At 40.1% G+C, this 72,089-nt stretch overlaps 2 protein-coding genes across 2 annotated transcripts; one reads left to right on the top strand and one right to left on the bottom strand.

Moving 5' to 3' along the window:
* The first annotated feature begins 43,333 nt into the window (after positions 1 to 43,333).
* Positions 43,334 to 50,811, top strand: LOC110883808 (uncharacterized protein sll0005). Its single transcript, XM_022131455.2, has 13 exons — positions 43,334 to 44,242; positions 44,341 to 44,490; positions 45,354 to 45,524; positions 45,651 to 45,794; positions 45,918 to 46,023; positions 46,139 to 46,287; positions 46,370 to 46,495; positions 46,598 to 46,741; positions 47,421 to 47,508; positions 47,583 to 47,956; positions 48,043 to 48,363; positions 50,144 to 50,374; positions 50,457 to 50,811. Exons 1-13 carry the CDS (start codon positions 43,997 to 43,999, stop codon positions 50,589 to 50,591), a joined length of 2,385 nt encoding a protein of 794 aa, XP_021987147.1. The 5' UTR covers positions 43,334 to 43,996; the 3' UTR covers positions 50,592 to 50,811.
* Positions 50,812 to 52,469: 1,658 nt separating this feature from the next.
* LOC110883809 (ubiquinone biosynthesis monooxygenase COQ6, mitochondrial) lies at positions 52,470 to 57,353 on the bottom strand. Its single transcript, XM_022131457.2, has 10 exons — positions 57,078 to 57,353; positions 56,351 to 56,471; positions 56,106 to 56,205; positions 55,852 to 55,995; positions 55,100 to 55,158; positions 54,558 to 54,625; positions 54,420 to 54,471; positions 53,940 to 54,110; positions 53,255 to 53,854; positions 52,470 to 52,812 (listed from the first exon to the last, which is right to left on the bottom strand). The coding sequence occupies exons 1-10, from the start codon at positions 57,083 to 57,085 to the stop codon at positions 52,597 to 52,599; spliced, it is 1,539 nt and encodes a 512-aa protein (XP_021987149.1). The 5' UTR covers positions 57,086 to 57,353; the 3' UTR covers positions 52,470 to 52,596.
* Between the last annotated feature and the right edge of the window lie 14,736 nt (positions 57,354 to 72,089).

Here is a 72,089-nt window from a genome sequence, read left to right as displayed (position 1 = left end):
ATACCAACCATCGCACCACTGCGATGCCCCTGAACTGATAGGAATTCCCCACTGGGGAGAGGAATACGCACGATTTTCTCTTTACAGAGAATTTCAGCTTGATGCTTAGACAACCAATCCATACTAATTACTACATCAAAACTACCGAGGGTAACAGGAAGGAGGTCAATATCAAACACTTGACCCACAAGATCTAATTTACATCCCAAAAGAACGTGTGAGGCTTCAATTGTCTCACCATCGGCTAATTCTACTACATGCTTAGCTTCTAGAGGTGTTGGAGCTAACCCTAATCGTTGACTGAACTCTAGGGACACATAACTCCAATCGGCACCGGAATCAAATAATACAGAAGCAAAGAGGTTGTTCATAGAAAATGTACCAGTCACGACATTGCCATCGTTCCTAGCATCACCCGCACCAATCGTAAATACCCTTCCACGGGCACCATTTCCCTCATTGTTACCATTATTGTTGTTCCCAGCATTGTTGTTCTGACGATTGTTATTATCATTGACGTTCTGATTCAGCTGAGGGTAATCCCGTTTAATGTGACCCTCGTCCCCACACTAGAAACACCCCTTTTTATTGCTTTGGTTCTGATGGGGCTGCTGCCTTTGCTGTTGTTGATGTTGCTGATTCTGCTGCTGATGCTGCTGCTTCCGGTACGGAGCTCTACAGTCTTTTACCTCATGGCCCACCTTTTCGCACCTACGGCAAGCCCGGACACATGGTACATAATGATGATAACCACACTTGTTGCACTTTGGCTTCTTACCAACGTAGGTGTCTTGACTCTGATGGCTGCCCTGGCCTTGGTTAACTGAGGACGACTGACTAAAACTACGGTTATTGCGGTTGTCAGGCCTTTTCTGCGATTGGCTTGCGCTGGTTGCTTTGTCAGCATCGTTCCATTTGCGTTTGTTATCATTAGCAGGTGTGGTAGCTGTAACAGCATGGGTAGTAGCAGAAACACGAGGCGGTAGCGATCCACGCTCGACCTCTTGGTCGGTGATCTTGTGTGCTAAGCAGATGATCTGGGGCAGATTGTTAAGGTTTGCAGCAAAGACCAAACTCTTTACTGCTCCTGCCAGGCCTTTGATGTACAACTCAATTCTTCGAGGTGGAAGTCGAGACAGGTTAAGGCACATATTTGCTAATTCATGACATCGTTTCGTGTAAGCCTCGATCTCGGACACTTCCATCTTCAAATCGTAGTACTCGTTCTCGAGCTTTTGAATCTCGTCACGGGGACAGTACTCCTCCCGCATCAACTCCTTGAAGTCATCCCAAGTAGTGGCGTTAGCCATCTCGATGCCCAATGTAACACCCCGTGTTTTTGAAAGTCAAAGTCAAAGTCAAGATTGAAGTCAAAGGAAGAAGAGATCGCTAATTGCGATCTGTCACTCCTCGCTCAATTACTGTTTTGACTTCTTTGATTGTAGTTAATCTATTTTATGTTTACGTCAGTTATATTATGTTGAGTATTTAATTAAAATCGAAGTAATCGAATGATTATCGCTGCGAACCGCTTTACGACTGTGAATGATAGGAAGTAACAATGCGATAAAGTTAATTAAACACAAAATCGATCTAACCTAACCATCATCGCGCTCGCAAACTCGAATCGTACGCATTTTGGGTTACTGTTATACGTGTGTGTGTGGCTTATGTGTTACTTGTGCATGTTTATTTATGTTATGTGTGGTGATCAGTCGAATCGCAATCGAAGCTCAATCGTAATCAAATCGCAATCGCAAATCGAATACAAACGTAGGATGATTGTATGTTGATATAGTAGTTAGGATTAAAAGTAATTTGAATATGAAACTCCCTTGTATTCTCATCTATCGCAATCGAAATCGAAATATCAAAAATCATCGCACTGAACGCTTAATTCAGGCCGCTGATCGATCAGGCTACCAGCTGATCGAACAGCCAGCCGATCGGACTGCTGTCCGATCTGACAGGCTGTCCGATCATGCTGACCAACCGATCGGCCAGCCTTTACCTCTTTTGGCATCCTATAAATACTCCTGTCATTGTCAAACTTTCTACTTTTGGAAACCTCTGACCAACCAGCACGCTCAGCTCACCTTTTCTCATATTTCTCTCGATTCCGGTAAGATTTCGTCCTAAATCTCGTACTTTCTTGATCTACACGCACTCCTACACCTTTCTATCTTTCAAATCTTAACTTTTAACCGTGAAATCATCAAGATTCAAGTGTTCTAGGATGATGTCATCATGGGTTCTTGAAGAACTTCATGTGTTGGCCTCAATCCACCAAGAATAACTTGGATCTAACCGATTTCCACATAAACAAACAAAGATCCTTCACGGATCTAAACATATTCACGGTAAAAAGGGATTGAAAGATGATTTTCCAAACTTTCTTTCAACTCTTTTACACTCAATACCTCCAAAACCGATAGAAACGGAGCTTGTGCCGACTTACTAACCATTTCGGTGGTTGTGTGACTCAAGATCCGGATTCTATCCACGAGGTTCACCGATTTCGGGTTAAACATGAAACACCGTCCCGAACCGTTCACTAATCAGATTTGGGTGATTCCTGTCTGATTAGGGGAACTATGTAACGACGCGACTTCTGTTGTTTGACTCGTTGTCAAAATACCTCGATAAAAAGACAAACGATCAGAACAACCAAGTGTTAGACGAACAGGCCGACCAGGTCAGGGTGCTGACCGATCGGACTGTTGTCCGAACGGACAGCCAGCCGATCGGACAGTCAGCCGATTGACTGGTCAGCCGATCGGCTAACACATGGTCCCACACTTAATCAACTTGTTTAAAGTTGGGTATTGAACGAACGGCTAACCGGTCGGACAACCGTCCGATTGAATTACTCTTCGGAACATGAGATACTTGACTTCAACATTTAATCGATTTTTCGCATGTTCGATGCACTAGGAGTGCCACCCGATCGAACAGTCGTCCGACCAGGTGACACCCTGCTGAGAACTTGTTTTAATGAGGTACCTAGCCGATCGGGTTGCCGTCCGATCGACCGACCTGAAAGGCAAAGATACTTCAAGATTTTCAAATGCTACAATGAAAACTTCAAAAGTCAACCATCATACACAAACACATCCTACTCAAAGGAAGAAACAATCCACTCGAACAGCCATCCGATCGGACTCTCGTCCGACCGGACAACTGTCCGAACGGACTGTCAACCGAACGGTCAGCCGTCCAATCGACCAGCTGTCCGATCCTCCAACACTTGTTTCCATGTTACGCGTTGCTTATCGTTATGCTATCGAACTATTCAGGCTAACCTTACTCTCAAGCGCTCTCTTCAATGCATCAACCGCTATGAGTATACTCGACCCTTTTTTGCTTTAAGCACTTTTGGGTGTTACATACGTTACATATACGAAATCACATCAAACATACTACGCAATATTTTAAAATGCTAACCGTTACCGCATGTATCACGTGACTTAATGTATACTTGTTTGTTATGTTTACACATGGAATGTTGTCTACCTGCCTTAACGACGATAGTACTATAGTTTGGACTCAGCACCTGCTCATGCGGGGGTTGTTAAGGACAATTATTTGCATGGATTACAGTGGTGATCATGTATTACGAACTGCCTCGGGCAGTCAACCCGCAGTCATTGGTATCGATAGATCCGTGTCGATAATTAACATGCATCGTTTTCCACTGTGTACATGCTAGTTATGCGTAAACTATTTTGATCTCTATATGCTATTATCAAACTTGTATGCTCACCTTTACATTTCATGTATTTACTTTATTTTAACGTATGTGACAGGTGTTTAAGATGCTTATCTGCTAGGAAAGCGAGGCTAGAATAAAGCTCTAGAGCCCAACAAATAGTTGTCTGTAGTGGTCAAATTATGGGTCTCTAGAAGCAGATAAACAATTGCTGTATTTAAAATCTGAGTTGTCGGAACAGAAACATTTGCCTGGATTTGGTCTGTAATAATTTGTTTACTGTTTGAGATACGGTATGCGACGTATTATTTAAATTGAATAGTAGTGATAATTGTTATGGAAACTTCTGGACAATCTGTTTCGCTCAGTGCCGCGCCCCGATGATTCCGCCATCGGTTGGGGTGTGACAGATTGGTATCAGAGCCATAACTATAGGGAATTAGGCAAGACTCGACCTAGTCCGGGTCGATGTCTTAGAGACCTAGACTATAGTTAGGACCCAATAGGCCAACTCGTGCATGTCCATTAGGTACTATGTATGAGCATATTACTATCCTTCGTTATTTTCGCCTACGCCACACTATCACCGCACTTGAATTTTCACTAATGAAGAGGCAATTTAGTCAAGATTAGGTGTGAAAGCCGCAAACTCTCGACTAAATTGCTTGATCAATGCTGTTTTTATCAACTTATCAATGATCTCTTCATTATTTTTGACACACCAACTCTCTCCATTTCAAGTTTGAGGTGGAAAAATCTTTCAATCATTTGTGGAACAGTTTCACCTTTCATACAAGCAAGCGAATCAAATTCTTTTTCAATAACGAACGCTTGTTTAACGAGGAGAATTATACCAAACCAGGAGTGAAATCCATATTTTGATGAATAATCTCCTCTATTTTACTAAAATCAAGGGGAAGTTGTCAAGCCAGGGGTGAAACCCTAACCTTAACGGCTTGTCCATGGTTTTACCAAAACTCTCACCAAAGTCTCGACGGACTCCAACGACCTGAACTCACAGTAGGACAAGAGGGATGTGCGCCGGATGCCCAAGAATTGAGGCAAAGGCCCTATCCTGAGAGTCAAAATGTGTACGACAGATCCTTGAGAATAGTCGAATCGCTTTGGGTAGTCAATGTCTAATAGCCGCAGACAATCTATCTCTCGATTTTTTTATGTGTTTCGATTCTGAGCCTGCAACTGCTGACTCTGATGACTCGTTGATTTTATGTGTTTATATGTGTTTAAAATTTTGAGATTTATTCGATTTTTTATCACACTTCGATCGACACACACAACCCGCGTTGCTTCTCTATCTCAAAATGCTAACAAATCGTTACTGCCATAAGGAAACATCGTACGCTATGATGCTCGCTATACTATACGCTCAACTTATACTAATCGCAATCGAACAATCGCAGACTTTGAATAATAGGTTTCTGTATTCTGACTGCATCTGGTGACTAAATGCATATGTGCATCTATGCTTCTGTGTATCTGTGCTCTACGTGCTTATGTGCTTACATGCTTATGTGCTTATGTGTTTACGTGTTTCTGTGAACGTGCGAGTCCCTGATATGTGATTGGGTGACTGTGTTCCTGAGCTTTAGTAAGTAGTAGACGTGTGAGGTGAGATTCGAATACATTGTGTTGATTCCTGTGATGATGTCTGTTGCAGACAATGTCATCTAGATCCCGCCACCCACTTACTCGCCAAGAAAAGAGAGATAAACGTCTTGCTGCTATTATCGCCAAACAGGTAGCAAAAGCTGTCAGTGATGTCTACGAGAACGTCAGCAAATCATCTGAGGAGTCAAGAACCGAAGCACCTAAAGCTACTCCCAAAACGGCTTTCAGTTTCAAGCAGTTCAAAGCTTGTGGGCCAAAAGAATTCACTGGCGAGGGAGGCCCTACAGCGTTGTTCCAATGGTTTGATTCCATTGAGGTTACTCTACGACAGAGCGGTTGCCCCGGCGATCTTCGCACTCTCAACGCTACTGGCGTCTTCCAGTCCTGCGCACTAGACTGGTGGACGGCCGAAAGAAACAAGCAAGGAAACGATGCAGCTTACGGTCTATCGTGGGACGAACTCAAGGAGGTCATGCTGGAAGAATTCTGTCCTCCTCATGAACGCCAGAAGTTGGAAGATGAATTCTGGCACATTAAGCAGAAGGATGGTGAAAACGCTGCTTTAACTGCTCGATTTAAGCAGCTCAGTATCATCTGCTTTGATCAGGTGAAGACTCCTGACATGGCGATCAAGAAGTATATCCGAGCCCTGCCTGACTGTGTTGCAGATTTCGTGCAAGCGGCTAAGACAAAGACGATCGAGGAAACCTACCTGCTGGCCTCTGAAATCAACGACAAGCGAGTCAAGGCTGGTGTCTGGGATAAAACCTCAAAGCACCTGCATCAAGCTACCGCCGCACCAACCACTGACTCCACCGCCACCGCATCTCAGTCATCAAAGTCCTCACGCCGAAGGAAGAAGAGCAACAACAGCAGCTCCAGCAACAAGAACTGCGCAGTCACTACGACTGCTGCTCCTCTCCGGGCCGTACCGACCCAGCAGCAGCCCCATCACCGTCCAGCTCCAACTACTTATGCACCACCAGCAAAGCGTGCATAAACAGGTCCCCACCCGGTTTGCCCAACATGCTCTTATCACCATCTGGTGGGTCTTGCCTGTCGTTTCTGCGCTCACTGCAACATGTACTGCCACTTTACTGTCAACTGCCGTACTGGTCCTTGCAACTCCCCACCTCAAGCCACCGCTCATCAAGCTCTGCTCCCGGCTCCCCAAGGCCATCAAGCAACACAGGCACCCGCGGTCAACGCCCCAGTTTGCTTCGCATGTGGTGACCCTAACCACTTTGCGAACATGTGCCCCAACAGGGTCGTGAAGCAGGAGCCCCAGCAACACCACCAGCAGCAGCCTCAGCAGCAGCAACAAGCCGCACGTGCCAGAACCTTCAACATCAACGCGCGTCAGGCTCAGACCAACAACAACGTGGTCAATGGTACGTTCCTTGTGAATGGTATTTATGCATCGTGTTTGTTTGATACTGGAGCCGATAATTGCTTTGTGTCGTTCGAATTTGAAAAGCTCCTTAGTCGTAAGCGCTCTTATCTGCCTTCATCATTCGATGTTGAAAGTGCTACTGGAAGAACCGTCGCCGTCAATTTTGTTCTCCGTGATTGTACTCTTGAGCTCAACAATCACATCGTCCCAATCGACCTTATTCCGATGCAACTCGGAAGTTTCGACGTCATAATAGGCAAGGACTTTCTTCGTGAGAACCATGCCAAAATTGTGTGCTCCGACAAGATGATTCGATTCTCTCTCGCGAATGGGGATTTACTGTGTGTCTATGGCGAAACTGCTTCGAAAGGTCTCAAACTTATGTCCTACGTCCAAGCTAGCAAGTATCTCCGCAAGGAATACAGAGCTTTCTTGGCCAACATTGTAGTAGCGGAGAAGGAAAAGAAAAGGAAGACAGAAGTCAAAGACGTCCAAGTGGTCCGTGAATTTCCTCAGGTGTTCCCTGATGATCTTCCTGGACTACCGCCAAGCCGTGATATCGACTTCCGTATCGACCTCATTCCTAGAGCCAACCCTGTTGCCAAAGCTCCTTACCGACTCGCGCCGTCCGAAATGCGTGAACTCTCAAACCAGCTCCAGGAATTACTTGAGAAAGGCTTCATTCGCCCGAGCACCTTTCCCTGGGGCGCGCCAGTCCTCTTCGTTAAAAAGAAGGATGGGTCGTTCAGGATGTGCATCGACTACCGGGAATTGAATAAGCTGACCATCAAGAACCGCTATCCCCTGCCTCGCATCGATGATTTGTTTGACCAGCTGCAAGGTGCTACGTGCTTCTCGAAGATCGATCTCCGTTCAGGCTATCACCAAATACGTATTCAAGAGGAGGATATACCCAAAACCGCTTTTCGCACTCGCTACGGCCACTACGAGTTCGTTGTTATGCCTTTTGGCTTAACCAACGCACCCGCGGTCTTCATGGATCTGATGAATCGCGTGTGTAAACCATATCTTGACCGTTTCGTCATCGTGTTCATCGACGATGTCTTGATCTATTCCAAATCGAAAGACGAACACGCGCAACATCTACGTTTGGTTCTCGAACTACTCCAGGGGAATCAACTCTATGCCAAGTTCTCCAAGTGTGAATTCTGGTTGGAGGAGGTTCAGTTTCTGGGTCACGTAGTTAATAGTCGGGTATCCATGTCGATCCCGCGAAGATTGAAGCAGTTAAGAGTTGGATTACGCCAAAGAACCCGTCAGAAGTCCGTTCTTTTCTCGGACTAGCGGGCTATTATCGACGATTTATCGAAGGATTCTCAAAGATCGCTGTGCCGCTTACCGCTCTTACGCATAGAGACAAGCCTTTTGTTTGGGGAACCGAACAAGAGTCTGCTTTCCAAACCCTCAAGTATAAGCTTTGCAATGCTCTATTCTCACATTGCCCGATGGAAACGACGGTTTCATTGTCTATTGTGATGCTTCCAACCTCGGTCTTGGTTGTATTCTCATGCAACGAGACAAGGTTATAGCTTACGCTTCTCGACAACTCAAAATCCACAAGAAGAACTATACAACCCATGATCTCGAGCTAGGCGTAGTTGTTTTTGCGTTAAAGATTTGGCGACACTGCCTGTATGGTACCAAGTGTATGATCTTCACCGATCATAGGAGCCTGCAACATATCTTTGATCAGAAAGAACTTAACATGCGTCAACGCCGATGGGTAGAACTTCTCAACGATTACGACTGTGAGATTCGTTATCACCCAGGCAAAGCAAATTTCTTTGCCGACGCGCTCAGCAGACGGAGTTATTTGCTCAGCATTCGTAATACCCAAGCCCAATACGATCTCGAGACTCTCATCTGCGAAGCCCAACACGCCTGCTTTAATGAACGCACCTTGAAGAGGGAAAGAATCTATCATGATGGAGCTCAACTTGTAAGCAAATCGAATGGGATTTTCTATTTCCTGGACCGAATTTGGATCCCTAAGTGGACCGAACTACGAAAGATCTTGATGGACGATGCCCACAAATCACGGTATTCTATTCATCCCGGTGCCGATAAAATGTACCAGGATCTTCGTTACAAGTACTAGTGGCCGGGAATGAAAAGGGATATCGCTCTCTACGTTGGGAAGTGCCTGACATGTGCAAGAGTCAAGGCAGAACATCAAAGGCCCTCTGGCTTACTCGAGCAACCCCCAATCCCTATATGGAAATGGGAGAGTATAGCTATGGACTTCATAACAAAAATTCCGCACACGTCATCAGGTCACGACAGCATTTGGGTTGTCGTTGATCGTTTAACCAAATCAGCCCACTTTCTGCCAATACGAGAAGACTACAAGGTAGAACGATTAGCCCGAATCTACACCGACGAGATCATTTGTAATCATGGGACGCCTCGTGACATCATCTCTGACCGTGATGCTCGGTTTACCTCGTGATTGTGGGAAACGTTTCAAGCTGCTCTCAGTACTACGCTTAACCTGAGTACCACATTCCATCCTCAAACCGACGGCCAGACTGAGAGAACGATTCGTACTCTTAAAGACATGCTCCGTTCGTGTGTCATAGACTTCGGTGGTAATTGGGATAAATACCTGCCGTTAGTCGAATTCTCGTACAACAACAGTTATCATACCAGCATCCAAATGGCACCATTCGAGGCTTTATATGGAAGAAGATGTCGATCGCCTATTGTGTGGCACGAGATCGGTCACTCGCAATTAACCGGTCCTGAGCTATTGCAAGAAACGACTGACAAAGTCCTCCAAATTCGAGACAACTTGTTAAAAGCTCGGAGTAGACAGAAAAGTTATGCCGATAGACGACGCAAGCCCCTTGAATTTGACGTTGGCGACTACGTACTCCTAAAGGTATCACCTTGGAAGGGTGTGGTCAGATTCGGCAAGAAAGGGAAACTAGCGCCTTGATATGTTGGACCTTTTAAGATTCTGGAAAGGATCGGAAAAGTCGCCTACAGACTCAAACTATCGGAGGAACTTAGTAACGTCCATCCGACTTTCCATGTGTCGAACCTCCGAAAGTGCCTGGCTGAGCATGATTTAATTGTACCTCTCGACGACCTTCAAATAAACGAAACACTGCACTTCGTGGAAAAGCCTGTTGAAATCATGGACCGCCAAACCAAGCAACTCAGACGCTCGCGCATTCCTATTGTGAAAGTCCGATGGGAAGGAAAACGAGGCGCGGAGTTCACTTGGGAACTCGAAAGAGACATGAAGGCGAGGTATCCGCAGTTGTTTAAGTGAAAGTCTAGAGAGAGAAAGTTCTCCAAAGTGATACACGGTGTTGTGCAGCTTTCAGCCTAATTTCGGGACGAAATTCCCTAAACAAGGGGAGGCTGTAACACCCCGTGTTTTCGAAAGTCAAAGTCAAAGTCAAGATTGAAGTCAAAGGAAGAAGAGATCGCTAATTGCGATCTGTCACGCCTTGCTCAATTACTGTTTTGACTTCTTTGACTACAGTTAATCTATTTTATGTTTACGTTAGTTATATTATGTTGAGTATTTAATTAAAATCGAAGTAATTGAATGATTATCGTTGCGAACCGCTTTACGACTATGAATGATAGGAAGTAACAATGCGATAAAGTTAATTAAACGCAAAATCGATCTAATCTAATCATCATCGCGCTCGCAAACTCGAATCGTACGCATTTTGGGTTACTGTTATACGTGTGTGTGTACCTTATGTGTTACTTGTGCGTGTTTATTTATGTTATGTGTGGTGATCAGTCGAATCGCAATCAAAACTCAATCGCAATCGCAAATCGAATACAAACGAAGGATGATTGTATGTTGATATAGTAGTTGGGATTAAAAGTAATTTGAATAGGAAACTCCCTTGTATTCTCATCTATCGCAAACGAAATCGAAATATCAAAAATCATCGCATCGAAGGCTTGATTCAGGCCGCTGCAGCCGATCGAACAACCAGCCAATCGGACTGCTGTCCGATCTGACAGGCTGTCCGATCGTGCTGACCAACCGATCGGCCAGCCTTTACCTCTTTTGGCATCCTATAAATACTCCTGTCATTGTCAAACTTTCTACTTTTGGAAACCTCTGACCGACCAGCACGCTCAGCTCACCTTTTCTCAGATTTCTCTCGATTCCGGTAAGATTTCGTCCTAAATCTCGTACTTTCTTGATCTACACGCACTCCTACACCTTTCTATCTTTCAAATCTTAACTTTTAACCGTGAAATCATCAAGATTCAAGTGTTCTAGGATGATGTCATCATGGGTTCTTGAAGAACTTCATGTGTTGGCCTCAATCCACCAAGAATAACTTGGATCTAACCGATTTCCACATAAACAAACAAAGATCCTTCACGGATCTAAACATATTCACGGTAAAAAGGGACTGAAAGATGATTTTCCAAACTTTCTTTCAACTCTTTTACACTCAATACCTCCAAAACCGATAGAAACGGAGCTTGTGCCGACTTACTAACCATTTCGGTGGTTGTGTGACTCAAGATCCGGAATCTATCCACGAGGTTCACCGATTTCGGGTTAAACATGAAACACCGTCCCGAACCATTCACTAATCAGATTTGGGTGATTCCTGTCCGATTAGGGGAACTAAGTAACGACGCGACTTTTGTTGTTTGACTCATTGTCAAAATACCTCGATAAAATGACAAACGATCAGAACAACCAAGTGTTAGACGAACAGGCCGACCAGGTCAGGGTGCTGACCGATCGGACTGTTGTCCAAACGGACAGCCAGCCGATCGGACAGTCAGCCGATCGACTGGTCAGCCGATCGGTTAACACATGGTCCCACACTTAATCAACTTGTTTAAAGTTGGGTATTGAACGAACGGCTAACCGATCGGACTACCGTCCGATTGAATTACTCTTCGAATCATGAGATACTTGACTTCAACATTTAATCGATTTTTCGCATGTTCGATGCACTAGGAGTGCCACCCGATCGAACAGCCGTCCGACTAGGTGACACCCTGCTGAGAACTTGTTTTAATGAGGTACCTAGCCGATCGGGTTGCCGGCCGATCGAACGACCGTCCGATCGACCGACCTAAAAGGCAAAGATACTTCAAGATTTTCAAATGCAACAACGAAAACTTCAAAAGTCAACCATCATACACAAACACATCCTACTCAAAGGAAGAAACAATCCACTCGAAAAGCCATCCGATCGGACTCTCGTCGGACCGGACAACTGTCCGAACGGACTGTCAACCGAACGGTCAGCCGTCCGATCGGACTACCGTCCGATCGGACTACCGTCCGATCGACCAGCTTTCTGATCCTCCAACACTTGTTTCCGTGTTACGCGTTGCTTATCGTTATGCTATCGAACTATTCAGGCTAACCTTACTCTCAAACGCTCCCTTCAATCCATCAACTGCTGTGAGTATACTCGACCCCTTTTTGCTTTAAGCACTTTTGGGTGTTACATACGTTACATATACGAAATCACATCAAACACACTATGCAATATTTTAAAACACTAACCGTTACCGCATGTATTACGTGACTTAATGAATGCTTGTTTATTATGCTTACACATGGAATGTTGTCTACCTGCCTTAACGACGATAGTACTATAGTTTGGACTCAGCACCCGCTCATGCGGGGGTTGTTAAGGACAATTATTTGCATGGATTACTGTGGTGATCATGTATTACGAACTACCTCGGGCAGTCAACCTGCAGTCATTGGTATCGATTGATCCGTGTCGATAATTAACATGCATCGTTTTCCACTGTGTACGTGCTGGTTATGCGTAAACTATTTCGAACTCTATATGCTATTATCAAAGTTGTATGCTCACCTTTGCATTTCATGTATTGACTTTATTTTAACGTATGTGATAGTTGTTTAAGATGCTTATCTGCTAGGAAAGCGAGGCTAGAATAAAGCTCTAGAGCCCAACAAATAGTTGTCTGTAGTGGTCAAATTATGGGTCTCTAGAAGCAGATAAACAATTGCTGTATTTAAAATCTGAGTTGTCGGAACAGAAACATTTGCCTGGATTTTGTCTGTAATAATTTGTTTACTGTTTGAGATACGGTATGGGACGTATTATTTAAATTGAATAGTAATGATAATTGTTATGGAAACTTCTGGACAATCTGTTTCGCTCAGTGCCGCGCCCCGATGATTCCGGGAATATATGATTAATCGGGAATATATGATTGTTGAGCTCGAGAGTACAATCACGGAGCACAGAATTGACAGCAATGGTTCTTCCGGTAGCGACTTCTACTTCGAAAGGTGTCGAAAGATAAGAGCGCTTACGTCTAAGAAGCTTCTCAAATTCAAATGACACAAAGCAGTTATCGGCTCCAGTATCAAACAAACATGATGCATATATACCATTCACGAGGAACGTACCATTGACCACGTTGTTGTCAGCTTGAGCCTGGCGTGCATTGATGTTGAAGGTTCTGGCGTGAGCGGCTTGTTGTTGAGGCTGTTGTTGTTGTTGCTGGGGTTGTTGAGCTTCTTGTTTCACCACCCTGTTCGGGCACCGGTTTGCGAAGTGGTTAGGGTCACCACATGCAAAGCAGGTCCGAACATTGTTTGCCGGGGCCTGTGCAGCTTGAGGAGTTTGAGGAGCTTGAGGAGCAGGTAGCAGGGCTTGGTTAACAGCAGCCTGAGCTTGCGTTTGACGGGGACCATAGCGGCAATTTGCAGTGAAATGCCCGTAAACGTTGCAGTGGACACAGAAACGGCAGGCCACACCCACCGGGTGATGATAAGAACATGTGGCACAGAGTGGGTGGGGGCCGGTGTACGCACGCTTCGCTGGCGGCGCATTGATCACTGGCGCTGAACGCTGTGGCTGTTGCTGCTGGGCTGGTACAGACTGTAGTGGAGCAGCAGTGGTTGCGGCAGCGCAACTTTTGTTCTTCTTTCTTCTTCTCGAAGACTTGGAGGCTTGAGTGGTGGTGTTGTCGGTTGATGCGGCGGTGACTTGATGCAGGGGCTTGACTTGCTTATCCCAGAACCCAGCCTTCACCCGCTTGTCATTAATCTCAGCGGCGAGCAGGTAGGTCTCCTCAATCGTTGCGGGCTTTGAAGCTAGGACAAAATCTGCGACACAATCCGGAAGAGCACGGATGTATTTCTTGATGGTCATGTCAGAAGTCTTGACCTGGTCGGGACATATGATACTCAATTGCTTGAAACGGGCGGTGAGACCCGCATTGTCTCCCTCCTTTTGCTTGATGCTCCAGAACTCATCCTCCAACTTTTGGCGTTCGTGGGGAGGACAGAACTCGTCCATCATGATCGCTTTCAATTCTTTCCACGTCAGCTCGTATGCAGCGTCGTTCCCGCGCTTGTTCCTTTCTGCGGTCCACCAGTCCAAAGCTCGCGACTGGAAGACACCGGTAGCATTGAGAGTACGGAGGTGATCTGGGCATCCGCTTTGACGAAGGGTGACTTCTACCGAGTCAAACCAATGAAACAGAGCCGTAGGGCCATCTTCACCGGTAAACTCTTTTGGCCCACATGCCTTGAATTGTTTGAAGCTAAAAGTAGCTTTGTTGGAGTCTTTGGGCGTGAGGGTTCGAGATTCCTCAGATGACTTGCTTGCGTTCTCGAACACATCACTGACGGCTTTCGCCACGGTCTTAGAGATGATAGCAGCCAGACGTCGATCTCTTTTCTCCTGGCGGGTAAGACGCGAGCGTGATCTAGGTTGTCCAGATGACGACATGGTCTGCAATAGACATCGTCACAGGCTCAACACAACGAATTCGAGTCTCACACGTTCTTAGATCTCTAAAGCTTAGAATCACGTCGCATCTCTCGTCACGTAACACATATAATCACATAAGCACATAATCATAGAGGCACATAAGCACAGAAGCAATTAGGGCACATAAGCACAGAAACAATTAGGGCACATAAGCAATTGAGCAAATAGAGCACTTAATTTCCTAAACACGTACGCACTTTTATCACAGAGGCTGTCAGAAAACAGAAACCTATAATCCACAAGTCGAGTGTCGTTCGTTTTGCGTATCGGATAGCACCACCTTGTATCGTCTATCTTAGTCGTATAGCGTAGCATAGCACACTGGTTTCGTTTAGATCACATCAACAGGGATTTGAATCGAGATAGAATAGCAACAAAGGTCACGCAGATTGATAACAAATGGAGTAACCAACAAATCTTAAAACACGTAAACAGGTAAATCATATAAAATCAACAAAGCAACACTCAATAATCGGAAAATGGATTGTCTGCGGCTACTAGACTTTGACTAACCATGGCAATTTAACTATTCACAGTTGACTTGTCGTCACTTTCGACTCTAGGGGACATGTTTCTGCCTCGATTCTTGGGCATTATGCATGCGCATTCTAGGCCATACTCGTGAGTTCAGGTCGTTGGAGTCCGTCAATTGCCTTGGCGAGATAAAAATAAAGTTGGAATAATTGCCAAGGTTAGGGTTTCACCCCTAGCTCAGCAATTTCTTCCTTGTTTTAAGAAAATTTAGAGGAAAGTTTTCATCAAATTACGGGTTTCAGCCCTAATTTGGTATAATTCTCCCCCGTTTGTTGGTAGAAATTTGCACAAAATAATTGGCAAAATTTGTAATTTAGGCAGGAATTTGCGGGTTTCACTCCTAATCCCGTCCAAATTACAAAATTTGGCTCGGAGTTCGGATGTAATGATAGAGTAGAAGGGAACAACATAAAATAAGCACATAAACTTGGTCTCTTGGTTCCTAACTATAGTCTAGGTCTCTAAGACAGCGATCCGGACTAGATCGTGTCTAACCTAATTCCCTATAGTTATGGCTCTGATACCAATCTGTCACACCCCGACCGATGGCGGAATCATCGGGGCGCGGCACTGAGCGAAACAGATTGTTCAGAAGTCTCCACAACAACTATCATACAATTCAGTTATATAACACGTCCCATACCGTGTCCCAAATAATAACAAGTTATCATAGAAATCAACTAAACAATATGGGAACTGTTCCGACAACTCAATTTCTTAATTATTACAGACCGAATGTAAATATTGTTCTAAGACTTCTAGACGGCTATCCGTAAATCTTACTGACTACAGGTGCCAGTACAAGATCTACAGATAATTATGGCCCTGGAGCAGGTACGTGGACACTGTCCTAAGGTCACAGGCTCCTAGAAGCTTATTATTGCCTCGCTTCCCTAGCACGCTAGTAGCTTAAACACCTGTCACATACGTTAAAATAAAAGTCAATACATATAATGTAAAGGTGAGTACACAAGTTTGATATAGCATATAGAGTTCGAATAGTTTACGCATAACCAAGCACGTACACAAGGGCAAACGATGCATGTAAATTACCAACATGGGACCATCGATACCAACGACTTCGGGTTGACTGTCCGAGACAGTTCGCAATACATGATTACCACCGTAATCCATGCAAGTAATTGTCCTTAGCAACCCCCGTGTGAACGGGTGCTGAGTCCAAACTATAGTACTACGTTGCTAAAGCAGGTAGATAGCACTCCACGTGTAAACATAATAAACAGCAATCATTTAGACAAGTAATACATGCAAGTAGGTTAGCGTTCAAATAGTTTGTGTTGTTTGTGAATTTGATAGATTACGTATGTAACACCCAAAAGTGCTGAAAGCAAAAAGGGATCGAGTATACTCACAGTGGTTGATCGTGGATTGAAGGGAGCACTGAGAATAGGTTAGCCTGAATAGTTCGATAACACAACGATGAGTAACACGGAAAAGTAAACAATGTACTTGGATCGAGTAGGCCATTCGATCGGACAGCAGTTCGATCGAGTGGGCTGTTCGATTGGTTTGAAAGTCCGTTCGAACATCCATTCGATCGGCCGGCTGGCTCGATCGGCTGGTTCTTTCAAGTGGATTGTTTCTTCCTTTGATGTGAAGGATGTGTTTGTGTGTGACGGTTTGTACTACCTTTCAAGTTGGCCGATCGAACAGCTGTTCGATCGGTTAGCCCAACCGATCGGTTAGCATTGCATTGTTTTCAAATATGTCACTCGATCGGTTGGCATGCTCGATCGGGTGACATTCCAATGTTTCAAAAGTCTAAGTGTTTGAAGTATAGTATCTCATGATTCGAGCAGTAATGTTTACAATCGAGTGGCGTAGTCGATCGAACAGTACCTCGTCAATACTACACTTTTGTGAGTTTGTGGGACTAAGTGCCAGTCGATCGGTTAGCCTAGTCGATCGGCTGGCATAGTCGTTCGGTTGGGCTGTTCGATCGAACAGCCTAGCCGTTCGGCCAGCTTCTCGATTCGGTTAACCTTTCACTTAACACTTGGTTTTTCCCGTTAATTGTTGATGTTTTAGAGATATTTTGACTACGAGTTGAACCACAAAGCTGAAGTCCCTACTTAGTCTACTGACTCGAGCAGGAATCACCCAAACTCGGTCAGAGACGGTTTGGAACCCAAGTTTAACGTTTAACCCGAGATCGGTATATCCCTCGGTAGAACCCGAATCTTGAACCATGTGTTTGTTTAGATTGATTTATAAATCGGTTCAAGTCCCGTTTTCACCTTTATGAGTGTAAAAGAGTTGAAAGATAGATGAAAACCAATCTTCCAATCCTTTTCCACCGTGAAATGTTAAGATCTTTGGAAGATTTTAGGTTATTTATGTGGAAATCGGTTAGATCTAGCTTATTCATGGTTGAATGAAGTCAAGAACATGAAGTTCTTGATGAACACCAAGAACACCATGATGACATCACTCAAGAACACCTAGATCTTGGTGATTTCATGGATGAAATTCAGATTTTGAAAGATAGAAAGATGGAGAATCGATTAATGAACAAAAACGTACAAGGATTAGAGCGAAATACTTACCGGTTTGAGAGAAATCTGAGATTTAGTGAGAAGAAGAGGCTGGTCGGTCAGAGCTTTTCCAAAAGTGGAAAGCTTGACAAGGACAGCCCTATTTATAGGCTTCCAAAAGAGGAAAGGGTTAGCTGATCGAACAGCATCCCTGATCGAGCAGCTGCCCGATCGAACAGCCTGTTCGATCGGCTAGCCTGTTCGATCAGGTTGCCCTGTTCGATCGGCTAGCCTGTTCGATCAGGTTGCCCTGTTCGAACGGCTTGCCTAGTTTTGAGTGTTTTGTGACGATTTTTGATATTTCGAGTTCGATGAACGATGATTTGAGAATGATAGAATTCCTAATCAAATTACTTTTAGTAGTAGTCGAGACTATACTTAACATACAAGCATCCTTACAACCATTTCGGGTTCGATTTCCATTGAGTTTGATTCACCTTTGAGTCTTGATTGATTTGATTGATTCACCACACACTTTAACATAAAAGTAAACATGCACAAGTAACACATAAGGCACACACACACGTATAAAAGCATTAAAATCCCCACACTTGAGTTTGATGATTGATTTGGTTAGCTTGATTATTGATTGACTAGCTTTATTGCATTGTTACTTCCTATCACTCACAGTCGGTCGTTGATTCACAGTTCGATTATCGGTCGATTAGTTTGATTATACAACACTTACTCCAAATAATATGAAAATCAAAATGAAACTAAAATGAAATTAATCTTTATTAATCTTTAATTCCAATAACAGTCAACACTTGACTTTGACTTTGACTTTGGAAAACACGGGGTGTTACAGTCTCCCCTCCTTTAGGGAATTTCGTCCCGAAATTAGGCCGAGAACCGTACATCGCCGTGTGATTTTTACCAATTTGATGCTTCAGATCTATCTGAACAACTGCGGGTACTTGGCCTTCATGTCACTTTCGAGTTCCCAAGTGAACTCCGCGCCTCGTTTGCCTTCCCATCGTACTTTTACAATAGGAATGCGAGAGCGTCTGAGTTGCTTGGTCTGTCGGTCCATGATCTCGACAGGCTTTTCCACGAAGTGTAGCGTCTCATTGACCTGAAGATCGTCGAGTGGTATTATCGCGTCGTGGTCGGCTACGCACTTTCGAAGGTTTGAAATATGGAAAGTCGGGTGGACATTGCTGAGTTCCTCCGGTAATTCGAGTTTGTAGGCAACTTTACCGATCCTTTCCAGAATCTTAAAAGGTCCAACAAATCGAGGCGCAAGTTTCCCTCTTTTGCCGAATCGGACTACCCCCTTCCAAGGCGATACCTTTAGGAGCACGTAGTCGCCAACTGCAAATTCGCGGGGCCTGCGTCGTTTATCGGCGTACATCTTTTGTCTGTCCCGGGCCTTTACCAAATTTTCCCTTATCTGGTGGATCTTGTCAGTCGTTTCTTGCAAAATCTCGGGCCCAGTCAATTGTGAATGACCGACCTCGTGCCATACAATAGGCGAGCGACATCTCCTACCATACAAGGCTTCGAAAGGTGCCATTTCGATGCTGGAGTGATAGCTATTATTGTACGAAAATTCGACCAACGGTAGGTGTTTGCTCCAACTACCACCAAAATCGATAACACACGCACGGAGCATGTCTTCAATAGTACGAATCGTTCTTTCAGTCTGCCCGTCGGTTTGCGGGTGGAATGCGGTACTCAAATTCAGCGTCGTACCAAGAGCTGCTTGAAAAGTTTCCCACAATCTCGATGTAAACCGAGCATCGCGATCCGAAATGATGTCTCGAGGCGTACCATGATTCTTAATGATCTCGTCGGTGTAGATTTGGGCTAGCTTGGCCACCTTGTAGTCTTCTCGTATTGGCAAAAAGTGGGCTGATTTGGTTAGACGGTCGACTATAACCCAAATACTGTCGTGACCTGATGGCGTGGTCGGAAGCTTAGTTATGAAATCCATAGCTATGCTTTCCCACTTCCATACGGGTATCGGCGGTTGTTCGAGTAAGCCTGAAGGTCTTTGGTGTTCAGCCTTGACTCTTGCACAAGTTAAACAGCTACCAACATATAGAGCAATATCCCTTTTCATCCCAGGCCACCAGTACTTGTAGCGAAGGTCCTGGTACATTTTGTCCGCACCGGGATGAATGGAATATCGGGATTTGTGGGCTTCGTTCATGATGATCTTTCGCAAATCTGTCCTCCTCGGAACCCAGATTCGGTCCAGATAATAGAATATCCCGTTGGCTTTGCTCACGAGCTGAGTTCCATCGTGATAGATTCGTTCTTTCTTCAACGTACGCTCGTTAAAGCAAGCGTGTTGTGCTTCGCGGATGAGAGCTTCGAGGTTATACTGAGCCTGGATGTTTCGAACACCTATCACGTAATTCTTTCTGCTGAGGGCGTCTGCAACTACATTCGCCTTGCCTGGGTGATAACGGATCTCACAGTCGTAATCGTTGAGAAGTTCTACCCATCGGCGTTGACGCATATTGAGTTCCCTCTGGTTAAAGATATGTTGTAGGCTCTTGTGATCGGTGAAGATCGTGCACTTTGTACCATACAGGTAGTGTCGCCAAATCTTTAAGGCAAAGACAACTGCGCCTAGCTCGAGGTCATGGGTTGTATAGTTCTTCTCGTGGATTTTGAGCTGTCGAGATGCGTAAGCTATAACCTTGTCTCGTTGCATGAGAACACAGCCAAGTCCAAGGTTTGAAGCATCACAATAGACAACGAAGTCATCGCTTCCGTCCGGCAGTGTAAGAACTGGTGCATGGCACAGCATGTGTTTGAGGGTTTGGAAAGCAGTCTCTTGCGCGTTTCCCCACACAAAAGGCTTGTCTTTATGAGTAAGGGAGGTAAGCGGTACAGCAATCTTTGAGAATCCTTCTATGAATCGTCGGTAGTAACCAGCTAATCCGAGAAAAGAGCGAACTTCTGACGGATTCTTTGGCGTAACCCATCCCTTGACTGCCTCAATCTTTGCAGGATCAACGTGTATACCCCGACTATTCACAATGTGACCCAGAAATTGAACCTCCTCCAACCAGAACTCACACTTGGAGAACTTGGCGTAGAGTTGGTTTCCCTGAAGCAACTCGAGAACCAGTCGCAAATGCTGCGCATGTTCGGCCCTCGATCTGGAATAGATCAGGACATCGTCGATAAATACAATGACGAAACGATCTAAGAACGGTTTACACACGCGATTCATCAGATCCATAAAGACCGCGGGTGCGTTGGTCAGACCAAAAGGCATGACAACAAATTCGTAGTGGCCGTATCGGGTTCGAAAAGCGGTTTTGGGTATGTCTTCCTCTTGAATCCGCAACTGATGGTAGCCTGAACGTAGATCAATCTTGGAGAAACACTGAGCACCTTGTAGTTGGTCAAACAGATCATCGATTCTAGGTAAGGGGTATCGGTTCTTGATGGTCAGCTTGTTTAATTCCCGGTAATCGATGCACATTCGGAACGACCCGTCCTTCTTTTTAACGAAAAGGACTGGTGCGCCCCATGGAGAAGTGCTCGGGCGAATGAAGCCTTTTTCAAGTAACTCTTGGAGTTGGTTTGAGAGTTCTCGCATCTCAGATGGAGCGAGTCGATACGGAGCTTTGGCCACTGGGTTGGCTCCTGAAATAAGGTCGATTCGAAAGTCGATATCGCGACTTGGAGGTAATCCAGGAAGATCATCAGGGAACACCTGAGGAAATTCTCGGACAACAGGAACATCATTGACTTCAACTTTCTTTTTCTTGTCCGTCTCAGCTACAACAATGTTGGCCAAGAAGGCTCGATATTCCTTGCGGAGATATTTGCGAGCTTGAAGACAGGACATGAGCTCGAGATCTTTTGCAGTAGTTTCACCATAAACACATAGAATATCACCACTAGCTAGCACAAAACGAATCATCTTATCGGCACACACAACTTCAGCATGGTTTTCACGAAGAAAGTCCATGCCTACTATGACATCGAAACTTCCGAGCTGCATTGGAATGAGATTAATCGGGAATATATGATTGTTGAGCTCGAGAGTACAATCACGGAGCACAGAATTGACAGCAATGGTTCTTCCGGTAGCGACTTCTACTTCGAAAGGTGTCGAAAGATAAGAGCGCTTACGTCTAAGAAGCTTCTCAAATTCAAATGACACAAAGCAGTTATCGGCTCCAGTATCAAACAAACATGATGCATATATACCATTCACGAGGAACGTACCATTGACCACGTTGTTGTCAGCTTGAGCCTGGCGTGCATTGATGTTGAAGGTTCTGGCGTGAGCGGCTTGTTGTTGAGGCTGTTGTTGTTGTTGCTGGGGTTGTTGAGCTTCTTGTTTCACCACCCTGTTCGGGCACCGGTTTGCGAAGTGGTTAGGGTCACCACATGCAAAGCAGGTCCGAACATTGTTTGCCGGGGCCTGTGCAGCTTGAGGAGTTTGAGGAGCTTGAGGAGCAGGTAGCAGGGCTTGGTTAACAGCAGCCTGAGCTTGCGTTTGACGGGGACCATAGCGGCAATTTGCAGTGAAATGCCCGTAAACGTTGCAGTGGACACAGAAACGGCAGGCCACACCCACCGGGTGATGATAAGAACATGTGGCACAGAGTGGGTGGGGGCCGGTGTACGCACGCTTCGCTGGCGGCGCATTGATCACTGGCGCTGAACGCTGTGGCTGTTGCTGCTGGGCTGGTACAGACTGTAGTGGAGCAGCAGTGGTTGCGGCAGCGCAACTTTTGTTCTTCTTTCTTCTTCTCGAAGACTTGGAGGCTTGAGTGGTGGTGTTGTCGGTTGATGCGGCGGTGACTTGATGCAGGGGCTTGACTTGCTTATCCCAGAACCCAGCCTTCACCCGCTTGTCATTAATCTCAGCGGCGAGCAGGTAGGTCTCCTCAATCGTTGCGGGCTTTGAAGCTAGGACAAAATCTGCGACACAATCCGGAAGAGCACGGATGTATTTCTTGATGGTCATGTCAGAAGTCTTGACCTGGTCGGGACATATGATACTCAATTGCTTGAAACGGGCGGTGAGACCCGCATTGTCTCCCTCCTTTTGCTTGATGCTCCAGAACTCATCCTCCAACTTTTGGCGTTCGTGGGGAGGACAGAACTCGTCCATCATGATCGCTTTCAATTCTTTCCACGTCAGCTCGTATGCAGCGTCGTTCCCGCGCTTGTTCCTTTCTGCGGTCCACCAGTCCAAAGCTCGCGACTGGAAGACACCGGTAGCATTGAGAGTACGGAGGTGATCTGGGCATCCGCTTTGACGAAGGGTGACTTCTACCGAGTCAAACCAATGAAACAGAGCCGTAGGGCCATCTTCACCGGTAAACTCTTTTGGCCCACATGCCTTGAATTGTTTGAAGCTAAAAGTAGCTTTGTTGGAGTCTTTGGGCGTGAGGGTTCGGGATTCCTCAGATGACTTGCTTGCGTTCTCGAACACATCACTGACGGCTTTCGCCACGGTCTTAGAGATGATAGCAGCCAGACGTCGATCTCTTTTCTCCTGGCGGGTAAGACGCGAGCGTGATCTAGGTTGTCCAGATGACGACATGGTCTGCAATAGACATCGTCACAGGCTCAACACAACGAATTCGAGTCTCACACGTTCTTAGATCTCTAAAGCTTAGAATCACGTCGCATCTCTCGTCACGTAACACATATAATCACATAAGCACATAATCATAGAGGCACATAAGCACAGAAGCAATTAGGGCACATAAGCACAGAAACAATTAGGGCACATAAGCAATTGAGCAAATAGAGCACTTAATTTCCTAAACACGTACGCACTTTTATCACAGAGGCTGTCAGAAAACAGAAACCTATAATCCACAAGTCGAGTGTCGTTCGTTTTGCGTATCGGATAGCACCACCTTGTATCGTCTATCTTAGTCGTATAGCGTAGCATAGCACACTGGTTTCGTTTAGATCACATCAACAGGGATTTGAATCGAGATAGAATAGCAACAAAGGTCACGCAGATTGATAACAAATGGAGTAACCAACAAATCTTAAAACACGTAAACAGGTAAATCATATAAAATCAACAAAGCAACACTCAATAATCGGAAAATGGATTGTCTGCGGCTACTAGACTTTGACTAACCATGGCAATTTAACTATTCACAGTTGACTTGTCGTCACTTTCGACTCTAGGGGACATGTTTCTGCCTCGATTCTTGGGCATTATGCATGCGCATTCTAGGCCATACTCGTGAGTTCAGGTCGTTGGAGTCCGTCAATTGCCTTGGCGAGATAAAAATAAAGTTGGAATAATTGCCAAGGTTAGGGTTTCACCCCTAGCTCAGCAATTTCTTCCTTGTTTTAAGAAAATTTAGAGGAAAGTTTTCATCAAATTACGGGTTTCAGCCCTAATTTGGTATAATTCTCCCCCGTTTGTTGGTAGAAATTTGCACAAAATAATTGGCAAAATTTGTAATTTAGGCAGGAATTTGCGGGTTTCACTCCTAATCCCGTCCAAATTACAAAATTTGGCTCGGAGTTCGGATGTAATGATAGAGTAGAAGGGAACAACATAAAATAAGCACATAAACTTGGTCTCTTGGTTCCTAACTATAGTCTAGGTCTCTAAGACAGCGATCCGGACTAGATCGTGTCTAACCTAATTCCCTATAGTTATGGCTCTGATACCAATCTGTCACACCCCGACCGATGGCGGAATCATCGGGGCGCGGCACTGAGCGAAACAGATTGTTCAGAAGTCTCCACAACAACTATCATACAATTCAGTTATATAACACGTCCCATACCGTGTCCCAAATAATAACAAGTTATCATAGAAATCAACTAAACAATATGGGAACTGTTCCGACAACTCAATTTCTTAATTATTACAGACCGAATGTAAATATTGTTCTAAGACTTCTAGACGGCTATCCGTAAATCTTACTGACTACAGGTGCCAGTACAAGATCTACAGATAATTATGGCCCTGGAGCAGGTACGTGGACACTGTCCTAAGGTCACAGGCTCCTAGAAGCTTATTATTGCCTCGCTTCCCTAGCACGCTAGTAGCTTAAACACCTGTCACATACGTTAAAATAAAAGTCAATACATATAATGTAAAGGTGAGTACACAAGTTTGATATAGCATATAGAGTTCGAATAGTTTACGCATAACCAAGCACGTACACAAGGGCAAACGATGCATGTAAATTACCAACATGGGACCATCGATACCAACGACTTCGGGTTGACTGTCCGAGACAGTTCGCAATACATGATTACCACCGTAATCCATGCAAGTAATTGTCCTTAGCAACCCCCGTGTGAACGGGTGCTGAGTCCAAACTATAGTACTACGTTGCTAAAGCAGGTAGATAGCACTCCACGTGTAAACATAATAAACAACAATCATTTAGACAAGTAATACATGCAAGTAGGTTAGCGTTCAAATAGTTTGTGTTGTTTGTGAATTTGATAGATTACGTATGTAACACCCAAAAGTGCTGAAAGCAAAAAGGGATCGAGTATACTCACAGTGGTTGATCGTGGATTGAAGGGAGCACTGAGAATAGGTTAGCCTGAATAGTTCGATAACACAACGATGAGTAACACGGAAAAGTAAACAATGTACTTGGATCGAGTAGGCCATTCGATCGGACAGCAGTTCGATCGAGTGGGCTGTTCGATTGGTTTGAAAGTCCGTTCGAACATCCATTCGATCGGCCGGCTGGCTCGATCGGCTGGTTCTTTCAAGTGGATTGTTTCTTCCTTTGATGTGAAGGATGTGTTTGTGTGTGACGGTTTGTACTACCTTTCAAGTTGGCCGATCGAACAGCTGTTCGATCGGTTAGCCCAACCGATCGGTTAGCATTGCATTGTTTTCAAATATGTCACTCGATCGGTTGGCATGCTCGATCGGGTGACATTCCAATGTTTCAAAAGTCTAAGTGTTTGAAGTATAGTATCTCATGATTCGAGCAGTAATGTTTACAATCGAGTGGCGTAGTCGATCGAACAGTACCTCGTCAATACTACACTTTTGTGAGTTTGTGGGACTAAGTGCCAGTCGATCGGTTAGCCTAGTCGATCGGCTGGCATAGTCGTTCGGTTGGGCTGTTCGATCGAACAGCCTAGCCGTTCGGCCAGCTTCTCGATTCGGTTAACCTTTCACTTAACACTTGGTTTTTCCCGTTAATTGTTGATGTTTTAGAGATATTTTGACTACGAGTTGAACCACAAAGCTGAAGTCCCTACTTAGTCTACTGACTCGAGCAGGAATCACCCAAACTCGGTCAGAGACGGTTTGGAACCCAAGTTTAACGTTTAACCCGAGATCGGTATATCCCTCGGTAGAACCCGAATCTTGAACCATGTGTTTGTTTAGATTGATTTATAAATCGGTTCAAGTCCCGTTTTCACCTTTATGAGTGTAAAAGAGTTGAAAGATAGATGAAAACCAATCTTCCAATCCTTTTCCACCGTGAAATGTTAAGATCTTTGGAAGATTTTAGGTTATTTATGTGGAAATCGGTTAGATCTAGCTTATTCATGGTTGAATGAAGTCAAGAACATGAAGTTCTTGATGAACACCAAGAACACCATGATGACATCACTCAAGAACACCTAGATCTTGGTGATTTCATGGATGAAATTCAGATTTTGAAAGATAGAAAGATGGAGAATCGATTAATGAACAAAAACGTACAAGGATTAGAGCGAAATACTTACCGGTTTGAGAGAAATCTGAGATTTAGTGAGAAGAAGAGGCTGGTCGGTCAGAGCTTTTCCAAAAGTGGAAAGCTTGACAAGGACAGCCCTATTTATAGGCTTCCAAAAGAGGAAAGGGTTAGCTGATCGAACAGCATCCCTGATCGAGCAGCTGCCCGATCGAACAGCCTGTTCGATCGGCTAGCCTGTTCGATCAGGTTGCCCTGTTCGATCGGCTAGCCTGTTCGATCAGGTTGCCCTGTTCGAACGGCTTGCCTAGTTTTGAGTGTTTTGTGACGATTTTTGATATTTCGAGTTCGATGAACGATGATTTGAGAATGATAGAATTCCTAATCAAATTACTTTTAGTAGTAGTCGAGACTATACTTAACATACAAGCATCCTTACAACCATTTCGGGTTCGATTTCCATTGAGTTTGATTCACCTTTGAGTCTTGATTGATTTGATTGATTCACCACACACTTTAACATAAAAGTAAACATGCACAAGTAACACATAAGGCACACACACACGTATAAAAGCATTAAAATCCCCACACTTGAGTTTGATGATTGATTTGGTTAGCTTGATTATTGATTGACTAGCTTTATTGCATTGTTACTTCCTATCACTCACAGTCGGTCGTTGATTCACAGTTCGATTATCGGTCGATTAGTTTGATTATACAACACTTACTCCAAATAATATGAAAATCAAAATGAAACTAAAATGAAATTAATCTTTATTAATCTTTAATTCCAATAACAGTCAACACTTGACTTTGACTTTGACTTTGGAAAACACGGGGTGTTACAATATCGTACCAGCTTGGTAGGCTGCTAAAGCCTCAGCCACACGGGTGTTAATCAAATTTGCCAGTTCAGCCTGTGTCATCACAATGTGACCACCCCCATGACCTCGTCCGCTCATGATTCTATATAAAAAAGGAGGACAGGTTAAAAGTCGAGATATGGTAGGAGTCAAAGCTCACGAAGACTTCTACATACTACTAAGTTTACATCAAACATCAGAGCGGAACCCCTTTCACACTCGTTAAGGCTTACTGGGACTCACATGCACCCCACATTATTATTTTGTGTGCACCCATAATAACAATGTGATTTGCATGTTTATCTCAGCTCCTCCCAACTTATGCTAAAAGATTCCTCAAATTCTCGCAACAAGACAAAACACCTCAAACATAAACCACGAAAATCTAACGGGATATCGCACTGTGACTCTATCAGTCACATAACTCTAGTAATTACATATGAATTTAGTCTGAAATGCTAAGTGTGTGCAATCGCATGCAACATCATACATAAGTGTATACTAGGTATACTAGGCAATAAATAAACGAGAGACGAACCTTGCAATCTGGAGCTGAGTGTCATGGTCGATTTTCGAAGTTGTTCGGTTATAGTCTGGTTTTATAAAAACGTTTTAAAACCTAGTTCACTATAACCAGTGGCTCTGGTACCAAACTGTCACACCCCCAAAATACCACATGCGGAAAAACAATGGGACGTGTAACGTACCAGGATCCAAGCCACCAATCACATTGAACTATAATAAATATTTAAGCAAAACATTCCATTCATTTAATAATGTAATTCCAAGTCATAAGTTAAAACCAAAGTAAACGTTCAGCGGAAGCATAATGTAAATTGTTAATCAACTGTTTCAAAACAAGTGTTCAAGACCAACGAAACAAGTATCCAAGAGTCTCAACCCATGACCACTCCAACTCTCCCAGATAGCAAGTCCATAATCAAGAATTTAACGACTTGCAAGCATGCAGACAAGTGTGTCAGACGACGCTGGTGAGTTCAAAGTTTGTTAACACGTTTTAGTTACCAGATATAAGTATAAAACATTTCAGAGATTTGAAGTTGTTATTAACTCGATTACCGCAGATGGCTCCAGATTATTTGCCCAAACCCCAATGCTCTATCACACATTGGTCAAGTGGTTAAGGTAATTAGTTCATGACCGTCCTCCCCAGTACGGTGTGAGGGTGCCAAACCTAATAGCGCTATCAACTAATAACCTTGTTACCTCCCCGGCAACCAATCGGTATATGATGGGACTTAATGATAGAAATGAGTGTAATAACCAACATCCCAATAACCCGACATTCCTCCCCGGAACGATTACCAGATGTCCCTCCCCGGGACGCATGCTTGGAAAAAGAGCAGTGAACTCACCTTGGTTTGCTCGGTTTGTTAAGTTACCCGTTCCAAGTTAATCAACCAACACTACCGTGGTTACCAATGAAATCAGTTCCATGATCAATCAAGTCACATATATCCACAGTTTGCATACACAGCAAAGATCACCGTATTTCACATAGCAGTTACTCAATCACATACATGCCATAAGTACATAAGACTCTACTGTTTTAAAGGTTCTGTCACAATGCAGCATTTCCACGAAAAACTATGCCTTGTGGCGAAAGACCCTCCCCCGACGAAAGACTATCTTTCGTCGAGGATACTTATGGCGAAAGACCCTAGTCCTTCGTCAACATCCAGTCAACGAAAAAACAGGTTTTTCGCCGAGCTATGTTTTTTGTCAGGGCATCTTTCATCGCTGTCTACAACAGTCAGTTACATTCCCCTATGATTCCGTAACAACAGTTAACAATTCCTTGGGCATGATTATCGGATCAAACAACCGTTATTTTCCAAGTTCAATAATCCCTAATTGCCTTTCATCATCAAACCAATGGCACCATAGTTATTAACATCGAAATACATGTCCTAAACCATATAATCACCATAAGAACTTAAAATTATTATCATCTATACTCAACAATCATATCTAACCATCACAAGATCCGGCTAATCGGCCTGCTTCGTGAGCATTCACTAACGATCGTTACTTTAGATTAGATTCAAGTGTTTGCATTGAAAGTTCATATGAGCATACAACCCTAATTTCACATCATACACAACTGTAATTGATAATCACATAGATCTAGTGATTTATAACTATCAAAAATCATTAGCTAATCATGATCCAAGCATTACATAACAAACAGTCAATAATGTTTTCAAAGCAAACAAGCTATAATGGTTGGGCACTAACCGAGATAAAGGGAACGATAAGTTTGATCGATAATGAGAGCTTTGAGAACTCAAAGTTGTCGCCGCACAGAAGGGAGAGTTCTAGGGTTTTCAATTGATCAGTTACGTGACGAATGTCACGGCCCCCGACCCGGTTTGACCCGTTTCAGGAGCCGCGGGACAGAAATCCCGTGATATTTATTTATTTGATTTTAGCAGCGGAATTTTATCATCAGGATCTTTTTAAAGCTAAAAACTTTTCCCGATTATTTTATTTCACAACTCGGGATAAAACCCCGATAATTTACAATAACAAGATTTTATTGAGAAATATTTATTTTTACAAAACATATTTCTTTATTTTATAATGAGCCCACTGTCTTAAGCTTGAAATGCTCCCCAGCACTTTTCCTGAATTACAATAGATCACCTGAAACATGTTTGAAAAAGGTTTTGTCAGCGGGAAATACTGAGTGAATCATCCTATTTATTAAAATGACTCGTTTATTATAATTTACAGTATTAAGAGTTTTTACATATGTTTCTGATATCTACCAACTACCCACAGTATTTGTCACTCGACCGGATCTGTGACTGTGGTCATATCACCATTGGCTGCCCCAATGAATGACGAATATCACTTAATTTTAGGTTCGCCCACCTAAAGTGATAACAACAGTAGTAATGTGCACAATACCCCACATACTGGCTGTAATTTGGTGATTACATAAACTTAATCACTGTAATTATAACTTTGGAAAATAATTTGGAGTATTGTAAAACAGTTGATAAAAAGAGAATGACTCACATTGCAGATTTAATACGGACAGAATATGAATTAGCCTTGTTAACCTAATTTAAATAACAATGCCCACAAAACCGGGTTAGTAATCAATACAGCAGTTACGATAACTCACGAGATCAAATTCTCACAACGAACGACAAAGTGCGATACTTAAACATCCATCGAATCAACGACGAATGACAAAGTATAACCCTAATGTGGGCGGCACTTAAACATCCATTGGATATATTGATCGGTCGGAAAATGAATCGTAATAGCGATCGAGTTATTACCCTGATTGCGGCAGCGTTTCGAGATCGGTGTGTGTTTGTGTAGTATACAGAGTATAACTCCGCGTATATTTCGACTTTTAACGTCGTTTTTGTGCCCAGATTCAAGTGCCAATGTCCTCTATTTATAGGCAAATTTTGACCCCCGTCGCGTGACGCGAGGGGTACCCCCCATGGGCGTCGCGTGACGCGAGGGGTCACCCTACTCCATAGGGTAGCCCTTCGTGCATGTAGGCTGGCTGAGTCGATAGAATTTTAAAATTCGAAGTTGACAGCTAGTTATTGTGATAAACGTCAACTAGGGTTTATCCCCCCCTGGGTTTTAGGGGCCCTGATCCTGATTCTGAAAATTCTGAAAATTTTAGGGTTAATGCAGAATTGCTTGGGTTTCTCAATTAGGGTTTCCTTAATAGCTAATTATCATACTAAGTATTGATTTTAATGAGAGTTATTACATCCTCCCCACCTTAAGAAAAATCTCGTCCTCGAGATTCACTGAAATAGATGAGGGTATTTCCGCTTCATTTCTGATTCCAGCTCCCAAGTGTATTCTGGTCCTCTCTTTGAATCCCATTTGACTTTGACTAGCACTAGTCACTTGTGTTTGAGAAACTTGACCTTCCGGTCTTCTATTTGTTTCTCTATGAATTTTAACTTTTCCTTTACCTCTATGTCTTGAAGAGGTACTACCAGGGATTCGTCTGATAGACATTTCTTGAGATTGGATACATGAAATACATCATGTACTCCAGCTAGTTCTTCTGGTAGTTGTAAGCGATAAGCAACTGGTCCTATTCGTTGCATTACTGAAAATGGTCCTACGTATCTTGGACTTAGTTTTCCTTTCTTACCGAATCGTACTACTCCTTTCCAAGGAGAAACTTTCAATAGTACTTTGTCTCCTATCTGGAATTCTAGTGGCTTGCGGCGATTGTCTGCATAGCTCTTCTGACGATCTCTAGCTGTCTTCAATCTTTCCTTGATTTGGGTTATCTTGTCTGTGGTTTCTTGCACGATTTCTGGACCTGATAATTGACTTTCTCCTATTTCTGCCCAACAAACCGGAGTTCTGCACTTGCGTCTGTACAGTGCTTCGAATGGAGCGGCTTCGATGCTTGAGTGATAACTATTGTTATAGGAGAATTCAATTAATGGTAAGTGGTTATCCCAATTACCACCAAAGTCAATTACACATGCTCGGAGCATGTCTTCTAGAGTTTGGATCGTCCTTTCACTTTGCCCGTCTGTTTGTGGGTGATATGCAGTACTTAAATTGAGTCGGGTTCCCATTGCTTCTTGGAAGCTTGTCCAGAAACGGGAAGTGAAACGACTATCTCTATCCGATACAATGGAGAGTGGAACTCCATGTAAGGATACTATTTCATCTACGTACAACTTGGCTAACCTTTCCATGTTAAAGGTTTCCTTTATTGGTAGCAAAATAACGGATTTGGTTAACCGATCCACAATTACCCAAATATCATCATTACCTTTTCTGGTTTTGGGTAACTTAGTAACAAAGTCCATTGTTATGAGTTCCCATTTCCATACAGGCATTTCTAACTGTTGTAGTAGACCTGAAGGTTTCTGATGTTCTGCTTTAACTTATGAACAAGTTAGACACTTAGATACGTATTCGGCTATATCCTTTTTCATTCCTATCCACCAGAAATTCTTTCTTAATCTTGGTACATCTTATTGTTTCCTGGGTGTATAGTATACCTAGATTTATGAGCTTCCTCTAAAATCTTTAATCTTAAATTTCCCTGTCTAGGTACCCAAATTCTGCTTTTGTGGAATTTCCAAATTCCATCATTTCCTTGTTCCAATTCTTTTAAGTAACCTTTCATTCCTTCAGCATCATCCTTGATTGTTGTTTCCTGAATTTCCTTCAATTGTTCCATTAAATCTACTTGTAGATTTATTCTAAGAGCACGGACTCGCCTTTGCTTTTCATGACACTTACGACTTAAGGCATCTGCGACTACGTTTGCCTTTCGTTCGTGATATTGAATATCACAGTCGTAATCACTCAGGATTTCCATCCATCTTCTTTGCCTCATATTTAACTCTTTTTGCCCAAATATATATCTTAAACTTTTATGATCTGTATAAACAGTAAACTTACTTCCATACAGATAATGTCTCCATATCTTCAGGGCAAAAACTATAGCTCCTAATTCTAAGTCATGAGTCGTATAGTTTTCCTCGTGCTTTTTCAATTGTCTGGAAGCATACGCAATTACCTTCTTGCATTGCATTAACACACATCCGAATCCTAATTTTGAAGCATCACAATATACTTCAAAGTCTTCTGTTCCTTCTGGTAAGGCTAAGATTGGAGCATTGGTTAATTTCTGCTTTAAGATTCTAAAGGCTTCTTCTTGTTTAGGTCCCCATTCAAACTTAATGGCTTTACAGGTTAGCTTAGTTAATGGTACAGCTATCTTGGAAAAATCCTTAATAAACCGTCTATAATACCCGACTAAACCTATAAAACTTCTAATTTCCATTGCGGTTTGCGGAACCTTCCAATTGGTAATTGCTTCTATCTTAGCAGGATCTACGTGAATACCTTCATGATTTACCATGTGTCCTAAGAATTTCACTTCTTGTAACCAAAATTCACAATTCGAGAATTTGGCGTACAACTTTTCTTTTCTTAACAAAGTTAAGAGTGCATGCAAGTGCTGACAATGTTCGTCCTGACTTTTTGAATAAATAAGTATATCGTCTATGAAAACAATTACAAATTTATCCAAATATGGTTTACAGATCCTGTTCATCATGTCCATAAATGCTGCAGGTGCATTAGTTAACCCGAAGGGCATGACTGTAAACTCATAATGTCCATACCTAGTTCTAAAAGCAGTTTTAGGTATGTCTTCTTCTTGAACCTTTAATTGATGATATCCGGAGCGCAAGTCTATCTTAGAAAAGTATTTAGCGCCTTGTAATTGATCAAAAAGATCATCAATCCTAGGTAATGGGTATCGATTCTTAATTGTAACCTTATTTAGCTCTCTATAATCGATACACATTCTCATCGATCCATCTTTCTTTTTCACAAACAACACTGGTGCACCCCAAGGGGATGAACTAGGTTGTATAAATCCTTTGCTTAGTAATTCATCTAATTGCTTCTTCAATTCTAGCATTTCGGTAGGAGCTAACCGATAAGGTGCCTTGGCTATCGGTGTAGTTCCTGGAATTAGATGAATCCTAAATTCTACCTCCCTATCTGGTGGTAACCCAGGTAAATCTTCTGGGAATATATCTGGGTATTCTGAGACTACAGGAATTTCCTTAAGTTCTTTACCTTTAGTATATATGATTACTGAAATCATATATACTATTCCTTGTTTTCGTTCATAATTAGCAACTTTCATTACTGATATGAACTTCAGTGGCTTTCGAGGTTTATCTCCTGTAATCATGATTACTTCTCCAGTAGGTGATTGAATTTCTATAGAGTTTTTATCACAAATGATTTGAGCATGGTTGGCTATTAACCAATCCATTCCTAACACAACATCAAATTCAGCTAATTTCATAGGTAATAAGTTTGCAGCAAATTTATGACCTAAAAGTTCTATTTCTACTTTTTGCAAAACCTGATTAATTTTTACTGAATTCCCATCTGCGGTTTCGACTGTAAAAATCTGCCTAATGGTAGTTAAGGGTAACTTAAGAGCTTGGCAGAATGAAGTATTTATAAAACTTTGGTTTGCACCAGAGTCAAATAATACTTTTGCGTAAACGTCGTGAACTAAAAACGTACCGGCTATGACGTCCGGAATGAGCTCTGCTTCTTGAGTGGTTAGCTGGAATGCTCTGGCATTCTTCTTAGTAGCTCTTTCGGTTGCCTTGGGTTTGTTGTCTACTGGTTTGACTAACTTAGGACATTCTGTTTTGAAATGTCCGGCTTCTCCACAATTGTAACAAATTATGGATTTCTTTCTGCAGTTTTCTTCACGATGTCCTATAGTTTTGCAGAAATTGCAAATTTTATTACATTTTCCAAAATGTTTCTTTTTGCAAATTTTGCTGAATGGCAAAGTTGAAGATTGCCCTGCTCCTCTTTTCTTGAAATTACTAATATTACCCGCCCTAAATCCTTGGGTAATTTTCTGAGCTAGTTCCTTCTTCCTGTCTTCATCTCTTGTGCGTATCAGTTCATCAGTTAGGGTGTTAGCTAATTCTACTGCATCGTCAATAGTGCGAGGTCTCGCAGCCTTAACGATATTGCGAATTTTGCTAATTAATCCCCAAATATAGCGAGAAATGAGTACCGGTTCTGGCGAAGCCAGTGTTGGTACCACTCTAGCATATTCAAAGAATGTCGAAGTATAACCACGACAATCCACACCTATCATCCGATGATTTAGGAGTTTATTTGCCATTTGTTCCTTTTCATACTCAGGACAGAATTTTCTTTCTATAAGATTCTTAAATTCTTCCCAAGTCATAGCATAAGCCCTATTTCTTCCTTTAGCTTGTAACACAGTGTTCCACCATTCGAGTGCTCCTTCTTTAAACAGATTTGATGCGTACATGACCTGATCATCTTTGGCACACTTACTTATTGCAATTACTGCTTCGGTTTTCTCTAACCAACGCAGTGATGCAGTTGCCCCTTCATTTCCAGCAAATTCAGTGGGTTTACAAGCAAGGAATTCTTTGAAAGTGCAACCAGGTGTTGCAGCTTTCAGTTTCTTAGGGAGTGGCGTGTGCTGGGTTTCATTATCATGATTAACATGATTATTGCCCCCGTTTATACTATTACTGAAGTTATCTTCAGAAGTACGTTTACTAGGAACGATATGTTGCGGTTCGATTGGACTTTTTACAGCAACAACGAATGCTGGAATAGCATTGGCTATCCCTTGAGCAACAATATTTTCAATATCTTGTCTAGTCATATATTGATCCCCTGGATGTTGCTCTGACTGATTAACCTCATTTATCGATTCATTACCAATGTTTGCCATCTGATAATATATATAATTTTTTATTAGTATCTGATAAATAGCAATATACACAAACAATCAGATAATTTACAATACACGTATAGTCAAAACTATCGATTTCTCGATTTCATTTTATATCTGTTATAGTATGCATCACTACACACCAATATCTTACAAAGTTTTATTCGTAGTTATGTTACAGACTGATTTCACTATTTACTTTTACTATTACACAACTATAGTTTTACCATCTTCCTATCTCTCGTCACTTGTCGTCCTAAAAACGAAGTTCCCTTTCATCATACTTCCAGGCAATTTGTCCCCCTATCTCCCTGATTCTATTTCCTGCATCCATCAATTCTTCACCATAATGGCGAAGTTCAGCCATATTTTCGTTACTCATTGGTGGATTAGGTAGAGGTTCTGGATCGAATTGTGGAAGAAATGAATAAGGGTCGTTGACAATATTTTGAAATTGCCAATCATTTGTCCACCATTCGTCCATTCCTACAGGTTGGGAGTGAACTATTGGTTCTGGGATTGCTGGTTTAAAATTCATAGGGAGTGGATTTTCAATAGGATAGGTAAAAACATTAGTATTGACAGGCTGAATAGTCTCACAGCTTGCCAATAGAAAATCTATTTTCTCTTGAAAAGTTATTCCCTGGTTTTGGTTGGAGCTCTCTCCAATTTCTATCTGAGTTGGTCTAGAACCTTGTCCTACTTCCATTTCTATTTCCTTAGAATATTCCTCAAACTGTATTTCCATTTGCCTAGAATCTTTCCTGACTTCAGTTTCCATCTCTTGCTGTTTAGAACTTTCCTTAATTACAGTTTCTTTTCCTTTTTCTAAAGGATTGTTTATTTTAGGAAGTTTTGTAGCTGGCTTTTTCCTACGTATACGACTCCCCCATACATAATTCTTTCTTTTCTTTCGTTTTGGCTTTGTCAAATGTGGAGCATTGAATTCTACAGGTTGTTCCACATCAGCAAAATATCCAGAAATATCTTTGGAAACTTCTATATTCACCGGGTAAAGATTGAGGTTCTGAAAGGCTTCAGATATCTCATTAATGCTGTGTAGCATATATGCAAAATGCACAAAAATACTAAGTTAAAACTTTGGAACAAAGTTTATCAAATAAACATTGAAGTTTTATTGCACACTATTTGTACAAAATAACAGGAAAGAACACACTCGGATTTATTTATTTATTTACTGGGAAGTGCTATTACTAGACTTAGGGTATTTAAAGATCTGCATGTTCTGCTACAGTGGCTAGCATATACAAATTTGCCCATTTCTCATCTAGCTTGTCTTCCCAAGGTGATTTATTGATTAATTCCTGGGTTTCCTTTTTAATCTTCTTTTCTCAGATTTGCTCTTTACTTTTCTTAATAATCATACTCCTTTTTCTAGGAGAAAGTGGTTTTTCATATTGTGCTTTTCGCACAAATATTCCTTCTTCAGGAATTGTAGGGAGTTTTGAAGATTTGGTTTGGGATGAACTTTCCTCTTCATTAACTGATCTATCTAATTTAAGATAGATATTTTGCAGCTTTTGCTTACCCATACTGTAACTAACAAATAGTCAGTTTAATAAAACACATAATCACATAATAGTAATCAGGAAAAATTAAGTATCTCTAAATACTTAATTAGCTTAACTCAGTGGCTCTGATACCACCTTATTTCTGTCACGGCCCCCGACCCGGTTTGACCCGTTTCAGGAGCCGCGGGACAGAAATCCCGTGATATTTATTTATTTGATTTTAGCAGCGGAATTTTATCATCAGGATCTTTTTAAAGCTAAAAACTTTTCCCGATTATTTTATTTCACAACTCGGGATAAAACCCCGATAATTTACAATAACAAGATTTTATTGAGAAATCTTTATTTTTACAAAACATATTTCTTTATTTTATAATGAGCCCACTGTCTTAAGCTTGAAATGCTCCCCAGCACTTTTCCTGAATTACAATAGATCACCTGAAACATGTTTGAAAAATGTTTTGTCAGCGGGAAATACTGAGTGAATCATCCTATTTATTAAAATGACTCGTTTATTATAATTTACAGTATTAAGAGTTTTTACATATGTTTCTGATATCTACCAACTACCCACAGTATTTGTCACTCGACCGGATCTGTGACTGTGGTCATATCACCATTGGCTGCCCCAATGAATGACGAATATCACTTAATTTTAGGTTCGCCCACCTAAAGTGATAACAACAGTAGTAATGTGCACAATACCCCACATACTGGCTGTAATTTGGTGATTACATAAACTTAATCACTGTAATTATAACTTTGGAAAATAATTTGGAGTATTGTAAAACAGTTGATAAAAAGAGAATGACTCACATTGCAGATTTAATACGGACAGAATATGAATTAGCCTTGTTAACCTAATTTAAATAACAATGCCCACAAAACCGGGTTAGTAATCAATACAGCAGTTACGATAACTCACGAGATCAAATTCTCACAACGAACGACAAAGTGCGATACTTAAACATCCATCGAATCAACGACGAATGACAAAGTATAACCCTAATGTGGGCGGCACTTAAACATCCATTGGATATATTGATCGGTCGGAAAATGAATCGTAATAGCGATCGAGTTATTACCCTGATTGCGGCAGCGTTTCGAGATCGGTGTGTGTTTGTGTAGTATACAGAGTATAACTCCGCGTATATTTCGACTTTTAACGTCGTTTTTGTGCCCAGATTCAAGTGCCAATGTCCTCTATTTATAGGCAAATTTTGACCCCCGTCGCGTGACGCGAGGGGTACCCCCCATGGGCGTCGCGTGACGCGAGGGGTCACCCTACTCCATAGGGTAGCCCTTCGTGCATGTAGGCTGGCTGAGTCGATAGAATTTTAAAATTCGAAGTTGACAGCTAGTTATTGTGATAAACGTCAACTAGGGTTTATCCCCCCTGGGTTTTAGGGGCCATGATCCTGATTCTGAAAATTCTGAAAATTTTAGGGTTAATGCAGAATTGTTTGGGTTTCTCAATTAGGGTTTCCTTAATAGCTAATTATCATACTAAGTATTGATTTTAATGAGAGTTGTTACAACGAATTACAACTGTTCCACGTAATATATGCGAGTAAGTGTACTCGGCCCTTACTGGGCTTCGAAGGAAACTGGGCCGACGAAAGACCCGAAGGAACCTGGCCCGACGAAAGACCTTTGTTTCGTCGAGCATGAAGTCAACGAAGAACCCAAGTTTCGTCAGGTTGGGTTTGGGTCGAAAATTCTTAGTTAACATAATTATTCTAAAGTTTTCAATAGATAACCAAATATAACAATACATGCATATAATACAACACAAAACGAAATATGAAAACAGTTGTGAAACCAGCAATGTGTAGGGGAAAGGCCTTGAAATCTCGGGTTGTCACATCATCCCCAACTTGAAAGAAATTTCGTCCCGAAATTTGATAAGCAATCCAAAACGGCAAAGTGTTAGATTAGGATGACTGTGGATTTTCCGCAGGTGTCACAGGCGTGGCCAAGCCACATCAACTTTTTTTTAATATCTATATATATATATATATATATTTATAACCATTAAAAACTACATAAACATACATAATAATTATCAAAATAAAAAACAATCATTCTTCATCGTCTTCGTCGGTTTCGAACCCAAGAATCGTTGAAACATGATCCACCAAATCAGATCGAAGGTTGTGATGTATATCCCTTGACTTGATCAAAAATTCATTTGACGCTTTATCTTCGTCTGTAACTGTTACGTTACCTGGTTGGGGGTCAAAGTCATCATAGTAGGTAACGACCGCTCTACCTTCATCCTCCAAAATCATGTTGTGAAGAATGATACATGCGTACATCACGTTTCCAATCTGATCCTTGTCCCATAGTCGACAATGCATTGCCAATATTCGCCACCTTTTCTTCAAAACACCGAATGCTCGCTCGACGTCTTTACGTGCAGCCATTTGGACCCTGTTAAACTTTAATCTATTTGGATCTATGGTACCGTGTCTTGTGAACGATTTTACGAAAACCCCCCACTCTGGGTAAATCCCATCAACTAGGTAGTACCCATACACGTACTCAACCCCGTTTACAAAGAAAGTTCCTTTGGGTCCTATACCATTTACCCGATCATTGAAAAGGGGCGAGTGGTTTATGATGGTAATATCATTATGTGAACCTGGCATACCGAAGAACGCATGCCATATCCAAAGATCTTGGGACGCAACCGCTTCAAGCATGATGGCTGGCATCCCGTGAAATCCACTCGTGTGAGCACCTTGCCATGCGGTAGGACAAAGTTCCCAAAGCCATTTCATACAATCTAAACTACCTAGCATCCCGAGTAGCCCATGATAATCTGCGTGATGTTCCAATATTTGTTGCATGTCACTGAAGGAGGGCTTTCTCAAATATCTTTTCCTATAAAGTTCTAGAATACACGAACAAAAGTTGTGAAGACTTTCTCTAGCTACACGTGCAGACATTTTTAAATAGTCATCCATAATGTCCGAAGTATTGCCGTACGCTAACTGCCTAAGTGCGGCCGTGACCTTTTGCCACGTACTAAATCCTAATTGCCCGGTTACATCCGGTTTTTGTTGGAAATAAACATACTTCTCCTCAAGATCTCTAGATATCCTTAAAAATAAGTTTCTACTCATACGAAAACGACGGCTAAATATTTTTTCATCATACTTAGGTTCCGCTGAGAAGTAATCGCTTACCAACAAATTATTAGCGGTGTGCCGTTCATGAGCGATGTACCTTCTCCTCCGTTTAGGTTGCCGAGTCTCTTCCTCATCGTCTTCGTCTTCCACGATAGCTTTCACCATCGTCGCGATCGTTTGTAGAAATATTTCCGCATCATCGTCAGATGATGATGACGATTCACTTGAACTTGAAGAACTCATGGCAAGATTGTGTTTTATGTGTGAGAAAAATGTTAAATATGGTAAAGTATTTATAAAGGAATTTTTTTAAAAAAAAATACCCCCAACGGCTAGGCCAACGGCTAGTTTGGTTTGGCCATTGACAGCCCGCCATGTCAGCTTGCTAGACCCGCCCCACGCCCGGCTTCAAACTCCCGCCCCTTGGGCCACGCCCCAATCCAAACCCACCCGGGGTGGTGACTTGGACGTTTTCAGCCAACTCACGCCCCAACCCAAGCCCCATACCCCACAGTCTAAGCCCCTAATGCGAGCTAGAGTTTGGGGACTTTCGTATGAACGTTTAAGCGAGACTTTAGGAACTTTCGCATGGACATAAGCCTTTAGATACTTTCACATGGTAACTCTCACGTGGAATTTCCATACAAGAGTGATAAACTTTTATTTGACCACCAAAGAAAGAATCAGAACCTTCGCATACATATCTTTCGTCTAAACTTTCGTTTGAGAGTTAACTTTCGCATAAACATTCGTATGAGTAACTTTCGAATGAGACTTACATACGAGGTTCAACTTTCACATAAGCAACATGCTGAGAGTTACCTTTGTAGAAACCCTAAAAATTCAATAATGGCGTCTTCCATTGCCGGAGCTTCTCATGGGCCAGGGGGTCCCCGACCCCCCGTTTTTTGGCTTCATGGTGTTAATTTTACCGAAAAAAAAAACATTTTTTTGTATTGTAAAGTATTGGATTTTGAGAGTCCGTCTCCTTGATTTTCTTTGAAGATCCGCAAATGGTGACTTCGTCTTGTTCAGAGTTAGAACGAGGAAAAACAAATACAACGACTGCAAACGTATGAAGAAAGATTTTTTTTTGAACGACCAACGAAATAAAAGGTCGACTAACCGGGGCAACCCAATGGCAAGAGGCGACCCCATGCACCTGCCACCGAAGACAACACTAGGTAGCCCAAGCCCACCATCACCAGTTCCAGAAAAACTCGCCGCTCGAAGACCCACTACGATAAAACCCGATTGAAATCCGATGAACTGAAGACCAGTAAACCTCAAACTCAAATCTTCACTTCACTACAATTCCAATTAAGCTATTTGTTACAAGAAACGACCAGTTACAAAACTTTCAAAGTTCATCCCACAAAACTTCCAAGTTGGCCCACCAAACAACCATTTTTCGTACTATTATTTAACTTGAATTTATTTTTATGTTGTTACCTAACTTACCTAGTGGATTTAGAATTTCTTGTTAACCTTAATTTAATTTATATATGTTTAATTCTATTTTGTGCTAGAAGAAAAAAATTTGTATACACCATGTTGTACAATTGTCTTATGATATTCTTACACCCTTTAACCCGAAGGTGTGATTTTTAAACATTTCAATAAGGACGCTAAGTCGCTAACAATCGGAAATTCCAAAATATCGCATGGAACCATTTGTCTGATTTGTTGCCAACCAAATGAAATTCTATGAAAAAGCCTCAGAAAAGGATATGATGGACATGGAAATTATAAGTATAAAATATGAACGGTGATCATATGTCTCAAATGGGTGGTCATGGATTAATAGGATATGATTGGGTGACGTTTTAAGATTTTGAGAGGTCAAGGAGCCAGAAATTTAAAATTTAAAGTTGTATAGAATCAAACCAATTTGATTTTTTTAAGTTCTTCTATATATATATATATATATAGTTTGTTAGGTTTTATAACTATTTTCTATGTATATTTATTTATTTACTATACATAAAAACACAAGATGAGGGAATAGTGTCAGACAGCTGCCTGACACTCCCTTATTGACCCGAATAAATTACGATTTAACCCCAACTTAAAATTACGAATTTTCCTCGGTTCAAAATTACGGCATTGCCATCATTGTAGATTTTGACAAATTACGCTTTTAACCACTATCAAAATTACGATTTTGCCCCCGGTTCAAAATTACGGCCTTGCCATCGTTGTAGATTTTGAAAATTACGATTTTACCCCTGTCAAAATTTCAGTTTTGCCCCTGGTTAAAAATTACAGTCTTGCCTTCGTTTTCGTTTTTTTTCTTGCAAACCTATGATAGCGTTTTGTTTTAATTGGTCGACTCAATGTAATTTTTATTCGCTAGCGCTCGCTCATTGGTATGACAAATTATAGTTTTGCCATTAGTTTACGATTACAGTTTCCTCATCGTTTTATTTTTTTCTAGCAAAACTATGATAGTGTTTTGTTTTATTTGGTGAAAAAATATTTGGCCTAGCGCCCTGCAACACAGACGGGGAATAGTGCCAGGCACCTGCCTGGCTTCCTAATTGGTCCAGCTAAATTATAATTTTGCCATTTTTAAATGTACTGTTTTGTCATTGGTTTTCTTTTTTTTTCCTTCCCAGCCAAGTTACGATTTTGCCCTTAGTTCAAATTTACAGTTTTGTCATCATTTTTGTTTTCTTTTTCCCTGTCAAATTACGATTTTCCCCCGGTGTAAACTTATAGTCATGCCATCGTTTTATTTTTTTTACAAAACTATGGTAGTGTTTTGTTTTAATTGGTTAACTCAGTATAATTTTTTCGTGCCAGACGACTGGCTGACACACGCTCATTTGTCCTGAAAAATTATTATTTTGTGTTTTGTTTTAATTGGTTGACTCTGTGTTTTTTTTAGATCGTGTTATTAGTAGTATGTTTAAGTAACCGAAACACAGACATGCATGTTATGAAAAAGAAATATTCGGCTTAACGTCCCGCTACACGGACGAGACAAAAACTAGTTAATTTAATAAGAGAGAAAGAGATTGGTTTGAAATTTGGTTTTTATTTAAAAAACAAATCAAATTGAGTATATTGATAAAATTACCTAGACACATGATCAGATTTTAAAAAAAGAAAAGAAGAAAAACTAAGTTATGACCGAAGATTATAACATACAAATTTTATAAATAAAAGTCAAAAGACCTACGTTATGACCGAAGATTATAACATACAAATTTTATAAATAAAAGTCAAAAGACCTACGTTATAGTTGAACGAAACAAACATAAAACTGTATTGTACAAAAGTTTAATAAACAATTAAAAATATACTCCTTAATCCTCACTTGTGTTCTATTGATAGGAGTATTGGTTTTTTTAGTGGAGACCCAAGTTTCACCCCACTTGTGTCAGTTTTGATGGATTAAGACAATAAAGGATTTGAGTTAAGCTTTGTGTGAGTTTGTCAGCTCGAATCCCGAGTTCACCTGCGTTTTCGTCCCACCGTATGTTACACCAGAGAGTTATGCTCTTGTGATGACACAACGACCATTAAGTGGCAGCTGTTAGTATGGTTATCCGAGGAAACGTCCAAGCCAAATACTCAAGCTAACGTGAATTCGGTTAAGACAAAATTGTTTAGACGAAACGAGGCAACGGGGAGTAGCCAAAATCAGAAGAAAGTCGTCGTTTGAAAAAATGCATGTCCTTATTTCTTTTTTTTTTTTCTTTTTTGTGGAGACACCGTTAACAACCACTACCCGCCAAAACCAAAAAAAAGCGAATATTTCCTTGCTCCTCATGTTGCCACGTTGAAAAAAATCCCCTTATTTCTTTGATCCACCGAATTTACTAGTGGTGAACCCACACACACATCCTTCCCCCAAAACCACATACATACCAACCCTCCCTCCTTCCTTCCTCACTCCATCGAATCTTCTCTACTTCTCTTCCATTCCGCCATGGAAGCATCTTCTCAGCTCAACTGCTGCAGAATCAACTCTTTCATCAACGATAGAAGCACCGGATTCACCGCCGTACGCCGTCCGTTTCCAACCATTCTTAGGGTTAACCGCCGGAACAGAGTGAAGACACGCGCCGTCGCAACCGAGCCCAAGCCGAAGACAACCGAGGCGAAACCGTCAAAATCTGTCAATGGATCTGTTAACGGATCTGTTAATGGATCGTCAGTTTACGGCGCAAATACGGTAGGTTTGATTTGATTTTGAATTGTGGTTGTTTGATTGATAGGTGAAGGAGTGTTTGTTAGGGTTTTGAGTTGGATTGTTTTGTGTTTTTTTTGTAGAGAATGGAGACGGTTTCACAGGAGATTAAACGAGTTAGGGCTCAGATGGAGGAGAATGAGCAGCTGGCGACGCTTATGAAGGGGCTTAGAGGTCAGAATTTGAGTGATTCTCAGTTTGCTGCTGATGATGTTGTAATGCGTCTTGTAGAGGTATATAAATATATAATTACTGTGATTTTTTTTTTGTTTTGTTAAGCATGATTGAAAACATTACATAAGGTTCTTTTAAATTTGGTAAGTAGTGATAGATTATAGAAGTTATGAACAATTGAATACTGGAATTAAACGTTCAAATTATGGCAATTAGGGGTTTAGATGGTTAGAATAAAGAAAGAAAGATATGAAAATAGCTAAAGTTTAGGGAAAGTATTTGGTGATGAAATCGGAACACCGATTGATGAAATTTGGGTCTGATCGCTAGGCTAAACACCGTTTTGACGTTTGTCACGTGATCCAGCTCGCTAAGACATTTCTGTCCAGTGTTTCGGCTATGTGTTATGGTCTCATTTTTTCACTGTCACGTCACCAGGGGGCTTTCACTTACTTTGTTTCACCAGATTGTGTAATGGTTTCACATGGAAATTAATAAAGAATTTTTTTTTTAAAAAAAAGTGGTGAAGTGTGATTGGTTGAAACATGGCCCCACAAACTTCAAACCTTCTCACGCCCGTGAAACAAGCGGTGTGTTGCCCCATGACGCCTGAAATTTGGCCACGTCACTGGGGCGTGAAACCGTAACACATAGACTTATGACCCCCGTAACTCCATTTGTAGTCCAAGTTATGTTTTTTTTTTTTTTTTTTTTATGTTTGGGTTTTTCTATCATGTTTCCATCTGTTTTTCTGCCTTTTTTTATCTCTCTAGTTGGTTCTGGTAAGAGTATGCTTATTATTGGATCAGCTCCTTGCCTCCTTATCAGTTTGAATTTTATAAAAATGACACATTTGCACATAGATGTTCTTATACTAACAGTTTGGAATTTTAACTCGTTATGTTGTCGTGTACTTTGTCAGACTGATGAAAGTAGCGAATTATTGCCTCAAGTATATGATCCTGCTAGTATCTCTGCATATTGGGGTAAAAGACCACGAGCTGTCGCCACACGTATCATGCAGTTGACATCCGTAGCAGGCGGATTTCTTTCACGTCTTGCGTGGGACGTAATAAATAAAAAGGTTAAAGAGGTAAGTGATTGATTAATTTGTTTCTGCTTTTTTTCCTTTGGTTGTCATCTTTATAAAAGTAGAAAGTGAGTAATTTTCACTTCCAAAAGGTTGAGACTGACTTATTAGATTATGATGCTTGTGTAGAATGAAGTTGCCCGCGCAATTGAGTTGAGGGAAATTGTAACATCTTTGGGTCCAGCATATATTAAACTTGGGCAAGCATTGAGCATTCGGCCAGATATATTGTCGCCTGCTGCAATGACTGAGCTGCAAAAGCTTTGTGATAAGGTAAAACCAGATCCGTCATCATCTATATATGCAGTGAGGTTGAGTTAGTAATTGAAACATGAATCGCTCATATTCCCATTCATAGTGTCTAATTTCAGAACTTTTTTCGTATGATTGTTGAAGGTTCCGTCATTTCCTGATGATATAGCCATGGCATGTATAGAAGAGGAACTTGGAGAGCCATGGTACAACATCTATTCAGAACTAACAACGTCTCCGATAGCAGCAGGTGACTTCATTACCGCCTACTAGTTTTTTTTCTGTTTATTTTGTTATTTGGAATATAGTTTTATTTCCGTGATGGTGTAAGTTATTAATACATACGGTTTGTGAAAATGCTGCAGCCTCACTTGGGCAGGTATATAAGGGTCGACTAAAGGAAAATGGGGATTTGGTTGCTGTTAAAGTACAACGGCCTTTTGTGCTCGAGACAGTAACCATAGATTTGTTCGTCATAAGGAACTTGGGTTTGGCTCTCCGGCGCTTTCCTCAGGTAATGTTAGCTCAAAATATAATATTAAAGAGGTTTATCGGAAAAACAAGTGGTTTATGGTATTTGTTCTTTCCATTTCCAGATCTCTTTGGATGTTGTCGGGTTGGTAGATGAATGGGCTGCCCGTTTCTTTGAGGAGCTTGACTATGTTAACGAGGGTGAAAACGGAACTTATTTTGCAGAGATGATGAAGAAGGATCTGCCACAAGTAATGTTTTGCTCTCTAAATACATGAAAAATGTTACCATCTTAATTTTTATAATTACGTAAAAGTTTCTCTTACATATTTCAATAAATTCTGGTGTTCCAGGTTGTCATACCTAAGACTTACACTAAATACACATCAAGGAAAGTTCTTACCACACAATGGGTAGATGGCGAAAAGCTTTCACAAAGTACGGAAAGTGACGTTGGGGAACTGGTTAATGTTGGAGTCATATGCTACCTAAAGCAGGTAAATTTTGTATAAAAATGCAATATTTTTGCAGAAGATATAAGTGACTTTAGTTTTGAATAAATACATTTTAAAACTCGTGGGTTGCCACCTGCGCTTCGCAGCGGGTTCGAAACGTAGATAAAAATAAGCAAAGGTCTAAATAGTAACTATAATAAAGTGCAAGGGTTAACTATGAAAATAAAAAAAAAACTTTAAAGTTGAGGGGCTAAACATGTAATAATTAAAGTTGAGGGGCTAAGTATGTCATTACCAAAGTTGGTTGATGTTGACAAAAGTTGTGGGGCTAAACATGTCATTATTAAAGTTGAGGGGCTAAATATGTCATTATCAAAGTTGAGGGGCCAAATATGTCATCACCAAAGTTGAGGGACCAAAGTTGGTTGATGTTGACAAAAGTTGAGGGGCTAAATGTGTCATTACCAAAGTTGAGGGGCTAAATGTGTCATTACCAAAGTTGAGGGGCTAAATATTTCATTACCAAAATTGAGGGGCCAAAATTGGTTGATGCCAAAGTTGAGGCCTGAGGGGGCCAAAGTTGGTTGATGTTGACAAAATAGCATTTTAAGTATCTATAGAATAGAATGAATTTTAAACATAGCTTTTTTTTCTTTCTTTTTTTTACAATGCTTCCGGTATTTGATAATGATTTCTGACCCATTGTCATTTGTAAATGTAGTTACTTGATACTGGTTTCTTTCACGCTGACCCACATCCCGGAAATATGATCCGGACCCCAGACGGGAAGCTTGCAATTCTTGATTTTGGTAATAATCATATAATTTTCATTTGTTAGAGTTCATTCTATTCATTATGACTGCTAAACGCTTGAATAATCCAGGTTTGGTAACGAAATTGACGGATGATCAAAAGTACGGGATGATCGAAGCTATTGCTCATCTTATTCATAGAGATTACGATGCCATCGTTAAAGATTTCGTAAAACTTGGATTCATTCCTGAGGGGGTAAATTTGGACCCGATATTGCCTGTATTAGCTAAAGTATTTGACCAGGCCCTTGAAGGTGGAGGAGCAAAAAATATTAATTTTCAAGAGTTGGCGGCTGATTTGGCACAAATAACGTTCGACTATCCGTTCCGCATTCCGCCTTATTTTGCCCTTATAATCAGAGCAATTGGAGTGCTTGAGGGTATTGCTTTAGTAGGGGATCCAGAATTTGCCATTGTAGATGAAGCATATCCGTATATCGCACAGGTATTTATACTGAAATTTATGCTTGCTCCGTTATTTAATATATCCATACTCAGTCCACTTATAAAGATGATGTTTTCTGATGTCAGAGGTTGCTCACTGACGAATCTCCTCGTTTACGGAGTGCTTTACGTTACACGGTGTACGGAAAATCTGGAGTCTTTGATGCTGAAAGATTCATAGATGTGATGCAAGCTTTTGAGAGCTTCATAACCGCCGCCAAAAGCGGTGGCGGGGAGGATTTAAACGGTGACATGGCTGGACTCGGTGTTATTCAAACTCAGACAAACATCGCATTCCCCCGGTTTCAACCAGGCGGTTCTCAAGAACCACCAGTTGAAACAAGAGCCGCGTTGGCGTTTCTTCTATCCGACAAAGGGAATTTCTTCAGAGAATTTCTCTTAGATGAGGTATTAACATTATGATCGCGTAACACCGTTAATATTTGAGAAAATTACCATTTTGGCCAAGAAAAAAGTCAACTTACCATTTCAGCCAAGTCATGAGTCTTTGGAAAGACCATCTCTATTCCCAATGCGGCAGATGCCTCTTTTTCTTGCTTTTTTCTGTCAGCCAATCATCCATCGACACGTGTAACAGTAATGATTAGTTCCAGAGTTACTCAGCCAGACTCATCCAAAGCCTCTAACTAGAGGCAAGCCGGATGGCTTGCGTCTGGCTCAAGAGGTAACACATTATTTTATGCGTTTTTTCCAGACCCGTCGGATGAGTTTGTAACGCAACAAAAAGTCAGTTTCCGAGACGCATCAATTGAGTCGGCCGACGCAAGGCAGGCGTTTGGGTCAGAGCAATCACATCAGTCACATCACAGTCGCTGTCAAAACTTTTGTGGAGGATCTTGAGTGATTTGCGACGCTTGCCATGCGTCGCAAACGCATCAGTTTTGCTGTCACAAATAATGATCTTGAATGCAAGTTAATTTTTTTGCCGACGCTATCCATCCGTCGCTAACGAATGCAAGTTAAATTTTTTTTTTTTAAGTATGCCGGTTCGCTATCCATCCGTCGCAAACGCATCAGTTTTGCTGTCACAAATAATTATCTTAAAGTTTTACTAACTTTACTTTGAACGGTCACCTTGATAATAAACGTTGATAATAAACGTTGATAATAAACGTTTATTGTAACGTTGTAAGCGTTAAAAAAATACAAACGTTCGGCGAAATAAAACAAAACAACATTAAAAAGTACTTAGATTTATAGTTAAACAACATTAACAAGATTGTCTCTACAGTAAAAGTTTTTTATCATTAATATGGCGATTTATATAAAACTTTTGCCAAAATAAAAACAATAGTACTTTTACTGTAGAGACAATCTTGTTAATGTTGTTTAACTATAAATCTAAGTACTTTTTAATGTTGTTTTGTTTTATTTCGCCGAACGTTTGTATTTTTTTAACGCTTACAACGTTACAATAAACGTTTATTATCAACGTTTATTATCAACGTTTATTATCAAGGTGACCGTTCAAAGTAAAGTTAGTAAAACTTTAAGATAATTATTTGTGACAGCAAAACTGATGCGTTTGCGACGGATGGATAGCGAACCGGCATACTTAAAAAAAAAAAATTTAACTTGCATTCGTTAGCGACGGATGGATAGCGTCGGCAAAAAAATTAACTTGCATTCAAGATCATTATTTGTGACAGCAAAACTGATGCGTTTGCGACGCATGGCAAGCGTCGCAAATCACTCAAGATCCTCCACAAAAGTTTTGACAGCGACTGTGATGTGACTGATGTGATTGCTCTGACCCAAACGCCTGCCTTGCGTCGGCCGACTCAATTGATGCGTCTCGGAAACTGACTTTTTGTTGCGTTACAAACTCATCCGACGGGTCTGGAAAAAACGCATAAAATAATGTGTTACCTCTTGAGCCAGACGCAAGCCATCCGGCTTGCCTCTAGTTAGAGGCTTTGGATGAGTCTGGCTGAGTAACTCTGGAACTAATCATTACTGTTACACGTGTCGATGGATGATTGGCTGACAGAAAAAAGCAAGAAAAAGAGGCATCTGCCGCATTGGGAATAGAGATGGTCTTTCCAAAGACTCATGACTTGGCTGAAATGGTAAGTTGAATTTTTTCTTGGCTAAAATGGTAATTTTCTCTTAATATTTTATTTGTGAGACTTAGTAATTAAAATATTTTTTATTTTTTTCTAAATAGATTGTGAAAGGCATCGATGCGATTACTAGAGAGCAGTTGGTCCAAATTATGGCACTACTCGGGATCCAAAATCCGACGCCGGTTTTCAGCATGGTTCCTTCCTTTGGAGCCATCAGACCCGCAGGGTTAATTCCTTACATAACCGAAGAGGACAAAGTCATACTAAACAACGTTGAAAAGATTGTTGAATTTTTAACCGCTCAAGATTCACAACCCCGATCACCAGATCAGGTAATGAAAGAACCGTGTTTTACTTCCACAACTGATAAAAGCTTTATAAAATTTATCCTTATGGTGATGTTTTTCTTTACAGGGTTTGGATGTGAATCGGGTCATTCAAGAGCTTCTTCCCGTTTTGCCCGGTCTATCAGCTAAGGTGCTACCTGAAGTGGTAAGCCGGTTGTCTTCTCGGGTTTTGGCACGCTTGATTCGGGATACGTTTTTGTAATTACTGTCAGCTCATTGTTTATTTGAAGCCGCAACGAGCCGCTCAATTGTGCATATACCCATAGGAATTGTTTGTTTACTTATGCAAGTCTACACCTGATGGTGAATTTCTTTTGCCACATTTACACAAACCTGTAACTTTCAGCTGTATAGGACAATCAACTCGGCAGATATAAACATGTAAAAGTGGAAAACAAATAATAAAAAACGAGCTTGATACATATAACGAGTCGATTTTGCGCTTATCATTTCTTTCTTTTATTGAACTTTATTTATAAACCTTATGTAACATCTGTGTAACTTGAGTTTTATTGCGCTATTTAAGCTCGAACTTTGAATATAATTGAGTTCTCGAGCTAAGCTAGAATCGATTTTGTGTAATCTTTTTAGAATGACCAACTCACATACCCTTGAGTTGGTGCAACTAACCACAGTTTCTTATTAGCTATTAATATCTTTGATCTATTTGAACTTAGTCCTCTGTTACATGCATTTGAATATTAGAAGGGTTGTTTTATTATTTAGTTAGAAAGAAAGGGCTAAAAGTGTAAATCAGCACCTAACATTGGCTGACAACTCAAGTAAACACTCAAATGTTAGGTAGGTTAATGTTTTTACTTGAGGGGGAATTAACCACAATAATGAATCATCAGTGTCTTGGTTTAATAAGAGCGCATGAGGCGATTGTGGCAGCGCTTCAAAGGTTGTGAGGCGAGTCGAGGTGTTTGCGACGCTTCAGTGTCAGAGGCATAAGGATAGTTCAAGAGAGAGCTACCAAATTAATTGATTAGTTTAAAGAGCATGTGATAGGTGAGAGGGATGTTGAAGTAAAATTAAGAACATAGATTTAAATTTATAAGATTAATTAGTTGGGTTATAAATAAAAGAGTTAAATGCTTGGTTGGTCCCTGTGGTTTGCAAAAATTGCAGACTTGGTCCTAGTGGTTTACTAATTACACGTGTGGTATCAAAACTTGTCAAAAATGAACTCGTTTGGTCCCCTGCCCTAACATCAGTTAGATTTCTCAGTTAACACACCCCATGTGCATGTCACATGATGGCGATGGTGTAGGCACATGGGGTGTGTTAACTGAGAAATCTAACTGATGTTAGGGCAGGGGACCAAGCGAGTTCATATTTGACAAGTTTTGATACCATGTGTGTAATTAGTAAACCACTGGAACCAAGTCTGCAATTTTTGCAAACCACATAGACCAACCAAGCATTTAACTCTAAATAAAATCAATTTGTTGGTAGTTCAATACTATTTTTTTTTTATTTTCTCTCTTATATTTGAAGTGAGTTTGAGCAGTTTGTATTTGGAGCAACCTGGATTGCCCTTTAAGTGGTGTATTTTCTTTTGTTGTACAAAAAGCCATTTTAGTTTTTACATTAGAGAACTTTTGTGTGTTTGATTGTTTATCTTATAAATAATTCATTAATATTTCTTACATACCAAATGTCTCACTTACCTTATGATCACGCGTCGTACCTAGGCTTTCGAATCTAAACGACTTGGAGCGTTTTGTGCTTTTTAAACCAAGATCGATGTATTGCGCTAAGCTTCTCTCTCCCTCTGTAAACTCTCACTTTGAATCAACATGTAAGACTCGCGTGAACCTTAAATCAATTATGAGTCGGGCTTCAGGTTGTAACACGATGGCTGGTGGAGGTATCTAGTTATTTTTAGCTTCGGCTAAGGAAATCGAGTCGACACATGAAAGTTTCACAAGTATTAAAAGTTTCCTTTAATTTATCTTCCAGTGTAATGTTTTTGGTACACACTTTGGATGTGAAGCGGGTCATTTCAGATAAAGATAGGAGCCATATTCGGGTTGAATGATTCGACTTGACAGCCCGATACGATAGACATCCCTAGTTTGAACCTCACTGAACCAACACCCCATATATTTGCTATGGCACAGAAAAATCTTCTTTTTAACACAAAAGGACGTTAAGTTTTGGTAAATATATGATACATTTATTCCAATATTAAAAAAACTACTTTATGACAAAAATGGAAGTCTGCGCTCCCCTGATGCGTAAGAGATGATATTCCTCTTCAATGGCGCGAAAACATTTGCACCGTTAAATGCAGCAGCTCGTAATATATTAATTGGTCCAAAATCAACTGAATATGCCTTCTGGAAACCATCTAGAACAGCCATCATCGCTATATTCGCTGTTTTCCTCTCTGCTTCATATTTCTTCAGCAAAGTCACCTGCATACATTATTTGCAATTAGAGCTAGTCGAGATCGGCTCACTAAAAGATCGAGTTGAGCGGAGCTTAAACGAGCTCGACCGTGCCCGTGGTAATATTTGAGCTCAGTTGATATACGAACTCAGAGCCTGAGCTTCACCCATCGAGCTTGACTAGACTTGCGAGCATATCATTTGTTAAGATTTTATTTAATTTATTAAATATATTACATAACGATAAATATTATATACACAATTATGATAAAAGGAATTAAATAATATATATTACGTTGCTTATATAAATTTGAGGTATAATATATGTATAAAAATAATTATAAATATATATAAATAAATGATTAAATAATTTAATCATCTGACCCATACTAAAGTACGAAATCACCCATTTTGACCCGAATATGTTTTGATCCGTTACCCAACTTGTGTAATGTTTTTATACACATACCTCACCGATATCAGATCCTACTGCAACACCATCAGCAATAACATTTGAAAGTGAAGATACATCTCCATACCCCATGTTGACTCCTTGACCAGCCAACGGATGAACAGTGTGAGCCGCATCACCGATCAAAACCACACGTTTGGACGCATACTGATTCGCATGCATCAACGAGAGTGGAAAAGCCATCCTATCTGAAACCAATCTCACCACTTTCGGTGGTGGTTCGAATCGCTCGTGAACCGATGACGTCACGTCCGGTCTAAAAAACGAAGAAAGTACATCACCACCAAATACCCGCGACTCAGGACGAGGACCGTACCCAGAATCAAGAGCATGGTTTACAGCTTTCACGAAGTCAACCTCGTTCATTATTTTGTGATTTGATGCGTCTTTAGGAGACATGGTCCACACAATGTTGCTAAAGTTGTCACCAATAGGTAAAAGCGCAATCGGTCCAGCTGGCAAAAACCGTTGCCACGCACAAAAGTTTTCCGTAGGGTGTTCAACCGTGCATATGACTGCGCTCTGCGAGTAATTCCAACCAGTGGTTTTGATTCCAGCTAACTCTCTAACACGTGACTTTGAACCATCAGCCCCAACCTAAAAACGTTAATAAGATATTATTATGTGGAGACGTGTTTTATTAGCATTAAATAATATACTTTTTAAGGTATTAAAACGTTACCACCAACTTAGCGTATAGGTTTGTGCCATCACTCAAATCCAGCTTTGCTAAATTTGCGAGATTTTTTGATGATGTGCTTGAGACCGAGGCTCCTGCTGAAGAAACTGAACGGGTCGGAAGTGAAAGTGACGACAATCTTGTAGGATAGATCGTACTGTTGAAATCTTTGTTCTGTTCGGTTTGGATTTCCGTCAGTAGAATAAAAGTTATGTTTTACCTCTAACAGGTCGAATGGATAAATGGACTGAAAATTACTAGCTAAAAAGGAAACGGGTCAAACAGGCCGAAAGTGTATTTGTTACATATACAAATTCCAGGATCCTATTATTCAAAAGAACGATATTGTTATTGCAAGAAAATAGTTTTGGTAATCATTCTCAACACATTAGTTATTTATATTTATAACAAAAACATAAAATATTGGAAAATTTTCTTTTAGTAACCCCACACAACACATTTTGACCCGTACAATTTACTAACCTGTAAACACGACAGTAAAGATTTATGTAGCACCTTATTCTCCACAACACAACTGAGTTCAAATCCCAGAAAATGATAGTTAGACATTGCTATAAAAAGTATATAAAATCGTTAAAGCACAAAAAACAATGGTCTTACCCTAGGACATCTTTGTCTGCATCTCTTGCATTGTACTTGGTGTATCCGAAACCGGTGTAATCCCATACCTAATAAACACATGATAATGTGTTTGTCAACATAAGCACCATCTTTATAGTTTATACAAACACAAGAAAGATATATTTAATTATTTGGTTTCTTTACATTATGCAATTCTATATACTGCAAATTTTATATGCTTCAGTTGGGTTTTAAATTTTATATGTAATTCTATAAACTGCGAAACGCGCGGGTCCTCCCTATTCGTTACTTTCATTTTTGAACTATGAACACCAACAAAAACTATGCATTTTTAGATCAACTTTGGGTCAGGATTGCCCCCTAACTGTTACAATTTTTCTTTTTCAAAAAATTTTTTTTTTTAAACCGACCGGACCCAGACCCGTTTCAACCTGAACCTGTTCCGACCTGAACCAATCAACCCTTTTTTCAATTGACCCGAACCCGTTATGACCACCCGCCCCAACCCGCCCGTTTTGCCAGGTGTAATCATGACCCAGCTTTTTAGTAATAAATATAACCTGCATTTTATCAAAGTAGGCATGCCGATGCTGTTCTACATGTTCCCAAGCACCAATATCTACAAGATGAAATTCCAATTATTTTTTACGGACCAAACAGTAAAACATTTCTCATACATGTACTCTGCAGTGGCTAAAAATTTAGACAAGCTATATTCAATGTATTTGTTAAAAAAATCAATAATGACAGCCATGCTAAGTTGTAATAGTGTAAATACGATAGTTGCAGTGTATTGGAAATAAAACATGACAGAAAATTTCTGTTGCCTGCCTTTATGTAACCATAAGTATCCACTTCACGTTACGTGCTAGTATGAGTCTACGCCCTTACAATGGTAAAGACATGACTTCGTGTCATAGTTGTTAATAGCGAATAGCGGACGATAGCGACAAGCTACCTATACGCTACGTAGTGATAGCGATGAAAAGGCGGGCGCTATTTTGTGTTTGGCGACACACTAGAAGGAAATTTTAAGAAAATTTTATATGCATGTTATATCCAAATACGTTGTCTTATACGTATCTTTAACACAAAAAAAAAAAAAAAAAAAAAAAAAAAAAAAAAAAAAAAACCTAAAATCCCGCTATGGAGGCGCCAAAATCAGATAGCGAAACATGAGCGCTTTTCTACGCTATCCGCCCGCTATGAGCACTATTAACAACCATGTTTCGTGTGTTAATAAAAAGGCTAAAGAAAGGTAGTATCTTTTAGCATAGAACAGAAACTGACAAGATTATTGATAGCTTAATACCTTTAAAGAGAGAAATGGTTGAAGGTGTGACCGTACTGACCCTTGGATCAGGAGGGTCATCTTTCTTGATGACGGGCCCATTTGACAAAGCAGGATTGCTGTCAATTATGGCAATAGACAAGTGTTTTGTTAACGGCATGCTTGCTGCAAACAGACAAAACATGCATGAATAACTGACCCTCGACAAATTTATTAAAAGTAGCAATTCATTCAAAAGAAATAAAAACTAGAACACAGTTGACAGAATAAAGTACCTAGAGAACAAGCAAGGGCCATTCCAACCATCCCACCACCAACAATGGCGATGTCATGCTGAGGAACATCATTCATAAAATGTTCATCGCCCTCAGGCTCCTAAAAAAGGACAAGAAGTTAACTGAATTCAATGATAACCACCAGAAGTAAGGTGGGACCAACCGACTTATGAAGTAGAAAATATTCTAGTAGCCATGACAGCAAACAACCGTATCTCAAATGAGATAAGAAACAAAAACATTACTTTGTTGAAATGGCTTCCGGATGGAACATCATTTAATTTTTCTGGCGCATCCGTGCAGAATGCTCTTGTAGCTAGTCTTGGTATAAAGATTTTTGAAACAAGCCTTCTTGTTGCAATCAACCTACACCAACAAAAAGTTATTAATTTCAACATCTGAACCCGAAAAAGCAAGTATGCATAATACGAATCATAATTCGATCACCCAGTTTGCTTAAATCCCCACAATCCTATTTCATTATGCCGCTCACTTTCGGATTTTTCATTCTTGTTTAATAGCATTTAAAGTATACTTGTTTTAAAATATCCCTCATATGATCTCTCTCTATATAAAAGGCTGTAATAGCCACATAAAACAGTACTAACTTGTTTCTAAATCAGAGTCCCAAAACCCTAAAACGACTAACATTTCAAACTGAAAAATTAAATTCAACAACAGATACTAGAAACTTCAATGAACAAATGAAATTGTCTAAAAAATCCACAGACGATATATAAATCTCCAAATCAGAATAGGTCACAACAGAGCATAAAACGGTATAAATTAAGACCTCCACATCAATTTTACAATCAAAATTAACATCAATAAAAGTGGAATCATAGTCTATAGGCTTCAAATTTAGAGATGAATAGTTGAATAACATGATCACAGGTCATCAATTGGTTTAGCAATCAACAAAAATCGAAAGATAAGAAAGAATATTGGTGATTAAAGGGCGAAATGGTTTACCTGCTCATGACTCCACGAGTGTTTCTTCAGTGAATGACGTGCGGGACTACAAGGGGCTTAATTTTCTGATGGAGTGTAGAGGGGGTACGTACGTGGCTCTTTATTGGGCCCAAATGTTGGGCTGATGATCGATTAAGGTTTGTGATTTTGGGTCATACCCAAAACCAGTACTTAAAATAAATGTTTGGGTCAGAATGAAACCGATTTGGGGTCATACTCCAAAACAGTATCACAACTAAGCCTCCCCTTTAAAGAGAAACTAACCGTTACCGAACAGACGATTCGCAGGTTTGAACCGGCGGTTACGTAGATGAACAGAGGGGTTGATTGAGAGGCGGGAGAGAGAGATGAAACGAATGTGTATGAGTGGTTTTACTAGATAACTAGGTTACAACCCTGTGTATTACACGGGTTAAATAAATGTAATTATATATACCAAATAATAAATAAAATATATCTTTAGAAATCTCGTTTATTACACGGGTTAAATAAATGTAACTTTATATATCAAATAATAAAACAATATATATTTAAAATCCCGTTTATTACATGGCTTGAATAAAGGTACTTTTATATATTAAATAATAAAAAAGTTATATTTTAAAAGCCTGTGTATTATACGGGTTGAGTAAATTTAATTTTATATATTAAATAATAAAAAAAATTTACTTTTTAAGAACCTTATGTGTTATACGGGTTGAGCACATGTAATTTTATATACAAAACAATTAAAAGTTATATCTTTATAAACCCTATGTATTATATGGATTGAATAAATCTAATCTTATATACTACATAATAAAAAAAGTTATATTTTTAAAAACCCCGTGTATTACACGAGTTACATAAATGTAATTTTGTATAGTATAAATAAAAATCTTATATCTTTAAAAAAGTTCGTTTATTACACGGGTTGAATGAGTCTCATAAAAATTTATATCTTTAAAAAGAACTAACGGATATACTCGATATACGATGGATGGGGGAATTGCGGTGATGGTTCTTATAAATGTCACGTCAACATAGTGATTACGGTATTTGAGTTGAGAATTGAACACGAAAATAAAAGTATAGAACCAATAAACATCGATTAATATTTTTGTTTACCCCTTATAAACATTTTTGAAATAAGTTCACTATTAACTACTTTAGTTTAATAAAATAAATAAATCATTTACATTATATTAATTTAAATTTAGCTTTTGTTAATTTCAGAATAAATAATTGTGAAATCTGATAAATATTTTAAAAATATTATATTATCTTCTATACGAATTGTTTAAATTTATATTAAATTAAATTTTATAATTATCTTTTAATTGATATTAATTATCCATAAAAAATAGATGGTTTCAATGAATTACATGTGTCCTCTCATTGGTTTCTTTTATTATATAGTATAGATATGGGTTTAGAAATAGGAGTTTTATTTCCTCATGTTTTTTTTAGTGGAAGGTTTTTTTCCTTCCCTCGACTTTCAAAGGTGTTGTTTGGTTTTTTTTAAAGCTCTGCGCAAGCATGAAAATTTCCACCGGATCTAAAAGTGTATGCCTAATTTTTTTTTATAAAACCGGGGGTTCGAAAACGTATATACCTAAAAAATTCTATATGAAACGTACATACATAACAATACTGAGGGAAAAATGACTATTTTAACCTCTAAAGATAATAGTTTTTTAATGCACCAACTTTTTAACTTTTTTCTAAAGATAACGAAAAATCAAATTCTTAGTTATCTTTTAAACAAATTCTTCCATTATTATGTCGCCAGATTATATAGATAGATTTGTTTATTAACTACTGACGTTGGGTTTTGTTATTGTTTGATTTCATAGGAGCTAACCCTAAGTTGAAGCAGCAATCTAGTTAAAATTAGGAACTCTGTCCGGGATTTTCTTATTCTACGACTGGGATCTCTTGTGAAAGTAAAGTAAAGGTGAGTTTTTATCAATTATTCTGGTTTTAGATTGCCAATCTACACCTTATAATTTGGTCTTTTTCACCGTATGAACCTTGTTTGTTCTTCTATTTCAAACGTTTATTTGATTCCTTGCTTAATTACAAACAGAAATTCTGTTCTTTTTTTTCTGTATTCGGAATTTTTCATAAGGATGTTCGTTTTTCCAACCTAAATTTGATAGTTTTATGCTACCAGTTGGTAACACATTCAGAAAAGGAGGACTAGTTTGTGATTTCAGTAGAATATAATCAAACAATACCAATCACGATCTTCGTATGCTGTTGTTCCCATACATTGTCCTCTTCATCGCCGATTTTCTGATACGTTATCTCTTCCTTTATACATGAAAATTTTGACTTTATCGATTACTGGAACTTGTTGTGTGTATAAAGAATATCTTGATTGATCAATATACAATGATTATTTGATTAGTTTCTATCCACACGGTTTCATATATATTGCATAAAGTGACTTTCAATTAATTGTTTGATTTGCATTTAATTCATCTTTAGTTTATTAGTAATAATATAATTAAACACAAATTGACCTATCTAGATTAGATTGTTTGAAATTAATTTAATTATTATATTAAAGTGCAAACAATATTCAAGTTGCTAGATGAACTCTAAAAAAGGGAAATGGAAAGGATAAAGTTGGACAAAAGAAATGGTATTAGAATTGTGTCGGTTCTTAAACAAATATATCACGAAGCATGGTCAAACTTTCCCATTCAAATGGGTTTCTCTTCAGCCAGAGTTTGAAAAGATTATAAATCATAATTTCGTCAGTGACAAAGCTATGAAGAACAAGTATGACGGTATGAGAAAAGAGTACACAACCTTTGGAAGTCACTTAAAAATGGAGAGACTGGTCTAGGTTGGAATGAAAGTACCAAGCAACTTAATTGTCCAGATGAATGGTGGAAAAGAAAAATTCAGGTGACATAATATAACTCATTTAAAATTTAAATACCATATAATATTCTAGTCATAACGATAACTAAAGATTCACCATTATATTGTGTAGGAAAACTTGAAAGTTCTAGCAATTCAAAATAATCAACCATCTATACAACTACAAGAAGAGTGAGATCAGTTATTTGGAGATGCAAGTACTAGTGGGGAAACTTATGTGGCACCCTCTATGGATCCAACTACATTCATTGAGGTGCATGTTGAGAACCTTGAGGATGACAATGTTAAGGGAGGTGATAATTTCTTCGGTGATACACTTTCTAATCTAGAAAACTTGGAAACTCAAGAAAATAATTTCTTCGGTGAATGGTTGAATGAAGTAAGAGAACACGTTGGATCGACACCAAGCCCAAGTGAGGTTGCAAAAAATTTTGAGAAGTCTACTAAAGTAAACACTAAGCCTAAATTAGTTAAGATGAAACGTAAAGAGGGAGACTCATTGGGAGCTTCAATGCTTAAAGAACATTTAACTCAAACTAATATGCATGAACAACGTGCTCTAGAAATATTAGAATCAGGTTCTTCCAAACTCAGTCAAAGTACTAAGTTTAGTATTGAAGCTGCTATGGGTGTGCTTAACTGGATAATAGATGCAGGATTAATGAGAGAAGATGAGGAGTTGTGGTTTTTTGCAATGGATTTATTTAAAGATCCCGTGAAAAGAGAAATGTTTATAAATGTGCTTAACCATTTTTTATTTTTTTGTTTTAAAAAATAGAAAAAATTATACATTTAAATAAGGGTAAATTACACTTTTCGTCCTTTATGTTTGTATCAGATTGCAATGGATAGCCTTTACCTTCAATAATTACAGTCACAATCCTATAATTTGAAAACTCATTACACCCTAGGTCCTTTTCACTTATGGGTGTTAGATTTTCTTGTTCAACCTGGTCATGTGCAAAGCACAAGAGGGTACTTTTGTAATTTTACCCATTTGTGTATATATAAAAATAAAAACACACACACACACACACACACACACTCTCTCTTAACACTCTATCTGTCTGAAGTTTCAACACTCTCCCTCTCTCTCAGTGTTAATTCAGAATCATAAATCTGAATCTAAAATCAAAATTGTTCTTCAAGTTTGTTCTTTGTAATCATCTTTAAGTTTGATCTTTTTATTTTTCCTTTTCTTTGACTTGGTGAACGGATTTCCGATCTAAGATTCTAGCAAGCGAACTTATCTTTTCCGGCAAATCTGAATCACCGCCCCCAACCACTACCTCAGCGTCGACCGTTTGTGATAACCGTTTAAATCTACAGGCAGTGACATAGAGTTGAAGGTGGAGATCTCAGAACACTCTGGAAACCTCATATCCGACATCCTCTAAACGCCCGGTAAAGAATGAAATCCTCAGATTTAAGAGCCCCAAATCTGAAATCTGTTAGTGCATGCATCTGTCGACTTCGTCTTGTATCGAGTCTTGTACTAGATAGGTTAGATCAGGGCTCGTAGATCGAGAAAATAGCATGTTTTATGTGTATTTGGATCTGATTTCGCTTGAAAAGCTTATTCCACTTGAAATGACATTAGTCATTTTCAAGCGGAATCACAACATATCAGATTCCGCTTGAACTGGTTTCTATATGTTTCAAGCGAAATCATGAGGCTATAAATAGGTGTTGGAGCGAAATCAGTTGAAACAATTGCTGAAAATCATACCGAGGTGCTGCCGGTGTGATTCTTGATTGTAATCAGTGTTAGATCAATCTAATCAGTGTTTAAAGTGAATTGCAAGCTGTGCCTAAGTCTGTTTCTTGTTTTCCGCACCTGAAACTGATCAAAACTCCTCTGAACGACACGTTCGGGTCACATACACGATCCTACAAGTGGTATCAGAGCTCAGGAGGAGGAGTTCTGCAGATTATAGCCTGATTTCACTGCATTTTCTTACTTCTACACCTTCTTTCTTGAATAGAACAAAATTTAACGGTTAAAATCAGCTCAATTTTTCACAGATTGTGTAAAAGTGTGTATTAACATACCCTTGAAAGTTTCACATTAAAATTCAGCTTAAAAATGATTAAAATGGACCTTCGGTGTTATTCCGCTTGAACGAACAGAAGTGATTCCGCTCGAGATTGGGTTATTCCGCTTGAATCATTTTAAGCTAAATCTGTTATTTCGCTTCAAAATTGTTGATTCCGCTCCAAACTCGCTATTCTGCTTGAAAATTTTCAACCGAAATCAGTGATTTCGCTCGAATCATTTGATTCCGCTCCAAAGGCCTTATTTCGCTTGAATTTCAAGCGAAATCAGGTCATTTTGCTTAAACATCTTATTCCGCTTGTGTTACTGATCTTGCTTGAAGTTGTTGTTTTGGGTGATTTCGCTTGAACAGGTGTTTGAAAGATATTTCGCTTGAATTTGATTTCATCATGAGTGAAGATTTCTACAACGCGTTTGCCACATCTCCGACTACTCCGGCTGTCATTGCTCAAAACATGAATTTGGAAAACGAAACGGGAACTACGCAGAAACCCCCGAAGCTAATGAGCATTGAGGAGTATTACGGATGGAAAGATTGATGTGCGTGAAGTGTGTTATATTTTTAATGTATATTTTAAGCCCTTTTACACTTTTAGCCAAGTTTTAAATTTATAAAACACGATATTTACTAACACTAAACACACATATGGGCAATTGCACCCATCGTGGACGTAGTATAGTGTTGGTAAGATACCGAGGTCGTCCAAGGACACAAGAGCTTTTAGTACCGGTTTATCCTCAACGTCTAATCAAATCAAAAAGTTAGAAAAAAAAGGTTTTTAAACTAGAAAAATAAAAACTAACTAAATGCTGAAAAATAAAAATAAAATAAAAACAGATAGACAAGATGAATCACTTGGATCCGACTCGTGTATTAGTATAACCTTTGATTATTTTCGCACTTTTGCACTTGTTTAAGAGATTATCTTAGTTATTGTAGTAGGCCCCTCTTTTGAAGGCGACGTTACCCTCAACCCAGTAGTTTGAGTCAGCAAGGATACAATCTTAAAGGGTTGGATTATTGGAAGATAATGAATTAAGCTATTAATGCAAATTGTGGTAGGCCCCGCTTTTGGCGATGACGTTACCCTCGGCTAAGTAGTCTGAGTCAGCAGGGATACAGTCCTAAATAGCCGGGTTATAGTATTAATAGTAGTTAACTTATGAGGGGGTCAAAGAGTTTGGATCCCCGCCATCCAATACCTATGGGCATTGAAGGAGATCCTACTAAATTTGAACCAGGTCCCTTGCAGGACCTCTAAACGCTGAACAAGGGCAAGATCCTTACCAAACCGTTCCCTTAACCCCCGACCAGGTAGCCAACATACCTCCATATAGACCGTGGAGATATGAATGGTGAAAATCTTTTATTTTATATAGACAGTAAAATAATGCCAAGACACCACGGACAAACTATAAGGAAAAATCACCTTCAACATAAGCAACTAGTTATTAAAGTCATTTATACAAAACCAAATAAAAAGTGCAAAAGATTAAAAATAAAAAGTATTATACTAAACACTTGTCTTCACCAAGTGATGTAAGAGACTTAGGCAAACATGGCCTTGATTGTCAAGAACTCTTACGATCAATCTTGGATCCCGAGACGACTCACACACACTCTACGATGGACAATGGATGATGGTGGTGGATGATGGTGTTATGGTGGTGGTGGGTGGTGGATGAAGTGTGAGAGAGGTGGTGTGCCAAGGGATGAGTTGAAATGAAGCCAAGCACTCCTATTTATAGGCTGAACAGAAGCCTGGGCACGGCCCCGTGTCCGCTGGACACGGCCCCGTGCCCGTCTGACACTCTCTCTCTTCATTAATTGTAATTCGCAATTACAATAAATGCACCTGCAGCACTCTGACCACGCCCCCGTGTCCGCTGGGCACGACCCCGTGGTGGGCAATAGAAGCTTCTACCACTTTGTCTTTTGTGCCAGGGCTGACCATCCTGGACACTACCCCGTGCTCGCTGAGCACGGCCCCGTGTTGAGCTGGACACGCCCCGTGTTCGCTGGACACAGCCCCGTGTTCAGCTGGGCACAGCCCCATGCTCAGCTGGGCACAGCCCCATGCTCAACTTTCTTCTTGTTTTTGCTTTGGGAGATGCTGTCGAGGAGTCGGGCATGCCACGTTTCTTCCTTTTCTTTGTATTTATGTTGGATTTAGCTGCATTTTTGCTTCTTTTGTTCATTTAAGCTCTTTTAACCCTGAAAATACAAAAGGAAGACAAAAGCACACTTTTTCCAACATTAGTACTTAAAAAGGGTTAGTTTTATGCCTCATTTGATATAATTTATATGTTGCATTTTACTCACATCAAATACCCCCACACTTGAATCTTTGCTTGTCCTCAAGCAAAACTCTTTAATATGTGGCTTACACTCCCAAATGGAATGGGTAGAAGAGAAGGTTTTGGGCTTGTCTTGAGTGTCAGGAATCCAAGATCTTTATTGGGTTTTATTTTTATACTATTTACAATCCTATTCGTTATGATTTATTTAGAACGTTTCATAAGATAAATTACTTATTAGGGCATAGCATGCCTTTTTAAAATTTCATTTATATACAAGTTCACATACCTCACGGGGGATCACTCAACACTCGGCCGAAGGTGTATTTTTAGTGAATCACTCGAGAGCGGCATGGAACTTATTCCTACCATAAGCTTGCCAAGCAATCAATCCTCCTCCTTTTTAACTTTATACCTTTGTAAATATCAAGATGACTTTTTGGGTGAAGGGTTAGGCTTGGGCTAAAGGTGGGTGGTTGGGTTAGTGGTTAGTAAAAGGGCGAAAAGCGTAAAAAGCATCGGTTTTCGTAAGACACTTTTTTTTGACTTTTTATTTTAATGAAGCAATTTTTTTTCAAACAAAGTTCATTTTGATAACCTTGTTTGTTTATTTCTTTTGGCTTCATTATTATCATCATTTTTCTCTTTTTTTTTTTTTTTTGATAAGGAAGTCATAAGAAAAACCGCGCTTTGTTACTAAAATAAAGGGTTTAAAATGAAAAAGGGGTTTTGGTGCGAAAAAGGGTGTTTGTTTTGGGTTAAGAAATGAAAAGGTTTAGGCTCAAAGGGGTTAACTAGGGGGATTTTGGGTAGGTGGTAAAAAAAAGAAAAATAATGGTGTAGAAATAAAAAGGGGTTAGTCCTAATGCCTCCATCATTTACTTACTCGGGTTTAAGTTGGTAAGGACCGGGAATGTATCGTCGTGGCAAGTTCTAGAGTCGTAAGAAACCAAGCGGCTATTCACACAAGAAACGAAAAATGAGCATTTAGTTTAAATATGTATATTTATATGCTCAATAAAGGCTCAAAACTCACTTTTTGTGGGAATGGGTTTTTATGTGATCAAGTATATATAATCAAATTTTAACTAGATTTGTCATGCCGTTTCATAATTTTCTTATGTTGGTTCTTTTTATCACGACGCTATCGGTTGTAAATTTGTAAAAATATAACCTTTTTAGAACTTGTAATTCCCAAATTAAACCAAGACAAGTAAAAAAAAAAAACGAAAAAATTTTTTTGAAAAAATTTGGGGTGATTAGCGGTTCCAATAGAGTTTTGTGTAAGGCTTGTTATTAGGACTTGCAAAATTCAAGGTTTTAGCATCCCCCCACACTTAAATTACACATTGTCCTCAATGTGTTCCAAAAAATAAGTTTTTCGGTTGATTAAAATGTGTTAAAATGGGTTAAAAACAAGATTTTATGGTACTGGGTAGCTGAACACGGGGTGGTGTTGGTTGAGCACGGCTCCGTGTCCAGACTGCCAGTACCAAAAGTAAACAAAAGGCTGGGCATGGGGGCGTGTTCAGTGAGCACGGCCCCGTGTCCAGTTACCTGAACTGGGCATTTTCTGCAGAACCTTGGGCACGGGGCGTGTTGGGTGAGCACGGCCCCGTGCTGAACTTGCAGTAATGAAGAAAAATTGTCGAGAGGCTCTGTTTTTGTGCATGGGGTGTTGGTTCAAGCTTCCCTTAGCTTCCTTTACCATCCCGAGTGTGTTTTATTCCTGAAAATTAAAAACTAAACTAGAAAACATAAAGGTTAATCTAAACTAAACTACGGATAGTTCCGCGGAATGCCTCCGTGGTGCGCCACGTTTATAAGGGTCCTTGGCTAGACCCTCCTTATCGGGTGGTTCTGGCTCATCTTCAATTAGGGGTCATTGTTGCCAAAAGGATACTTCATTGAATGCTCAAGATCTATGCTCCTTTTGAATGCCCCTAATTGAAGAGGTAGATTGTTGAATTTCCGGTTTTTCAAAGCTTTATGAGTTTGTACAAAAGGTTTTCCCAAGACTAGAGGAGCGTCATCGAGGATGACACAGTCGGTTGGAATAACCATTTGATTTGTTTGAACCAAGACATCCTCAACTACACCGATTGATTTTATTACTTTCCGGTTGGATAGAAATGGGTATTTGAAGTAGAGCGAAATCACTAATACTTAATTTTTCAAAAATGTAGTTAGGCATTATGTTAACACAAAGATCTTTATCAATGGTGATATTACTAATAAAGGAATTTTGAAAGAAACATGGAACCGGTGTAATGTTAATTTCAAAAGGATCTTCTTTTATTAGCGAAGTTTGATCATTAGTTAACTTAACACTCACTATTTCTTTGATTTTAGCACTAGTGTTTAACTCTTTTAAAAACTTGGCATGAGGGGTTACTAAACAATGATTTTCGAAAGTAGGTGACAAGAGATTAATTTCTTCAAAATTAGACTCTTCTTGAATTTTAACATTATCGGACTCACCTTTTTCGTTGTTTAACTCATGTGTCAGTTTTTCACTTTCTTGTTCTTCAATTTTTACATTTTCAACTATCTCTACGTTATTATTACAGTTTAATTCTTCTCTTGCCCGGGATTCCTCTTCCCTTGCGCGAGATTCTTTCATGTAACGTTCGATAGTTTTAATGTGTTCTAATATCCTATTGGTCACTTCGGTGAGAGAAAAAGAATTTGGATCCTCAAAGCTTGAATCCGGTTGTTCGATCCTTGGCTCTTCATAGTACTCATATGAAGTAGATGGTTCACACCATTGTTCTTCATTGTAAGTATATGATGGGTAAGGGTCGAAACTTTGTTCTTCATAGCACTCATATGAGGTGGGTTGTTCACGCCATGGTTCCTCATAATAAGAGTATGAAGGTGGTGGCTCATATCTTGAATCTTCAAAGTATGAGTATGAAGGCTCATACCTTGGTTCATCAAAATATGAGTATGAGGGAGGAGGTTCATACCTTTGGTCTTCATAGGGTGTGTATGAAGTTGATGGCTCGTACCTGGGCTCCTCATAATAGTTGTATGAATTGGATGGTTGATATGAGTTATTATATTGAACCGAGCGTGTGTTACGACAATTAGTGCAATAATTACCCCTATAATCATCCTCATCATAGGTGTAGTTGTAATCTCCTGAGTATTGATCCATAAGAATCACTCAGCAGACCACAACTGAGTCTCGGGACCAGAAAACAAAAACAAAGATGGAAACAGAAGCTGGACACGGCCCCGTGTTGGGTGAACACGGCCCCGTGTTCAGGGTCTGTATCTGGGCGTTTTAATTAAAGTTATTGGTCACGTTGGACACGGGGGCGTGTTCAGTGGACACGGCCCCGTGTTCAGACTCTGTATCTGGGTATCTAACTAAAAATATGCAGCAAGGGGGCGTGTTCAGCGAGCACGGCCCCGTGTTCAGGCTACTGTAAATGCAAACTAAACTAAAATGCAGAAAAATGTGCGCGCGTTTTAAAAAGGTTTTGAAAAACTGATTAGGCCATCGATTTTAAGCTTTCTTAAAATCCTTGTGTCCCCGGCAGCGGCGCCAAAAACTTGATGTGCGTGAAGTGTGTTATATTTTTAATGTATATTTTAAGCCCTTTTACACTTTTAGCCAAGTTTTAAATTTATAAAACATGATATTTACTAACACTAAACACACATATGGGCAAGTGCACCCATCGTGGACGTAGTATAGTGTTGGTAAGATACCGAGGTCGTCCAAGGACACAAGAGCTTTTAGTACCGGTTTATCCTCAACGTCTAATCAAATCATAAAGTTAGAAAAAAAGGTTTTTAAACTAGAAAAATAAAAACTAACTAAATGCTGAAATATAAAAATAAAATAAAAACAGATAGACAAGATGAATCACTTGGATCCGACTCGTGTGTTAGTATAACCTTTGATTATTTTCGCACTTTTGCACTTTTGCACTTGTTTAAGAGATTATCTTAGTTATTGTAGTAGGCCCCTCTTTTGAAGGCGACGTTACCCTCAACCCAGTAGTTTGAGTCAGCAAGGATACAATACTAAAGGGTTGGATTATTGGAAGATAATGAATTAAGTTATTAATGCAAATTGTGGTAGGCCCCGCTTTTGGCGGTGACGTTACCCTCGGCTAAGTAGTCTGAGTCAGCAGGGATACAGTACTAAATAGCCGGGTTATAGTATTAATAGTAGTTAACTTATGAGGGGGTCAAAGAGTTTGGATCCCCGCCATCCAATACCTATAGGCATTGAAGGAGATCCTACTAAATTTGACCCAGGTCCCTTGCAGGACCTCTAAACGCTGAACAAGGGCAAGACCCTTACCAAACCGTTCCCTTAACCCCCGACCAGGTAGCCAACATACCTCCATATAGACCGTGGAGATATGAATGGTGAAAATCTTTTATTTTATATAGACAGTAAAATAATGCCAAGACACCACGGACAAACGATAAGGAAAGATCACCTTCAACATAAGCAACTAGTTATTAAAGTCATTAATACAAAACCAAATAAAAAGTGCAAAAGATTAAAAATAAAAAGTATTATACTAAACACTTGTCTTCACCAAGTGATGTAAGAGACTTAGGCAAACATGGCCTTGATTGTCAAGAACTCTTACGATCAATCTTGGATCCCGAGACGACTCACACACACTCTACGATGGACAGTGGATGATGGTGGTGGATGATGGTGTTATGGTGGTGGTGGGTGGTGGATGAAGTGTGAGAGAGGTGGTGTGCCAAGGGATGAGTTGAAATGAAGCCAAGCACTCCTATTTATAGGCTGAACAGAAGCCTGGGCACGGTCCCGTGTCCGCTGGACACGGCCCCGTGCCCGTCTGACACTCTCTCTCTTCATTAATTGTAATTCACAATTACAATAATGCACCTGCATCACTCTGACCACGCCCTCGTGTCCGCTGGGCACGGCCCCGTGGTGGGCAATAGAAGCTTCTACCACTTTGTCTTTTGTGCCAGCGCTGGCCATCCTGGACACTACCCCGTGCTCACTGAGCACGGCCCCGTGTTGAGCTGGACACGCCCCGTGTCCGCTGGACACAGCCCCGTGTTCAGCTGGGCACAGCCCCATGCTCAGCTTTCTTCTTGTTTTTGCTTTGGGAGATGCTGTCGAGGAGTCGGGCATGCCACGTTTCTTCCTTTTCTTTGTATTTATGTTGGATTTAGCTGCATTTTTGCTTCTTTTGTTCATTTAAGCTCTTTTAACCCTGAAAATACAAAAGGAAGACAAAAGCACACTTTTTCCAACATTAGTACTTAAAAAGGGTTAGTTTTATGCCTCATTTGATATAATTTATATGTTGCATTTTACTCACATCAAAGATCGGTTCGAGAACTGGGTTCAAGCTAACCATCTAAGATCGTGGGAGTGTATATTGAAGAGATATGTTCTACCACGTACTGAATTGCAAACTGAAAAACAAATTTCTGAGTTTAATGAAAAAGAACGGGAAATGTACAGAGCTGAAAAAATGATGATCAGTTTACTTCAGCAAGCCATCAAAGAAGACATCTTTGTGTTACTACAACATGACAAGACCTCAAAATCAATCTGGGATGCTCTTAAAGTCAAGTTTGTGGGTAGTGAAAATATGATTAAGAGCAAAAAGGCATTACTTAAAAAAGAATTTGATCTTTTCACTAGTTTGCCCGGAGAAGATACAAAGAAGCTAATCGAACGATATTGCCACTTAGTGCGATCCATGTTGATGCTAAGCATAACCAAAGATCGTGAAGAGTGGGTCGACAAGCTAGTTGATGCTTTACCTCAAAAGGAGTGGGGTACTTACTTGATGATTCTGAAGAACACTGGGGTATATGATGGGTTAACAATTTCTCAGTTCATCAAGAAAATTGAAGGTCAAGATCTGGAACAACAGAAGATTGCGAGGATGAACAATCCGAGTGGTCAACAAGATGTGAAAATGTACTACAAAGGTAGTGTTCCAGAGGTTGAAAGAAGTCCAAAAATACAAACTGCGTTTAGTGCTGGAGACTCTTCTGAAAAAGTTGATCAAAATCCTAAAAGCAGCAGTGGATTCTCTTCATATCCAAGTGTTAATCCAAAAGATACAAAATCAAGTTTTCACCCTCAAAGCTCAAAAACTGGAAATGGTTGTGTGATACAATGCAACATTGCTTTGAATCTTTCTGATGGTCAAAGTTTCTTTGAAGAAGTTGCGAAAGATCACATAGCATTACTTGGTTCTGTGCTGCTATCCTATGAAGCTTTGGTTGCAGGGCGGATCAGGAATGATATGTTAACAAAGGAGGATTATGATCAGATAGACGCTGAAGAGATGGAGCTCATGGACATCAAATGGTGTCTAGCTAGTGTCTTAAGAAGAGCCGAGAAGTTCTAAATGATTACCGGGAAAAAATACTTTCTTGATGCACATGTTTCTACTTTAGGTTTTGGTAAATCTAAAGTTACTTGTTTTAAATGCAGGGAGAAAGGTCATTTCAAGAGGGAATGCAAGAATAGAGAAGCGAATGATGCAAAGAATCCGTTCGGAAAAGATGACTACTACCAAAAAGCCATATACCAACAAGTTGGTCAGCAACAACAACAAGAACCACAAGTGGCTCATGGTAGAAAAGTGATTGCGGATTCAAAGAGAGCATGTTTGGGGAATCAAGAAAGTTTTAACTGGAACAAATACATTTCATCCGACAGCAAAGCATGCCTAATCAATCAAAATGATGAAAGGCTACCTGAAGGCTTTAGCTGGGATATGTTTATTGATGAAAAGGGAGAGTTTAAAGTTTTCATTGCTAAGATTGTGAAAGAACCAGATATGTTACCGAATGGATGAAATCTATTGGAGTTAGTGTGAAGAATGAAGATGAAAAGTCTGTTTCATCTGATGAAAGTTCACAGAGTTCTGACGAAAGTTCAAAAAGAGAAGTTGTTTTTGATCAAACACCACCTGATTCTGGTTCTTCGGATGATAGTTCTGACAAATCAGTAGAGTTTGATCAATCACCAACTGATGACAGTAGTGATGATGAGGAAGAAAAACATATTAATATTGCAAAATCTCATCTCTCTCCTGAAAGTTTTCATTTCTATTTTGCAGATCGCTTAGAGAAGCTGAAGGAGAGACGAGCAGCAAAAGAGCAAAAGCAAATGAAGCCTGAAGGTGTTGCTCAACAAGATGAGATTGTTCAAGTTGAAGAAGTTAAAATTGTTGCTGAGGAGGTTGATGAAGCAGAAAAGGTGACTGAAGCTGAAAAAGTTGTTGAATCTGAAAAGATTATTGAAGTAGAAAAGATTGTGGAAGTTATCAAACCGTGTTCAAAGTGTCTAGAGTCTTGCAAAGAATGTGCAGCTAAAGACGAAAAGCTGGCTGAGCTAGAAAATATGAAGGAACAATTACTGTTCAATCTCAATTACGTGAAGGAATCTTATGATGTTTTGAATAGAACAGTAACCGGTCTTTAAAAGACAAATTCTGAGAGAGAAGACGCTTTGACCATGATGAACACAACAATGACGACGAAGCAAAAAGCAATCAATCATTACATTGAAGAAAATTCTAAGATGAAGCAAGAGTTGGAGTCTGAGAAAATTGAGAATGAGAGGATCAGACGTTTATTACAAAGTTATTCTAGTTCTGATTATCTTATTAATCGAATTTATCCGACCGTTGCAGGTTTCGAAGCATTCAAAGACGACAAGCCAAAGAAGAAAGATACTGGTAAGAAACCGACTGTTAGCTACAACAAGTGTCCGCCTCCAATCTGGGAAGATTATTCTCCCAGAA

The sequence above is a fragment of the Helianthus annuus genome, chromosome 14 (assembly GCF_002127325.2).
Source record: "Helianthus annuus cultivar XRQ/B chromosome 14, HanXRQr2.0-SUNRISE, whole genome shotgun sequence".
Lineage (NCBI taxonomy): Eukaryota > Viridiplantae > Streptophyta > Magnoliopsida > Asterales > Asteraceae > Helianthus > Helianthus annuus.
The sequence above is the reverse complement of the archived record's forward strand: the minus strand, read 5'-3'. Positions and strand labels throughout refer to the sequence as shown.

What these genes read in the sequence shown, in the direction of transcription:
- LOC110883808 (XM_022131455.2), top strand. Translation starts at nt 43,997, where the DNA reads ATGGAAGCATCTTCTCAGCTCAACTGCTGCAGAATCAACTCTTTCATC. An exon ending in TAAATAAAAAGGTTAAAGAG is followed by an intron (nt 45,525 to 45,650) that starts GTAAGTGATTGA and finishes ATGCTTGTGTAG; the next exon opens with AATGAAGTTGCCCGCGCAAT. An exon ending in TCATATGCTACCTAAAGCAG is followed by an intron (nt 46,742 to 47,420) that starts GTAAATTTTGTA and finishes TTGTAAATGTAG; the next exon opens with TTACTTGATACTGGTTTCTT.
- LOC110883809 (XM_022131457.2), bottom strand. An exon ending in GGCCCTTGCTTGTTCTCTAG is followed by an intron (nt 55,996 to 56,105) that starts GTACTTTATTCT and finishes GTCTGTTTGCAG; the next exon opens with CAAGCATGCCGTTAACAAAA. An exon ending in GCAGACAAAGATGTCCTAGG is followed by an intron (nt 54,472 to 54,557) that starts GTAAGACCATTG and finishes ATTTGAACTCAG; the next exon opens with TTGTGTTGTGGAGAATAAGG.